General features: G+C 39.6%; 3 protein-coding genes and 1 pseudogene across 4 annotated transcripts; 2 read left to right on the top strand and 2 right to left on the bottom strand.

Moving 5' to 3' along the window:
- Positions 1–8,493: 8,493 nt before the first annotated feature.
- Positions 8,494–8,594, bottom strand: LOC130468286 (uncharacterized; annotated as a pseudogene).
- A 36,773-nt stretch (positions 8,595–45,367) lies between these two features.
- Positions 45,368–48,684, top strand: LOC110798570 (ABC transporter G family member 11). Its single transcript, XM_022003754.2, has 10 exons — positions 45,368–45,985; positions 46,103–46,392; positions 46,497–46,668; positions 46,748–46,870; positions 46,960–47,088; positions 47,174–47,368; positions 47,459–47,545; positions 47,622–47,894; positions 47,978–48,085; positions 48,182–48,684. The coding sequence occupies exons 1-10, from the start codon at positions 45,614–45,616 to the stop codon at positions 48,551–48,553; spliced, it is 2,121 nt and encodes a 706-aa protein (XP_021859446.1). The 5' UTR covers positions 45,368–45,613; the 3' UTR covers positions 48,554–48,684.
- Positions 48,685–49,101: 417 nt separating this feature from the next.
- LOC110798569 (uncharacterized) lies at positions 49,102–67,197 on the bottom strand. Of its 2 annotated transcripts, none has more exons than XM_022003753.2 (8): positions 66,942–67,197; positions 65,253–66,702; positions 60,285–61,614; positions 56,479–56,758; positions 53,410–53,517; positions 53,041–53,319; positions 51,062–51,205; positions 49,102–49,806 (listed from the first exon to the last, which is right to left on the bottom strand). In XM_022003753.2, exons 2-8 carry the CDS (start codon positions 66,445–66,447, stop codon positions 49,618–49,620), a joined length of 3,525 nt encoding a protein of 1,174 aa, XP_021859445.1. In that variant the 5' UTR covers positions 66,448–66,702; positions 66,942–67,197; the 3' UTR covers positions 49,102–49,617. The 2 variants fall into 2 exon arrangements, with proteins under 2 accessions (XP_021859445.1, XP_021859444.1); XM_022003752.2 differs by having other exon boundaries at positions 66,947–67,197.
- Positions 67,198–67,477: 280 nt separating this feature from the next.
- On the top strand, positions 67,478–68,749 carry LOC130467431 (uncharacterized). Its single transcript, XM_056835936.1, has one exon. It carries the CDS (start codon positions 67,478–67,480, stop codon positions 68,747–68,749), a length of 1,272 nt encoding a protein of 423 aa, XP_056691914.1.
- Positions 68,750–72,089: the final 3,340 nt, after the last annotated feature.

The following is a 72,089-nucleotide window of genomic DNA, read 5'->3' as shown; positions in this document are numbered from 1 at the left end:
ACAATATATACCATTCACCCATTCATTATCATGAATGGCCCACATAGCTGGTTAGCAAAACACATTATGCATCACATAAACATTTGCAACAATTAATCAAGGGCACCAATAATCTACAAATTATTCAGTCCTTATTAATTCTAATCAAGTTGTTTTAACCTTAAGGATTTGTAGACCTAATCAAGAGTTTATGACTAAAAGGGCTCCCACTTAAACCAATAAATTCATATGCTTTACTAATTTTAAACATAAAAATGTATTTCTAGTCTAACCGGAAACATACAAATTTAATTAAAATTTAAAGCTCATATAAATTTATAATTGAATCCATAAATATAATTTAATTTCAGTCGTATTTAAATTAATTCATGATTTTAATTTTAGTAAATTAATTAGAATAAATAAAATTTATTATAATTACAATATTCAAAATTAAAATCCAAGAAAATAATTTAAATTATTAATTTTAAAATTAATTAAAATTACGTAAACTGAAAATTTCAAATTAAAATTTCAAAACGATCTAATCGCAACGCAACAACCCCACGCAACGCACGCCCATGGGCCACACGCACACAGCCATCGCTGGCCATGTGCGCGCAGCCCATGCGCTGCGTCGCTTCGCTGCTGCTCCCCATCGCAAGGTGCGCGCCAGCGCTCGTCGCAACAAGCATGCTGCTGACCATCGCTGGGCGCAGCGCTCGTCGCACGTCGCAACAAGCAAGTTGCACGCCATCGCTGGGCGCAGCGCTCGTCGCACGTCGCAACAAGCACTTGCGCTCGCTGCGCGCGAGGCTCTGCACGCTTGCGCGAGGCAGTGCGCGCTGTGGCGCAGCACGCTTGCTGCCCACACGCGACTGCTCGTGCCTTGCTCTCGCCCTTGCCCATGCACCCATTGCTCACAACCCACGACACAAGGCAGGGCTGCTGCCTTGTGCTCGTGCACCATGCCCTTGCTCGCTGGATTCGTACCGCATGGGCGACGAGCTCTCTTGCTCGTCGTCGCATGCCCGCACTATACAACACCCCTTAAGGGTAACACGTAGCGTCCATTGCTTTGTGCGTGCAAGTTATATGAGCGAATCGCATAAAAATTAAAAATTTATATTCAAAATTAATGACAAATTAATAAATAATATTAATTTCATAATTTTAGGGCGAAAAATCGAAAATTTATTATTTAATTGATTTCCGATTAACATGGATTCAAGTCTAGGTCATAAAATTTAAAATTTAACATAAATTTACAATTTTTATGGTGGTTTTTAATCATAGGTATCTAATTAAATTATAACTAATTATGAAAATCAAATTAATTCTAAATTATTCCAATTTCAACAAATTAATCATAATTACAAATTAGATTGCATAATTAACAAGGCTAGGCATTCAAACTTGTTAAACATATACAGTAGGTCAATCAAAAATTCAAGATTTATCAACAAGAATCGCAAATATTTAATTTAACATCTTAAATTTACGAAATTTTGTATTCGAAAAACTAAAACCTCCGAAAAGTCATAGTTAGGCTTCGAATTTGAGAATTCAGGGTTCGGCAGAAAAATAACTATTTTTGTCAAAATTTTAGAATGCCTTTTACATGCGGAATTGACACAAAAATCACTCGATTTGGATGAGTAACGAAGAAACTGCCAAAAAACTGCGCACGTATAATTAAATAAACGCAATTCGCAATTAATTAACAATTACGAAAATTAATCACCCCTTTTAATTCTTGCAAATTTGTAATATTTAACCATAAAGCCAGGAAAGCATATTATTTACACATAATCATTTAGCATAGAATAGATGCATACATGTTGTAGCGTGCCTTCCCTAGCTGCGCCCGAACCGAACAAGAACAAGTCTTTAGGACTCCAAATGTCGTCCCTCCGTAGATAGTCCACAGTACGTCCGGATCCGCCTCAAGTTAGACCAACTAGAATTGCCCTTAAGTTTACTAGGAATTTCGACTAGTGTTTGCAAGTGTATGGCTGATTTTTATTTCAAAAACGTACCCTTTGAATACTTCAATCGTACCTGCAAATAATGACCCTAGGCCCTTATTTATAGAGGTATGGAAAAGGAACTGGAATCCTATTAGGATACTAATTAGTTAAACTAGAATCCTAGTAGGACTCTAACTAATTAATTTTATCCTTTTAGGATTAGGAATTTAATCATCAAACAAATCCTATACAATTTAGGTTTCATATGTGAACACAAACTCTACACGAGCATGACCCACGAGCGTGCAGGCCATGCCCGCGCACAGCCTACACGGCCTCTCGGCCCACGCGTGCCGCAAGCCCACGCGAGCAGCAGCACAGCTCGCAGCCCATTGTTGCGCGCGCTGCGCGCGCTGCCATGGCCTGCTGGGCCTGGCCTTGCGCTGGGCCTGGCGTGGCCTTGGCTGTTCGTGTGGCGCGCTTGGCTTGCTGGGCGATGGCCTGGCTTCGTGCTGGGCCCTCGTCTGGCAGGCCTCGTCCGATGCTAATTCGTACGATACGCTTCCGATTAAATTCCCGGTTCCGGAATTCATTTCCGATACGAACAATATTTAATATTTCCGATTCCGGAATTAATTTCCGTTTCGAACAAATATTTCATATTTCCGTTTCCGGAATTATTTTCCGATTCCGATAATATTTCCGATTCTGACAATATTTCCGTTTCCGGCAATATTTCCGATTCCGGCAATATTTCCATTTCCGATAATATTTTCCGATACGTACCATGTTTCCGTTTCCGGCAACATCTACGACTTGGATAATATTTATATTTCCGATACGATTCATATTTCCGTTTCCGGCAATATCATCGTTTCCGGAGTATTCATTTCTTTCTTGTGACGATCTCAGCTCCCACTGAAACCAAGATCCGTCGATTCCGAATATCCATAGATAGAGTATTTAATGCCATTAAATACTTGATCCGTTTACGTACTATTTGTGTGACCCTACGGGTTCAGTCAAGAGTAAGCTGTGGATTAATATCATTAATTCCACTTGAACTGAAGCGGCCTCTAGCTAGGCTTTCAGCTCACTTGATCTCACTGAATTATTAACTTGTTAATTAATACTGAACCGCACTTATTAGACTTAACATAGAATGCATACTTGGACCAAGGGCATTATTTCCTTCACATGCCCCTATCTATCTACACTAAATTGAACATGGGCGATTTAAAAGTTACCAACATAACTGTGCAAATGGCTGACCGATCTGTGAAATACCCCCTAGGTGTTCTAGAAGATGTGCCTGTTAGAGTATGTAAATTTTTTATTCATGTTGACTTTGTTGTGTTGGACATGGAAGAGGACAGACAGATTCCCATTATATTAGGTAGACCCTTCCTACACACTGCAGGGGCAGTCATTGATGTCAAAAATGGCAAGCTGACTTTAAATGTGGGGGATGACAAAGTTATTTTCAATTTAACCCATGTTTCTAAGAGTCCCATGATAGAGGAGTCATGTTGTGGTGTCAATGTGTCTAATGATTATTTCAATGATAAACTGACTCATACTACCTCTAACAACTCTTCGGAGAAAGCACATGTTTCGAATTGCTTTGCAGGTGGAGGTGACCGGAGCATCAACTCCATAGCATGGACTCAAAAAGGGGCACGACTTGATGACTCTGTGACCCAAAAGGCCGAAAACTCTGTCAACGGTGGGCACCGTATTCATGATCGGGGTCGCGATTTGTCACCTTCCGCGCCACATAGCTCATCCAAGGAAACTGACTCGATACCAGATGGCACCATCTTTGGTGCCCCCATTCGATGAGTTGTCATAACTCTCATCCCCTTCTTTCGTTTCTGCGCAGTAAATTGGGATTGTGTAATGGGGACATTGCATCAATCTAGCTGGGGGATGAGTACTTCACTATCCATTTATCGCTTTTAGTAGTGTACTTTTTCAATTTTTCTTTTCTTTTGTGTGTTTTTAGTGTAATTCTTTTCTTAGGTGTGTGTTTTAGTGCAATTTTTGGTATTAGAGGGGTGAGAAGAGGGAATTTTTTTGTTTGGATGTTTAGTAGTGTGCAGGTCTAAGGCTCCAAGTTCAAAAAAGCGGAAAAATAGCTGAAACGGAGTACTTTGCAAACTACCCGTTGGAGACCGGGCGAGGCTTGCCCGATCGGGCGCGCACCGAAAGTTAGGAAGACTTATTATTTCGCCCGACCGGGCAGAGGAGGCCCGATCGACCTGAATGTCGAGTGAAATGCCCGATCGGGCGAAATTCCGCCCGATCGAGAGGATGTTGATGACGTCATAAGGAAGTTCAAGGATGGAATTCAGGTTAAAAGAGGGTCTGGGGGGATTTGCAACCGCCCGATCGGGATCGGGCAAGGAGTGCTCGATCGGGCGCGCGTCGAAGGAACTGAAATTCTTTATTTCGCCCGATCGGGAGAAATGCTGCCCGATCGGGCGAAATCCAATTTACTCGTAAAAAGCCACGGGATCCTCTTCCTCCTCTCATTCTAATCTTCTTCTTCAACCTCAACTCTCTCTCTTCCTCCATTAAACCCCAACTTCACAAAACTTCAAACCCTCATATCTCCTTCATTTCTCCACCAAATTCAACATACCTTACATCTAAATCATCCTCTCACCACCCTCTACAACCTCCACCCATTTAATTTCAGATATCTCCACCCTCCACAAAATCCCCTATTTCACCCAAAACCCCCCAAAAATCACAAAAACTCAAATGTTCAACCATGACTAGCCGACCCAAGACGAATTGCACCATCACAGCAAGGAATCAACGAGAGGCTTCCACAAGCCGGGCTCGTGAGCCAACACCACTACTGCCGCCGCCCCAGTTCGAATCGGATCCGGATTTTCCGGAAATCATCATTACTACGAATTGGCAGCAGGAACGACTCGCCCACCTCAAAAAGAGGGAGGTAATTCCTACCTGTTTTATTTGTCAGAAATCATTACATGAGATAGGAATTGAACATGATGTAAAACGGGTATTCTATGGTGTTGGCATGAAAAGCATGTATAGTATGTTGCGTCTTACCTTTAGGAGGTTAACACTGGAGTTCTTGAGTTCTTTGTATTGGAATAAGAATGGTTATAGGGATGTCTCTACTGTTCATTTTTGTTTGATGAATCGTGTTGTGCATTTGTGCATTTGTGATTTTGGTAGAATATTTGGTTTGTCAACTGAACCCAGTAGGAAGGCTGGGAGTGCTCATAATAACTGTGAAATGTGGGGAAAATTAACCGAAAATAGTGAGCCCGGTAGTATGCAACACTTTCATGCCTCCCGGATTCAACACCCTGTTCCTATTGTGTTTTACAGATTCTTGGGGTTCACCATCTTTGAGAGGGACGAGAACCAAAATATTAGGAGCACCGAGTTGGAGATTTTGGGTGGTTATGTGCTGGAGGGGGAGGATAGGTATGTGATGAATTTGGCCCACCATATGGCTTCCCACCTCTACTCGGTGGCCACTAGCACACACACCACCCGCATCACTATTGGTGGGTTGATCACCCACATTGCTATGGCCACGGTGGGCTTTGTTGAGGCCAACTAGATACCGGTACTGGGTAACAACTTGCTGGATTTAGCTTATTTTGATGGGCTTCGCCGCTTCCAGGGCGAGCATGGGTTATTTCGCCCGGGTGTCATGTATTGGATGTTTGATGGGAGTAGGCTTTTCACCTTGCCTGACTCTCAGGGCCGCACCCGTTTTAGACCCGGTCAGGCTCACTACTTGTTTGTTGGGGAGCACATAGAGCAGCCGCAGGAACCCGAACCCCAACCCGACCCACAGCCAGAGCCCCACCAGTTTGAGCCCGAGCCCCGCATCTACTTTCGGAGGGTGCGTCATGAGAGTGAGGGGAGGCCACAGGGTGGCCCGACACCAAAGGAGGAGCAGCGCTCTATTCAGGAGCGGTTGGACAGGCTCGAGATCATATTTGATCACTTTGAGAGTGATCACCAGTGAGCCATGTTCCCCATTTATGATCATTACGCCCGGCAGGGCTATGTTCCTCAGGATGCCCAGCACCCTTCCTGGTTCAGGTATCCCGCGGAGGGATATGGAGTACCTGGTGCCATGGGCACTTTCACACCCACCCACCACTACGGTGGGTATAGAGAGGGCCCCAGCGGTCATGGTGGTCGTGGTGGTGATGTGGATGATGAGCGGCATTTATGTCGCTCTAGGCTAGGATTTTATAGAGTTTTATTATGCTTTTTTGTTAGTTTTATATAGTTTTGCTGTTCTTTTATTCCCCTTTTCCATCTTTGTGCTTTTCAGGTGATAATGTTGAAAATGATGGAAAAACAACTGAGATTTGCTCGAGCAGGTGTCGTGCGATCGCACGGACATTTTGTGCGCTAGCACGGGTCTACAGAGTTGGCTCCAAAAGTCAAGGCAGTGTGTGCGCTCGTGCCTCAAATTCGTGTGTTCGCACAAATCAGGAAAATCGATGCAGGAACTATGAGTGATTTTGTGCGATCGCACCGCAGAGGTGCCCGCTCGCACGGAATTTTGGTGGGCTCGCACTAAATTCCTGTGCGAGCACACAAGGATTTTGTGAGATTTAGCCAAGTTACATCCGTGCGATCGCACGGTTGTTGGGCACGTTCGCACGGCACGAAGGAGAAGAATTGTCGCAGGGCCCGTTCGCATTGATGCACAGCACGATCGCACTGATGCGATCGCACCTGGGTCTGCCCGATCGCACAGCTGCACGGGATTCAATTTTCGAGTTTAAAACTCTTGTTTTTGGGGTTTAGTATAAATAGGATTTTTGATTATTTTCATGGTACGCTTTCATATTTTACATTTCATATTTTTACACTTTCAATTCTAGAGGTTTTGTGATTTTGTTCTTCAATCTAGAGAGAGAAACTCTTTAATTCCAAGCATCAATTCAGTAATTTTCTTCAACTCTTCTCTTCTTATGCAATTGAATTCTTAGTTCTTTAATTCTTGCACTTTCTTAGTTGATAATTGTTTTGCAATTCCTCAATACCTTGAGTTCTTGATTTCAATTTTGCTTGTTACTTTGATTTTTAGTTTTTGATTTGATTGTGCAATTGAGTTTCCTATTCTCTACTTCTTCTCCTTTAATTTCATGATAGCTAGTTTTCAACTAATGGATAGCTTGATTGTTAGGATGATTAGTGAGTAGTTTTAGGTTAGGGAAAGGGGAGAAACTAGGGGATGAATTAGGGGAAATAGATTATTGATTGTTGGTTGATTCATGTGATTAAATAAGATTTGATGATAGGAAATCAATGCTAGTTGAGTGGTAGTTGCAAATGCTATTCGATTGGATTTCCGTGGAACCATAGGATAGGTTTGGCAAGACATTGTGGACCTATCTTGTGTTGATCAAATGGCGGTACCTATTATATGCTAGTTAGTTTAGTCTAGGATTAGGCGAAAGCTCTTCCGTGGATTAGACGCTTAGCGTTCCCTATCCGAGAGGTGGCGGGTTCGTCTTTAGATGCCGTTTTCCTAATCACCATTTCGTTGCATGATCACCATTGCTAAATAGTTGAATTGATTTCCCCCGGTTTCCCTAGGCTATCCCCGACTCCCTAACGTTTCCCTTTCTTGATTCAATTTTACATAGTTCTTTATTTGTTTTTAGACTCTTAAAAAGTGACAATTCAAAACAAACCTTTGTTCGAACTAGATTGACTTCCAACTCAATAATTCACCGTTTCTTTGGGACGATCCCTTTGCTTGCCGCTTGCCGGTAGTTGAAGTGGTTTTATAAATATTGTTTGCATAGGTGGTTTTCTATCAACGACAGAAAACACGCTTATCAAAATGGCGCCGTTGCCGGGGAACGGTCGTTGTTATTGAGTTTAGTTTAGACTAGTTCATTAATTGAAAATAAAAAAATATTCCATTCTTGCTTTAGTTTTTCCTTTGCATTGCTCACGGTTTTCTTGAGTGTTTATGCTTGATAGGGGACGTGCTCGTCAAAGGATCCTCCATCCTCTTGACCTTGAATTGGAAAGGACTTTAAGGAGACTTAGGCGTGCTCGTTCTAGCTCGTCAAATCATAATAGGTTTGAGGCTTTGAGTGTTGACACGGAACAAGAAGTGAGTGAGCAAGCTAGTGAGAACATGGCTCTTCCGGTTAAGAACTTGGGAATACCGGGAGCATTTGAGGCTACGTGTGGGATTCAAGCACCAACAACATGTGCTAATAATTTTGAGATCAAGCCCGCCTTGATCAATTTGGTGCAAAGTCATCCCTTTTGTGGGAAAAGCAATGAGTCGCCTCACGAGCATCTCAAGCAGTTTGAGCACTATTGTGACACAATAAAACACAACGGTGTGACCTCGGATTATGTGAGGTTGACTTTGTTCCGCTTCTCTTTGCTTGGGCGTGCTAGTGATTGGCTTGACAAGGAGGTCAAGCCTAACTCACTTCGCACATGGAACGAAGTAACTAGTGCCTTCTTGAACAAGTTTTATTCTCATGGGAAGACGGCGGAGTTTCGCCACAAGATTCAATCATTTGAGCAAGGGCGTGATGAATCGCTTTTTGAGGCTTGGGACCGATTTAAGGAGTACCAAAGGGAATGCCCTCATCATGGGATTCCCAAGTAGTTTTTGCTACAAACCTTTTACTTAGGATTGAGTTCAAGCTCGAAAACAAGTTTAGATGCGGGCGCGGGAGGCCCCATCATGAACAAAACGGAAGATCAAATTGAGGAGATAATTGAAGATGTAGTTCAAAACTACCAATCTTGGCATGTAGGTGCAAGAAGTTATGATGGGAAAAGTAGGAATAAGGATGGTAAGGGTTCGGTGTACGCCATAGAGCAAGCACGGATGATTGAGAAGCTTAGCTCGCAATTAGAGAAGCTTGAGAATACACCATTTGCGGGAAGTGCAGCAAGCAAGCCACCATCTCCGTCCGCAATTCCATCTCCTTCGGCCACTCTTCTCAATAAGGGGAAGGGCAAGGTTAGTTCTTATGGCTCAATGCCTCCGGGCACATTCTTTTGTGAAAATTGCCAAGACTATAATCATTCCCCCGATGCATTCCCTTTAGTTCATAACTTGTCATTTGTGGATTATGGCCCTTCGTATGAAGGAGAGTTTGATGTAGAGTATGCTAATGCCATCAATGAGATCTCTAGGAATGATAACCCTAACAATCTTAATTTTTCTAGGCAACCTAGAGGGCCCTCCATGTATGGTCCCCACCAAGGCTATGGCCAAGGAAGTGGGTATGATAACCAAGGCCGAGGTGGCTATAGAGCACAAGGCTATCAAAGCCAAGCGCCCTACGGTCAATCTCAAGGTTTTGGCAATCAAGGCCAATACAACCAAGGGGGTTATAATCCCAACCATCAAGGTGGAGGGGGTTATAACTACTCTTATGGGCAATTTAGGGGTGCCTCAAGTGGGGGTTATCCTTTGAACTCGGAAGTTCCTTATGGGGCATCTCATTTGCCACCTCCCGGATTCAATGGACCGAGGACCTTTGGCAACCAATATCAATCCAACCCAAGTGGTTATGGCGTTGCACCTCCACCACTCCCGCCTCTCAAGTCGAATCTTGAGGCTCTCATGGAGTCGTTTGTGGGGGCGCAAGTCAAGAAGAACATTGAGTTTGAGGATGGATTCAAACAATCCAACACTCAATTGAAGGTAATTGAAAACCAATTAGCTCAACTTGCTAGTACCGTTAGGGAACATCATGCGCTTACTATTCTTCCACCCCAAAGTCATACTCCAAGGCAAATGAATGCTATAGTAACAAGGAGTGGAAAATTCCTTGATGATGTTCCTAGAGCTAATAAGGTTTCTAAACCCAATGAGGAAGATCAAGAGGGAGTCATTGAGTCGAGTGACAATGATGTGGCAGAAGAGGAGCCTCTCATTAATGATGAAGGTGATACTACCACCCCCAAAGTGGCAACTCTTCTACCTCTCCCCACTCCTAAACTTCCCTACCCCCAAAGATTCATAAGACACAAGTTGGATGTGCAATTCGCAAATTTTCTAGAGGTCCTTCGGAAATTGCATATCACTCTCCCCTTTACGGATGCGTTAAAACAAATGCCTACCTACTCAAGATTCCTTAAGGAAGTCTTGAGTGGGAAGCGAAATTGTGACGTAAAGGAGACGGTGAATCTCACCGAAAATTGTAGTGCTATTATTCTCAACAAAATGCCACCCAAACTCAAAGACCTGGGTAGTTTTTCTATCCCTTGTGCTATCAAGGAGCTTGAAATAAGCAATGCCTTGTGTGATTTGGGGGCTAGTGTTAGTCTAATGCCCTATTCGGTGTTCTCCAAGCTTGAGTTTGGTGATCTTGTCCCAACCAACATTACATTGCAACTTGCCGACCGTTCGGTCAAATTTCCTATCGGCAAGATTGATGATGTACCTTTGAGAGTTGGTGGACTCGTGATCCCCGTTGATTTCGTGGTCCTAGACATTGATGAGGACGTGCATGTCCCAATTATTCTAGGCCGCCCATTCTTAGCCATGGCGGGGGCTATAATTGATGTCAAGCAAGGGAACATTACCTTGAAAGTAGGGATGGATAGCTTGTTCTTTGACTTGAATAAAACCATGAGCTACCCTAGCTCTACCAATGAGAAATTCTTCTTGATAGACTCTTTTGATCCTTTGGTGCATGACATGCATGAGAATTTGCTCACCACTAACGATCCACTTGAGTTTGCTCTTTTGAATAGAGATGGCTTAGGTGATCAAAGAGTTGAAGCGGCTAAATACAAGAGACTAATGGATTCCACCCCACCTTGTGATCAATCGGAGCAATGCTTGCTCGTGCTTGATGGAAAGAAAGCTTTGGATGATCATTTCCCCCAAATTGGTAAGGAAGCTCCCAAGGTAGAGCTAAAACCTCTACCTTCGAGCTTAAGGTACGTCTTTCTTGGTCCCAATTCTTCTTACCCCGTCATTATCAATTCCTCTTTGGATGACGAGCAAGTGCTCAAGCTCATTAATGTTTTGAAATGTCATCAAGGGGCTTTGGGCTACACCATTGGTGATTTAAAGGGTGTTAGCCCAACCGTTTGCATGCATCATATTGAGCTTGAGGACAATGCTGTCCCACATCGTGAGAGGCAAAGAAAACTTAACCCACCTATGGGAGAGGTGGTTAAGAAGGAAATCATGAAGCTTTTGGCAGCCGGGGTTATCTATCCTATCTCGAATAGCCGATGGGTATCCCCGGTCCATGTGGTTCCAAAGAAAGGAGGGATGACGGTAGTCAAGAATTCACATGGGGAGCTTATTTCCACCCGGACGGTGACCGGGTGGCGCATGTGTATCGACTATCGTCAACTCAACCTCTCTACCAAAAAGGATCACTTTCCCCTCCCATTCATTGACCAAGCACAAGTACTTTAGTTTTCTTGATGGTTATTCCGGATTCTTTCAAATCCCAATTAATCCGGAAGACCAAGAGAAAACTACTTTCACTTGTCCCTATGGAACGTTTGCTTATAGGCGGATGCCATTCGGGCTTTGTAATTCTCCCGGAACGTTCCAAAGGTGTATGATGAGCATTTTTGGTTATATGCTTGAAGAAGAGATGGAGGTGTTCATGGATGACTTCTCGGTGGGAGGATCCACCTATGACGAATGCCTCATCAATCTTGGGAAGTGTCTTGCAAGGTGTGAAAAGGTCAACTTGGTTCTCAATTGGGAAAAGTGCCACTTCATGGTGGAGGAAGGAATTGTTCTAGGGCACAAGGTGTCTCATCGTGGGATTGAGGTTGATCGAGCAAAAATCGAAGTGATAGAGAAGTTACCTCCCCCGGTAAATGTTAAGGGGATCCGGTCCTTTCTTGGGCATGCCGGTTTCTATAGGCGGTTCATTAAGGATTTTTCTTTGATCGCCCGGCCTCTCACCAACCTCCTCCAAAAGGAATGTGACTTTCATTTTGACTCCGCATGTCTCAAAGCCTTTGACACCATCAAGAATGCTCTCATCTCTACCCCTATAGTTCAAGCTCCGGATTGGTCTCTACCTTTTGAGTTAATGTGTGATGCAAGTGATTTCTCTGTTGGGGGAGTCCTTGGTCAAAGGAAAGACAAGAAGCTTCATGTGATCTATTATATGTCTAAAACCCTCAACCAAGCACAAGCAAATTACACCATGACCGAGAAAGAATTTCTCGCCATAGTGCATGCTTTTGAAAAGTTTAGGACTTATTTGGTAGGGTCAAAGACAATTGTGTACACGGGTCATGCGGCCATTCGTTATCTTATGGCGAAGAAGGAGGCCAAACCGAGACTCATTCGTTGGGTGCTTCTTCTCCAAGAGTTTGACATTGAGATTCGAGATAAGAAGGGAGCCGACCACCTTTCTCGGTTAGAACTTGGAAGTGTAGCTAAAGATGATGTTCCTATGGAGGATGCTTTGAGAGATGACACTTTGTATATGGTTGGGAGCACTCAACTCCAGTGGTTTGTTGATATTGTAAATTACTTGGCTTGCGGGGCAATTCCGGAAGAGCTCACATCTCAAGAACGCCGCAAGTTGAAGCATGATTCTAAACGCTACATTTGGGATGAGCCCACTTTGTTGAGAAGGTGCCCGGGTGGCCTCTTACGGAGGTGTGTTCCGGATGAGGAGTTCCCAAGTGTTCTCCGTATGTGCCACTCTTCCCCTTGTGGTGGGCATATGGGGGGTGATCGAACCGCCTCCAAGATACTTCAATGCATGCTATGGTGGCCCACCCTTTTCCGGGATGCTTGGGCATTTGTCAAGGCTTGTGATCGTTGCCAACGGACGGGGAATATTTCCAAACGTCATGAGATGCCGCAAAATCCAATCTTGGAATTAGAGGTGTTCGACGTATGGGGCATTGATTTCATGGGCCCTTTCCCCTCTTCTTATGGAAACCTCTACATCCTTGTTGCGGTTGATTATGTCTCCAAGTGGGCGGAGGCCATTGCTTCGCCTACCAATGATCACAAAGTGGTTCTCAACCTCTTCAAAAAGATCATTTTTCCGCGTTTTGGGGTTCCTAGGGCTGTGAATTGTGATTAGTGATGGCGGATCCCATTTCGCCCATGGCAAATTCAAGGCACTCTTGCGGAAATATGGTGTTCATCATAAGGTTGGTGTTGGCTATCATCCCCAAACTAGTGGCCAAGTGGAAGTTACTAATCGTGAAATCAAGTCTATTCTTGAAAAGTCGCGCGGTTGCCAAGAACCGCAAGGATTGGTCCGTCAAGCTTGATGATGCCTTATGGGCGTATAGAACGGCTTTCAAAACACCTATAGGCATGACTCCTTACAAGCTTGTCTATGGCAAGAATTGCCACTTGCCGGTGGAACTTGAGCACAAGGCTATGTGGGCCATCAAAACCCTAAATTTCGATTTGACTAGTGAGGGAGAGAGACGCTTGCTTGACCTTCATGAGTTGGAGGAACTCTGCATGAATGCTTATGACTCGGCGAGCATCTACAAGGCCCGGTCTAAACAATATCATGATGCTCGGATCGAGAAGAGAGAGTTCAAGGAGGGAGAGCAAGTCCTCCTTTATAACTCGCGGTTGAAGTTGTTTCCGGGTAAACTCAAGTCCCGGTGGAGCGGTCCTTTCATTGTTGTTCGGGTTTTCCCGCACGGTACTATTGAGATCCGGAATGATAGTACGGCTCCTTTCAAGGTGAATGGTCACCGCCTCAAGCATTATTACTTAGGCGATCCCATTGGTTCCATTGCTTCCATAGATCTCCATGACCCCCCATGAATTCGGGGGGATTCGTCAAGCTAATCACGTTAAACGAGCGCTACCGGGAGGCACCCCGAGGTTCTTGAGCACTGTTTTGGTATGATTCTTTGCGGTGGGTTCTCACTTTCCACCTTGTGCCTTGTCCGTCCATTTTTGGTGAGTTTTTTCGGGTTTTAACGGGTCTTTGCGGGACTTGCTCCCACGATACTTCCGGTAACATCCTTCTAACTCTATTGCATTCTTTAGGGGACGGGCATACATCATGTTGGGGCATTTGGTTGGATGGGTAGTTGTACCCCTCCTTGCTTAGTTTTCGGCCTTGAGGACATGGCCTAATTCTAGCTTGGGGGGAGTTTTGTTTGTGGATACCTACTTGTTGATGCTCATTGCTTTGAAATCATACCATTACATGCTTGTTTCTTTTCTTTGTTTTTAGTTTGATTTAGCTTGATTTTTAGTTTCCTTTCTTTTTCTTTGTTTTTGTTTCCTTTTTGGTGTGTTTTCTTATTTTCTTCCTTTTCTTTTTGTTTTGATTTCTTTTTCGTCAAGGCAAGTTTTCTAGGTTTTCTAGGCAATATTCTTGATTGGGGCATATAAAATTGGAACTTGTAGATTAGAATGCTTTTATTCCTAGTTGGTAGATTTTTACACGGTTATTAATGTCTTGGGTCGAGTCTAGGATTTGGTGTCAAGAAAATTGGTTGAACTTTGGGTAGCATGCGTCATGAACTCTTGGCTCGTGGTAAGATGGTGTTGAATTCTCTAGTGATTTGAAGCCGGAGAGAATGGTATTTGCTCCCTTCTGAGGTTCATGTTCAAATTAGCCCAAACACATATTCATATATTCATTTGAGTGGCATGGATCCTTAGCATTGACTTTCTTGTCTCCCGAGTTTGACCATTTCCTTCCCGAGACCGCGACCGAACTACTTTAGGGGACGATAGAGGCATTTCTTTCGGTGACTATTTTTCTTTTTTAGTTTAGAACTTTATTTTCTATTTTTCTCATATGTTTTTGTTTGCACTTGCCCCATTGCTAGCCATTTGGGCCTTGACCCTTCATTTCTTATGAGCACAATACAAGCCTAATAGCCTTTGTTTTGTTTTCACCCTTAGAAGTGATAGTGAAGCTTTGAGTTATGATGCTTGATGTTTTGGATTGAATATGCAAAGTTGAGAAATGAATGTTGTTTGGTGTGAATGACAAAGTTTTGGAAGAAGTGTTGTACATAGTGAATAATTGATGCAAAAAGCAAAAAATATAGAATTAAATTCTGAAAAAGCCAAAAATAGAGAAAAACAAGCCAAAAAAGAGGAAAATCAAATCAAGGAAAAAAGAACAAAAAGAGTTGTAGTTTAGAGTTGTTGTTGAATAAGCTTGGGGGTATCCCAAATAAGTGGAAAAGTTTGTTTTCGGTTGATTATGCTTGAGTTGAGTTCTTATTGCGCTTCACTTTAGGTATGAGCACCAAATTGCCAAATTTATTCCACACCTTACCCCTAGCCTACGTTACGCCCTAAAAGCCCTCTTGACCCTTTAGAGTTGAGTCATTGACGGTGGAGGGAGGATTTGGTCAAGTTTAAGGAACAAGATTGTCATGCTAAGATGTCAGGTAGCCTAATATTGATTTTCTGGCGCCTTCGCGGTGTCTCGAGACGCTATTCTCAAAGGTGAATAAGATCTAGAGTTTTGACGTGGTATGCCCGGATGTAGGAGGATTGACTAGTGTTTGCCTTTAGTTCGCTTGGCTTGGTGCTCGAATCTTTCACTCGATTTGGCATATTAGTTAGCGTGTACTCATTTATTTGATTAGTAATATTAGTGTTCTTCTATACTTGTTCCATAATAAAGCCCCCATCTTGGATTTTGTAGTTTAATTTCTTTTCTTCTCTTTTCTTTTCTTCTTTTCTTTCTCTCTTTTCTTGATTTGCGTTTTCCATTTTTAGTCTTGCCTTGATTAGATTTGCTAGATTTCTATTTTGGTAAATTTTAGAACTTGATAGGTTGCTCATTCTTCCCTAGTTGAGTTTTGTTTGCTAGAGACTAGCAAACGCTTAGCTTGGGGAAGTTTGATGAGCGGCATTTATGTCGCTCTAGGCTAGGATTTTATAGAGTTTTATTATGCTTTTTTGTTAGTTTGATATAGTTTTGCTGTTCTTTTATTCCCTTTTTCCATCTTTGTGCTTTTCAGGTGATAATGTTGAAAATGATGGAAAAACAGCTGAGATTTGCTCGAGCAGGTGTCGTGCGATCGCACGGACATTTTGTGCGCTCGCACGGGTCTACAGAGTTGGCTCCAAAAGTCAAGGCAGTGTGTGCGCTCGTGCCTCAAATTCGTGTGTTCGCACAAATCTGGAAAATCGATGCAGGAACTATGAGTGATTTCGTGCGATCGCACCACAGAGGAGCCCGCTCGCACGGAATTTCGGTGGGCTCGCACTAAATTCTTGTGCGAGCACACAAGGATTTTCTGAGATTTAGCCAAGTTACAGCCGTGCGATCGCACGGTTGTTGGGCACGTTCGCACGGCACGAAGGAGAAGAATCGTCGCAGGGCCCGTTCGCATTGATGCACAGCACGATCGCACCGATGCGATCGCACCTGGGTCTGCCCGATCGCACAGCTGCGTGGGATTCAGTTTTCGAGTTTAAAACTCTTATTTTTGGGGTTTAGTATAAATAGGATTTTTGATTATTTTTATGGTACGCTTTCATATTTTACATTTCATATTTTTACACTTTCAATTCTAGAGGTTTTGTGATTTTGTTCTTCAATTTAGAGAGAGAAACTCTTTAATTCCAAGCATCAATTCAGTAATTTTCTTCAACTCTTCTCTTCTTATGCAATTGAATTTTTAGTTCTTTAATTCTTGCACTTGCTTAGTTGATAATTGTTTTGCAATTCCTCAATACCTTTGAGTTCTTGATTTCAATTTTGCTTGTTACTTTGATTTTCAGTTTTTGATTTGATTGTGCAATTGAGTTTCCTATTCTCTACTTCTTCTCCTATAATTTAATGATAGCTAGTTTTGAACTAATGGATAGCATGATTGTTAGGATGATTAGTGAGTAGTTTTAGGTTAGGGAAAGGGGAGAAACTAGGGGATGAATTAGGGGAAATAGATTATTGATTGTTGGTTGATTCATGTGATTAAATAACATTTGATGATAGGAAATCCATGCTAGTTGAGTGGTAGTTGCAAATGCTATTCGATTAGATTTACGTGGAACCATAGGATAGGTTTGGCAAGACATTGTGGACCTATCTTGTGTTGATCAAATGGCGGTACCTATTATATGCTAGTTAGTTTAGTCTAGGATTAGGCGAAAGCTCTTCCGTGGATTAGACGCTTAGCGTTCCCTATCTGAGAGGTGGCGGGTTCGTCTTTAGATGTCGTTTGCCTAATCACCATTTCGTTGCATGATCACCATTGCTAAATAGTTGAATTGATTTCCCCCGGTTTCCCTAGGCTATCCCCGACTCCCTAACGTTTCCCTTTCTTGATTCAATTTCTCCTTCATATCTCCTTCATTTCCCTCATATCTCCTTCATTTCTCCACCAAATTCAACATACCTTACATCTAAATCATCCTCTCACCACCCTCTACAACCTTTACCCATTTAATTTCAGATATCTCCACCCTCCACAAAATCCCCTATTTCACCCAAAACCCCCCAAAAATCACAAAAACTCAAATCTTCAACCATGACTAGCCGACCCAAGAGGAATTGCACCATCACAGCAAGGAATCAACGAGAGGCTTCCACAAGTCGGGCTCGTGAGCCAACACCACTACCGCCGCCGCCCCAGTTCGAATCGGATCCGGATTTTCCGGAAATCATCATTACTACGGATTGGCAGCAGGAACGACTCGCCCACCTCAAAAAGAGGGAGGTAATTCCTACCTGTTTTATTTGTCAGAAATCATTACATGAGATAGGAATTGAACATGATGTAAAACGGGTATTCTATGGTGTTGGCATGAAAAGCATGTATAGTATGTTGCGTCTTACCTTTAGGAGGTTAACACTGGAGTTCTTGAGTTCTTTGTATTGGAATAAGAATGGTTATAGGGATGTCTCTACTGTTCATTTTTGTTTGATGAATCGTGTTGTGCATTTGTGCATTTGTGATTTTGGTAGAATATTTGGTTTGTCAACTGAACCCAGTAGGAAGGCTGGGAGTGCTCATAATAACTGTGAAATGTGGGGAAAATTAACAGAAAATAGTGAGCCCGGTAGTATGCAACACTTTCATGCCTCCCGGATTCAACACCCTGTTCCTATTGTGTTTTACAGATTCTTGGGGTTCACCATCTTTGAGAGGGACGAGAACCAAAATATTAGGAGCATCGAGTTGGAGATTTTGGGTGGTTATGTGCTGGAGGGGGAGGATAGGTATGTGATGAATTTGGCCCACCATATGGCTTCCCACCTCTACTCGGTGGCCACTAGCACACACACCACCCGCATCACTATTGGTGGGTTGATCACCCACATTGCTATGGCCACGGTGGGCTTTGTTGAGGCCAACCAGATACCGGTACTGGGTAACAACTTGCTGGATTTGGCTTATTTTGATGGGCTTCGCCGCTTCCAGGGCGAGCATGGGTTATTTCGCCCGGGTGTCATGTATTGGATGTTTGATGGGAGTAGGCTTTTCACCTTGCCTGACTCTCAGGGCCGCACCCGTTTTAGACCCGGTCAGGCTCACTACTTGTTTGTTGGGGAGCACATAGAGCAGCCGCAGGAACCCGAACCCCAACCCGACCCACAGCCAGAGCCCCACCAGTTTGAGCCCGAGCCCCGCATCTACTTTCGGAGGGTGTGTCATGAGAGTGAGGGGAGGCCACAGGGTGGCCCGACACCAAAGGAGGAGCAACGCTCTATTCAGGAGCGGTTGGACAGGCTCGAGATCATATTTGATCACTTTGAGAGTGATCACCAGTGAGCCATGTTCCCCATTTATGATCATTACGCCCGGCAGGGCTATGTTCCTCAGGATGCCCAGCACCCTTCCTGGTTCAGCTATTCTGCGGAGGGATATGGAGTACCTGGTGCCATGGGCACTTTCACACCCACCCACTACTACGGTGGGTATGGAGAGGGCCCCAGCGGTCATGGTGGTCGTGGTGGTGATGTGGATGATGAGAGGCATTTATGTCGCTCTAGGCTAGGATTTTATAGAGTTTTATTATGCTTTTTTGTTAGTTTTATATAGTTTTGCTGTTCTTTTATTCCCCTTTTCCATCTTTGTGCTTTTCAGGTGATAATGTTGAAAATGATGGAAAAACAACTGAGATTTGCTCGAGCAGGTGTCGTGCGATCGCACGGACATTTTGTGCGCTCGCACGGGTCTACAGAGTTGGCTCCAAAAGTCAAGGCAGTGTGTGCGCTCGTGCCTCAAATTCGTGTGTTCGCACAAATCTGGAAAATCGATGCAGGAACTATGAGTGATTTCGTGCGATCGCTCCGCGGAGGAGCCCGCTCGCACGGAATTTCGGTGGGCTCGCACTAAATTCCTGTGTGAGCACACAAGGATTTTGTGAGATTTAGCCAAGTTACATCCGTGCGATCGCACGGTTGTTGGGCACGTTCGCACGGCACGAAGGAGAAGAATCATCGCAGGGCCCGTTCGCATTGATGCACAACACGATCGCACCGATGCGATCGCACCTGGGTCTGCCCGATCGCACAGCTGCGCGGGATTCAGTTTTCGAGTTTAAAACTCTTATTTTTGGGGTTTAGTATAAATAGGATTTTCGATTATTTTCATGGTACGCTTTCATATTTTATATTTCATATTTTTCCACTTTCAATTCTAGAGGTTTTGTGATTTTGTTCTTCAATCTAGAGAGAGAAACTCTTTAATTCCAAGCATCAATTCAGTAATTTTCTTCAACTCTTCTCTTCTTATGCAATTGAATTCTTAGTTCTTTAATTCTTGCACTTGCTTAGTTGATAATTGTTTTGCAATTCCTCAATACCTTGAGTTCTTGATTTCAATTTTGCTTGTTACTTTGATTTTCAGTTTTTGATTTGATTGTGCAATTGAGTTTCCTATTCTCTACTTCTTCTCCTTTAATTTCATGATAGCTAGTTTTGAACTAATGGATAGCTTGATTGTTAGGATGATTAGTGAGTAGTTTTAGGTTAGGGAAAGGGGAGAAACTAGGGGATGAATTAGGGGAAATAGATTATTGATTGTTGGTTGATTCATGTGATTAAATAACATTTGATGATAGGAAATCCATGCTAGTTGAGTGGTAGTTGCAAATTCTATTCGATTAGATTTACGAGGAACCATAGGATAGGTTTGGCAAGACATTGTGGACCTATCTTGTGTTGATCAAATGGCGGTACCTATTATATTCTAGTTAGTTTAGTCTAGGATTAGGCAAAAGCTCTTCCGTGGATTAGACGCTTAGCGTTCCCTATCCGAGAGGTGGCGGGTTCGTCTTTAGATGTCGTTTGCCTAATCACCATTTCGTTGCATGATCACCATTGCTAAATAGTTGAATTTATTTCCCCCGGTTTCCCTAGGCTATCCCCGACTCCCTAACGTTTCCCTTTCTTGATTCAATTTTACATAGTTCTTTATTTGTTTTTAGACTCTTAAAAAGTGACAATTCAAAACAAACCTTTGTTCGAACTAGATTAACTTCCAACTCAATAATTCACCGTTTCTTTGGGACGATCCCTTTGCTTGCCGCTTGCCGGTAGTTGAAGTGGTTCTATAAATATTGTTTGCATAGGTGGTTTTCTATCAACGACGGAAAACACGCCTATCAGTGGATGGTGATGATGGCCAAGGCCATCAATGATGCTGAGTTTGTTGGAGATGGTTTGGTACCCCTTGAGCCAATGAGGACATTGTCTGATTTAGCTTGAGGGGGTTTCACTTTCCTGTACATATTAGGTATGTTTTCTTTTAGTTTTGTATTTTTCTTATTTTGGTGTGTTTATTTTGGTGTGTTTATTTTGGTGTGTTATTTCTTTCTAGATTAGTTTATCGCTCTAAAAATTTAAAAAAAAAATACAAAAATACGTTCCGATGAATGCAAAATCATGCTTGATGTGCCCCTTTGATTGAAATTTTTTTTGATTCTCGGTATTTGATGACGAGCAATGTGGATATGTTAGCCATGATTTGATATTTTATTACTTTGATGCCTTGACATGCGTCAACTCTGACTAACTATTTGTGGAGTTGGTGCTTGACTAGTTGACTTGGTTAGGAATGTGTGATAGTTTCCTGGTGTGTCGTTTATATTTGAGTATTGGTTTGCAACTATTAGTAATGTTTTATGACTCATATACATGCACATTGAGGAGGACGAAGGCATTTTTCTATTTAGTTAGCCTTCAGATGAAATTAGATACATTTGCTCCCTCTTTTTCTACCCATGTTGTTGCTTGTGCCCTTTATTCAGTGACTAATCATATTACAAGCCCGTGAAAGCCCCATTGGTTACTAGTTCCAAGCCTAGCTTGGGGGAGCTATTAGTAGTGAGGTGAGGGAGTTGTAGTGTGGTACTTTCGAGCATAGTGAGTATTGGAAAAAGGGAGTTATTCTTATCATGTTTGTTGTTTGAAAAAAGAAAAATGATGAAAAATGAAAGAGATGAGAAGAATAGAAAATGTGAAGGTTTCTAAAAGAAAAGAGAAAAAAAAAAAGATTGAAAAAAAAGAAAAAGAGAAAAAAAATCCGTTACCCTCAGAAAAATTTCAAAGTATTGTTTCACTCAAGTATTGTAATTTCTTATCTTTATGTGTGGTTGGTTATAATTGTGAAAAAAAAGGCAAGAAAGTATAGTGTGGTTTGTTTGTTGTTTCATCATGTGTTGAGCGGGAGATTTGTGGTCATCATTTGTGGTTGATCATGGTTTTATTTAGGATTTATGCTCCCCAAAGCCAAGGCTTTAAGCTCACATTTTACCCAAATTTACCGCACCCTTACCTAAGCCTATCATTACAAGCTTTGAAGACCTTATGACCTTTGTGCATAGAGTCGTATTAATATGAAAGTAGTTGCTTATCAATGCAAGTTATGACATGACACAATTCGAGTCGACTACTAGGTTGAGTGTATGTTTTTCTAGACACACGAGTGTTGTGAGTTTGGGAGGGAATTGTTAATTTTATGTTGGGAGGAGAGCGAACGGTACATCTTTTACCCGCCACATAAATGAGTGACGAGTGTGTGAGCACTAGTCTTGAATTCCATTGTGCACTTGTGGTTCGCTTTGCGTGACGATTGTTAGGGAGGATTTGTGATTGGGTGAATTTGATTGGTTGAAATTAATGCATGCTCGTTGATGTTTCCCTTGAATTGTATCTATCGTTTTGAAATATGTTTGGGGTGAAGTTGATTCTTGTATTCATCGATGACTTCCTTGCTCAGGGACAAGCAAGGATCTAGCTTGGGGGAGTTTGATATGTGTGTTTTATATAGAGTTTTACCCCCGTCCCTTAGTACTTTTATGCATCAAATGAGCTCTTAGGAGCCGTTTTTAGTACTAATCTGTGTTATTGAGTGTACCTTGAGTTTCAGGGTTACTTAGTGAGAAATTGGTCTTTTTAGACCCGTTTCATGGTGATTTAGACCACTACACGATCCCGATGAAGTTCGGGACAACTATTGTCGACTTTCTGGAGCCTTAGATGCTTACGGTTGAGCCCCGGGAGTTAGACTCAGTGAAGGATAATGACTTTTGCAAATCTCCCTTTGAGCAGAGGGAGAAATGAGAAGACCGGGCGAAGAAAAAGCAACCTGAAGTCTTCAACACGCGCCCGATCGGGTGGGCTTCGCCCGGTCCGGATCGGGCGGTCAAACTGGGCGTATTCTGGGCATTTCACAATCAGCCCGATCGGGCGGATTTTGCCCCGATCGGGCCGACTTTCGAGCAGAATGCCCAATCGGGCGGTCCTTAGCCCGATCGGGCGACGCCAACCTCTGATATTTTTTTTCGCGCATTTTAATTCCGGTTTTGGGCTTTATTTTGGGCAAATTATAAATACTAGCCCCTTATATTTTTAGTGACATCTCTTATTCTAGTATTGACACTTAGTTTATTTTCCTTAAGCTTAGTTTATTCTCTCTAAATTGTTCCAAACACTTAGTTTTAATTTCAATCAAAGCTTTAATTTTTCGTTCATCCTTTCGTTCTTCATTTAGGTATTGATTTCTACTTTGCTTTATTATTTGCTTTTGATCATGTTTTCCATAATATTAATTGCTTTGTTATTTGTTAATATGAGTGAGTAGTTTAATTTCTAGGGTTTAGGGGATCCATTAATGCATGATTGGGATTAAATGTGGACTTGATTATTGATTAATTGCTCATCAATCCTGTTCGGCCGGACTATTTTGATTTGAGTGTGATTAACCTTAGATTATGAGCCAAGAGGTATAAATCTGATGTTTTTGGTCTGTGGCTATTAGATAGGAATTGTTTCTAGTACATAGCGAGAGTCTGCTAGTTATATTTTCCTAAGGAATTCATAAGATTCGAGAGATGCATGTTTTCCTAGTTTTGATTGTTAATTGATTGTTGTTGTCCGTTGCCCAATCCCGGTCTGCATTTTTGGTGAACCATTGCCCTAGATTCCCTTATTATTGATATTTTCCAATTTGATTATTGCCTTAGTTTAATCTACAAACCAAACCAAATCTCTTGTTACCAATAGTCTAGACTTGTCGATTAATAGTAGAAAGAACATTGTTTCCCTGTGGATACTGTTAGGTTATGATACATATGACAATTCATAAATCATGCGGAAAAACCATATAGCCAGGAAAACATATTATTTACACATAATCATTTAGCATAGTTTAGATGCATACTCTTTGTTGCGTGCCTTCCCTAGCTGCGCCCGAACCGAACAAGAACAAGTCTTTAGGACTCCAAGTGTCGTCCCTCCGTAGATAGTCCACAGCACGTCCGGATCCGCCTTAAGATTGACCAACTAGAATCGCCCTTAAGGTACTATTATTTTCGGCACTTTTAGGCAAATGAGTGACTGAATTTTTCTCTCAAAAACTCACTTTGAATACTTGACTGCTCGATGTAAATATGTGACCCTAGGCACTTATTTATAGAGTTTATGGAAAAGAATTATAATCCTATTAGAATACAAATCTATTTAATTATAATCCTACTAGGACTCTAATTAAACAAACTTTATCTATTAGGATTAGATTTAATCATATTACGAATCCCGGTAGCCTTAGGATTCGAGTAGCACACACGAGTGGCGCACAAGCACTGCACACCCGCACGCAGGCCTTGCGGCCCACGCCGAGCGCACAGCGCAATGCCCACTGCAGCCTTGTCCGCGCGCGCGCCCAAGCTTCGGCTAGGCCTGGCTTTTGCGCTGGGCCTGGTCGTATGCTTGGCGTGTGGCTGTTGCGCTTGGCTTGCTGAGCGATGGCCCGGCTTCGTGCTGGGCCTTCGTCTGGCAGGCCTCGTCCGATGCTAATTCGTACGATACGCTTCCGATTAAATTCTCGATTCCGGAATTCATTTCCGATACGAACAATATTTAATATTTCCGATTCCGGAATCAATTTCCGTTTCGAACAAATATTTAATATTTCCGTTTCCGGAATTATTTTCCGATTTCGATAATATTTCCGATTCTGACAATATTTCCGTTTCCGGCAATATTTCCGATTCCGGCAATATTTCCATTTCCAATAATATTTTCCGATACGTACCATGTTTCCGTTTCCGGCAACATCTACGACTTGGATAATATTTATATTTCCGATACGATCCATATTTCCGTTTTCGGCAATATCATCATTTCCGGAGTATTCATTTCTTGCCTGTGACGATCTCAGCTCCCACTGAAACCAAGATCGGTCGATTCCGAATATCCATAGATGGAGTATTTAATGCCTTTAAATACTTGATCCGTTTACGTACTATTTGTGTGACCCTACGGGTTCAGTCAAGAGTAAGTTGTGGATTAATATCATTAATTCCACTTGAACTGAAGCGGCCTCTAGCTAGGCATTCAGCTCACTTGATCTCACTGAATTATTAACTTGTTAATTAATACTGAACCGCATTTATTAGACTTAACATTGAATGCATACTTGGACCAAGGGCATTATTTCCTTCAGTCTCCCACTTGTCCTTAGGGACAAGTGTGCATTTCCTAATTCCTTTGTCGCTCGATGCTTGCTCTTGAACATAAGGTAAGAGTTGTCATCCTTATTATGTCCAGAGGTGTTTCTCGGTTTCAGAGTTCAACTAATCAAATAAACAGATAATCATAGCCTATGATTCATCCGAGCACGGCCATGCATTTCACAGTTTCTAGCTCTCCGAGTGGCCTTGTACAACTTTTAAGCATCTCATCCCGATTTATGGGAGGACAATCCCAATCTTGCGATCTTGAGATTAGACTTCGTTTGATAGGTGATTACCTGAGCGTTGCCTTTATAGCCTCCTTTTACGGTGCGACGGTTGGTCAACGTCAAAGCAACCAGTTCTCAAACAAGTAATCTCAAATCACTCAGGTATTGAGGATTTAGTGTCTAATAATTTTAATGAAATTTACTTATGACAGATTTTCATCTCTTACAGTAAAGTTTCATAGGTCTTGTCCGATACTAGTCTTCCCAAAGTAAGTATCTATGCAAATGATTATGACATTGCCATGTCCACATAGTTCAAGAAACAGAACTACTAGTCATCTTGCATTCTAATCGTCTAACGTTTTCTATGCGTCCAATTTTATAGAAAACTCCGACTAGGGACCATTTTCAACCTTTGACATTCAAGTTCACTTGATAGACATTTCTTAGTCACAGGACTGGTCCTGACAGTCTATCTTGAATATATTGTCAAATTGAAGGGACTCATCATTTAATAAACCACAAATTAAATGGAAAAATGAATTCTTTTCATTTATTGTGAATAATTAACCAATAATGTTTTACAAAGATTTAAACTCTAAAGCTTTAAAACATTAAACAGGAATATCAAAGCCATTCTCCAATATGCTTGATTCCCATAGCTGCAGTGTGCGAGTTGTGCTTCGCCTGCGGCAGAGGTTTAGTGAATGGATCTGATATGTTGTCATCAGTTCCAATCTTGTTTATCTCGAATTCTTTTCTTTCAACGAACTCTCGTAGAAGGTGAAATCTACGAAGTACATGCTTGACTCTCTGGTGGTGTCTAGGCTCCTTTGCCTGTGCAATAGCTCCGTTATTATCACAATACAGGGCTATTGGTCCTTTAATGGAGGGGACTACACCAAGTTCACCTATGAACTTCCTTAGCCATATAGCTTCCTTTGCTGCTTCATGTGCAGCAATGTACTCCGCTTCAGTTGTAGAATCCGCAATGGTGCTTTGCTTAGCACTTTTCCAGCTTACTGCTCCTCCGTTGAGGCAGAAGACAAACCCAGACTGTGATCTGAAATCATCATTGTCGGTTTGGAAACTTGCGTCCGTATAGCCTTTAACAATTAATTCATCATCTCCACCATAGACCAGGAAGTCATCTTTGTGCCTTTTCAGGTACTTCAGAATATTCTTGGCAGCAGTCCAATGTGCCTCTCCTGGGTCTGACTGGTATCTGCTCGTAGCACTGAGTGCGTACGCAACATCCGGGCGTGTACATATCATAGCATACATTATTGAACCAATCAATGATGCATATGGAATCCCATTCATTCGTCTTCGCTCATCAAGTGTTTTTGGGCACTGATTCTTGCTTAGAGTCATTCCATGAGACATGGGTAGGTAGCCTCGCTTGGAGTCCGCCATCTTGAACCTATCAAGCACCTTATTGATATAAGTGCTTTGACTAAGTCCAATCATCCTTTTAGATCTATCTCTGTAAATCTTGATGCCCAATATGTACTATGCTTCTCCTAGATCTTTCATCGAAAAACATTTCCCAAGCCAAATCTTGACAGAGTTCAACATAGGAATGTCATTTCCGATAAGTAATATGTCGTCGACATATAATACTAGGAAAGCAATTTTGCTCCCACTGACCTTCTTGTATACACAAGATTCGTCTGCGTTCTTGATGAAACCAAAGTCACTGACTGCTTCATCAAAACGTATATTCCAGCTCCTGGATGCCTGCTTCAATCCGTAGATTGACTTCTTTAGCTTGCATACCTTTTTAGCATTCTTTGGATCCTCAAAACCTTCAGGCTGTGTCATAAACACAGTTTCTGTTAAAACGCCGTTTAAGAAAGCAGTTTTGACATCCATCTGCCATATTTCGTAATCGTAATATGCAGCGATTGCTAACATTATCCGAATAGACTTTAGCATTGCAACTGGTGAAAAAGTTTCATCGTAATCCACACCGTGGACTTGCCTGTAACCTTTTGCAACCAATCTAGCTTTGAAAACTTCAAGTTTCCCATCCTTGTCCTTTTTCAGTTTGAAAACCCATTTGCTTCCAATGGCTTGGTAGCCATCTGGCAAATCGACCAAATCCCATACTTGGTTTTCAGACATGGAGTCTAATTCAGATTGCATGGCTTCTTGCCATTGCTTGGAGCTAGGGCTCGTCATAGCTTGTTTGTAAGTCGCAGGTTCATCACTTTCAAGTAATAGAACGTCATAGCTCTCGTTCGTCAAAATACCTAAGTACCTTTCCGGTTGAGATCTATATCTTTGCGATCTACGCGGGGTAACATTTCTAGATTGACCATGATTCTCACCAGATTCTTCTAAAGATCTCTGAGTTTCATCCTGAATGTCATCCTGAGCATTCTCTAGAGTTTGTTGTTCGACTCGAATTTCTTCGAGGTCTACTTTTCTCCCACTTGTCAATTTGGAAATGTGATCTTTCTCCAAAAAGACATCATCTCGAGCAACAAACACCTTGTTCTCAGATGTATTGTAGAAGTAATACCCCTTTGTTTCCTTTGGATAGCCCACAAGGATACATTTGTCAGATTTTGGATGAAGTTTGTCTGAAATTAATCGTTTGACGTATACTTCACATCCCCAAATCTTAAGAAAAGACACATTTGGAGGCTTTCCAAACCATAATTCGTATGGAGTCTTTTCGACAGCTTTAGACGGAGCTCTATTTATAGTGAGTGCAGCTGTATATAGTGCATGTCCCCAAAATTCTAATGGAAGTTTGGCCTGACCCATCATTGACCTGACCATGTCTAGCAAGGTTCTGTTCCTTCGTTCTGACACACCGTTCCATTGTGGTGTTCCAGGAGGAGTCAATTCTGATAGAATTCCACATTCTTTCAGATGGTCATCAAATTCATAGCTCAGATATTCACCGCCTCTATCAGATCGCAGTGCCTTAATCTTCTTGCCTAATTGATTCTCTACTTCACTCTGAAATTCCTTGAATTTGTCAAAGGATTCAGACTTATGCTTCATTAGGTAGACATAACCATATCTACTGAAGTCATCAGTGAAAGTGATAAAGTAGCTGAAACCACCTCTAGCATTTGTACTCATTGGTCCACATACATCTGTATGGATTAAACCCAATAGTTCATTTGCTCTTTCTCCAACTTTAGAGAAAGGTTGCTTTGTCATTTTGCCAAGTAAACATGATTCGCATTTACCATAATCCTCTAAGTCAAATGGTTCTAGAATTCCTTCCTTTTGAAGTCTTTCTAAGCGTTTCAAGTTTATATGGCCTAATCGACAATGCCACAGATAGGTGAGATCTGAATCATCCTTTTTGGCCTTTTGGTATTTATGTTATGTACTTGTTTGTCGTGATCTAATAAATAAAGTCCATTGACTAATCTAGCAGATCCATAAAACATCTCTTTAAAATAAAACGAACAACTATTGTCTTTTATTAAAAAGGAAAATCCCTTAGCATCTAAGCAAGAAACTGAAATGATGTTTTTAGTAAGACTTGGAACATGGAAACACTCTTCCAGTTCCAAAACTAGCCCGGAGAGCAACGACAAATAGTAAGTTCCTACAGCTAATGCAGCAATCCGTGCTCCATTTCCCACTCGTAGGTCGACTTCACCCTTGCTTAACTTTCTACTTCTTCTTAGTCCCTGTGGATTGGAACATAAGTGTGAGCCACAACCTGTATCTAATACCCAAGAAGTTGAATTAGCAAGTATACAGTCTATAACGAAAATACCTGAAGATGGAACGACTGTTCCGTTCTTCTGATCTTCCTTTAGCTTCAAGTAATCTCTCTTCCAATGCCCCTTCTTCTTGCAGTAGAAGCATTCGGATTCAGAAGTGGGTTGACTGACCTTCCTCTTTACAGATTTGGCGCCAGTTTGCTTAGTTGGGCTGGCCTTGTTGCCACCTTTCTTAGCATTCCTCTTCTTTCCAGATTTCTTAAACTTGCCCCCACGCACCATAAGCACATCCTGCTTATCACTTTTGAGCGTCTTTTCAGCGGTCTTCAGCATACCGTGAAGCTCAGTGAGCGTTTTGTCCAGACTATTCATACTGTAGTTCAGTTTGAACTGATCATACCCGCTATGAAGAGAATGGAGGATGGTGTCTATAGCCATTTCCTGAGAAAATTGCTGATCCAGCCGACTCATATTCTCAATGAGTCCAATCATTTTGAGAACATGTGGACTTACGGGCTCGCCTTTCTTAAGCTTGGTCTCAAGAATTTGCCTATGAGTCTCGAATCTTTCGACTCGAGCCAGATCTTGGAACATGTTCTTCAACTCACTGATGATTGTGAAAGCATCTGAGTTGATGAACGTTTTCTGCATATCCGCACTCATGGTGGCGAGCATTAGACATTTCACATCCTTGTTGGCATCAATCCAACGATTGAGGGCTGCCTGAGTGACCCCGTCGCCTGCGGCTTCGGGCATCGCCTCTTCTAGGACATACTCCTTTTCTTCCTGCATAAGAACTATTTGCAAGTTCCTTTGCCAGTCAAGGAAGTTCTTCCCGTTCAACTTCTCCTTTTCGAGAATTGATCGAATGTTGAATGAATTGTTGTTTGCCATATTTAAAACTACAATTGAAAAGAATAAACAAATAAATAACCATTCACAGTTTCTCTTAATAAACTTAAATTCTAGCATACATGCATAATTCAATGTTTATTAAGCATTTTATTCAAGTTATGTGTTCCGGCAGGTGTGAATAAAATGATTCCAAGATCCTAAAATCATTGAAGAACTAAGGACAGTTTGTCGACTTAATCCTAAAACATCTTAGGTAAGCAAAAGCCTTTTGCTAATAGTCTAGAAACTATTCTTGGTTGATAGGTACGTCTAAGAACTTATTAGGTAAACCTATCGATTTTGCCACGACATAAAAGGACTCCTTACTTATATCATTGAGTTTCACAAAAACTAACATGTACTCACAATTATTTGTGTACCTTGCCCCTTTAGGACCAATAAGTAACACCTCGCTGAGCGAAAACTATTACTAGATTGATGTAAAGGATATCCAAGCAAGTGTATATTTTGGCATGGCACCTTTTAACTCAATTTTTTTTTAGTTTGGAACTTAAGGCTCTTACTATGTTGGTTAGATTTTAAGTGAACTAAAATCCTTAATCATGCAACATAATCAAGCTTTTGATCTCATGCATTTTAAGACATATTTAAAAGCAATAAATAACTTAAAACATGCATAAGATAAATGTGATCTAGTATGGCCCGACTTCATCTTGAAGATTTAACTTCAAAGTCCGTCTTGAAAATCTCCGTGGGAAGCACCATTTTCTTCAAATAGGATAAGCTATAATTAAAACTAATTACAACTATTTGATGGTACGCAGACCATATTTGAATTGAAAAACAACTTTGGTACTTTAGACCAATTACATTCAAATTAATGGTATGCAGACCATATTTTCTATCCTATTTGGGCCATACTAGTCACTTCATAACCTGCAAAACAGTACATATACAATATATACCATTCACCCATTCATTATCATGAATGGCCCACATAGCTGGTTAGTAAAACACATTATGCATCACGTAAACATTTGCAGCAATTAATCAAGGGCACCAATAATCTACCAATTATTCAGTCCTTATTAATTCTAATCAAGTTGTTTTAACCTTAAGGATTTGTAGACCTAATCAAGAGTTTATGACTAAAAGCGCTCCCACTTAAACCAATAAATTCATATGCTTTACTAATTTTAAACATAAAAATGTATTTCTAGTCTAACCGGAAACATACAAATTTAATTAAAATTTAAAGCTCATATAAATTTATAATTGAATCCAAAAAGTTTAATTTAATTTCAGTCGTATTTAAATTAATTCATGATTTTAATTTTAGTAAAATAATTAGAATAAATAAAATTTATTATAATTACAATATTCAAAATTAAAATCCAAGAAAATAATTTAAATTATTAATTTTAAAATTAATTAAAATTACGTAAACTGAAAATTTCAAATTAAAATTTCAAAACGATCTAATCGTAACGCAACAACCCCACGCAACGTACGCCCATGGGCCACACGCACACAGCCATCGCTGGCCATGTGCGCGCAGCCCATGCGCTGCGTTGCATAGCTGCTGCTGCTGTCCTTCGCAATGCATCACGCGAGCTGGTGCTCGCTGCGCGCGCGCCAGCGCTCGATGCACGCGAGCCATCGCTCGCTGCGTTCGCTCGCCAGCGCTCGCTGCATGCGAGCCAGCGCTCGCCAGCGCGCTCGCCAGCGCTCGCTTTATGCGGGCCAGCGCTCGCTGCGCGCTCTTGCCAGCGCTCGCTTTGTGCGAGCCATCGACGCTGCGCGGAGCCATCGCTCGCTGCGCGAGGCATCGACGCTGGGCGGAGCACTCGTGGCACGCGAGCTTGCGCTCGCTGCGCGCGAGGCTCCGCGCGCTTGCGCGAGGCAGTGCGCGTTGTGACGCAGCTCGCTTGCTGCCCACACGCGACTGCTGTGCCTGCTTTCGCCCTCGCCCATTCGTCCATTGCTCACGGCCCACGACACAAGGCAGGGCTGCTGCCTTGTGCTCGTGCACCATGGCCTTGCTCATTGCATTCGTGCCGCATGGGCGACGAGCTCCCTTGCTCGTCGTCACATGCCCGCACTATACAACACCCCTTAAGGGTAACACGTAGCGTCCATTGCTTTGTGCGTGCAAGTTATATGAACGAATCGCATAAAATTTAAAAAATTTATATTTAAAATTAATGACAAATTAATAAATAATATTAATTTCATAATTTTAGGGCGAAAAATCGATAATTTATTATTCAATTGATTTCCGATTAACATGGATTCAAGTCTAGGTCATAAAAATTTAAAATTTATCATAAATTTACAATTTTTATGGTGGTTTTTAATCATAGGTATCTAATTAAATTATAATTAATTATGAAAATCAAATTAATTCTAAATTATTCTAATTTTCAACAAATTAATCATAATTACAAATTAGATTGCATAATTAACAAGGCTAGGCATTCAAACTTGTTAAACATATACAGTAGGTCAATCAAAAATTCAAGATTTATCAACAAGAATCGCAAATATTTAATTTAACATCTTAAATTTACGAAATTTTGCATTCGAAAAACTAAAACCTCCGAAAAGTCATAGTTAGGCTTCGAATTTGAGAATTCTGGGTTCGGCAGAAAAATAACTATTTTTGTCAAAATTTTAGAATGCCTTTTACATGCGGAATTGACACAAAAATCACTCGATTTGGATGAGTAACGAATAAACTGCCGAAAAACTGCGTACGTATAATTAAATAAACGCAATTTGCAATTAATTAACAATTACGAAAATTAATCACCCCTTTTAATTCTTGCAAATTTGTAATATTTAACCATGTTCATGCAATTTAGATTATGAAAATAATAAGAGGCTCGTGATACCACTGTTAGGTTATGATACATATGGCAATTCATAAATCATGCGGAAAAACCATATAGCCAGGAAAACATATTATTTACACATAATCATTTAGCATAGTTTAGATGCATACTCTTTGTTGCGTGCCTTCCCTAGCTGCGCCCGAACCGAACAAGAACAAGTCTTTAGGACTCCAAGTGTCGTCCCTCCGTAGATAGTCCACAGCACGTCCGGATCCGCCTTAAGATTGACCAACTAGAATCGCCCTTGAGGTACTATTATTTTCGGCACTTTTAGGCAAATGTGTGACTGAATTTTTCTCTCAAAAACTCACTTTGAATACTTGAATGCTCGATGTAAATATGTGACCCTAGGCACTTATTTATAGAGTTTATGGAAAGGAATTATAATCCTATTAGAATACAAATCTATTTAATTTAAATCCTACTAGGACTCTAATTAAACAAACTTTATCTATTAGGATTAGATTTAATCATATTACGAATCCCGGTAGCCTTAGGATTCGAGTAGCACACACGAGTGGCGCACAAGCACCGCACACCCGCACGCAGGCCTTGCGGCCCACGCCGAGCGCACAGCGCAATGCCCACTGCAGCCTTGTCCGCGCGCGCGCCCAAGCTTCGGCTGGGCCTGGCTTTTGCGTTGGGCCTGGTCGTATGCTTGGCGTGTGGCTGTTGCGCTTGGCTTGCTGGGCGATGGCCCGGCTTCGTGCTGGGCCTTCGTCTGGCAGGCCTCGTCCGATGCTAATTAGTACGATACGCTTCCGATTAAATTCTCGATTCCGGAATTCATTTCCGATACGAACAATATTTAATATTTCCGATTCCGGAATCAATTTCCGTTTCGAACAAATATTTAATATTTCCGTTTCCGGAATTATTTTCCGATTTCGATAATATTTCCGATTCTGACAATATTTCCGTTTCCGGCAATATTTCCGATTCCGGCAATATTTCCATTTCCAATAATATTTTCCGATACGTACCATGTTTCCGTTTCCGGCAACATCTACGACTTGGATAATATTTATATTTCCGATACGATCCATATTTCCGTTTCCGGCAATATCATCGTTTCCGGAGTATTCATTTCTTGCCTGTGACGATCTCAGCTCCCACTGAAACCAAGATCCGTCGATTCCGAATATCCATAGATGGAGTATTTAATGCCTTTAAATACTTGATCCGTTTACGTACTATTTGTGTGACCCTACGGGTTCAGTCAAGAGTAAGCTGTGGATTAATATCATTAATTCCACTTGAACTGAAGCGGCCTCTAGCTAGGCATTCAGCTCACTTGATCTCACTGAATTATTAACTTGTTAATTAATACTGAACCGCATTTATTAGACTTAACATTGAATGCATACTTGGACCAAGGGCATTATTTCCTTCAGATACGATCCCTGCTTCCCTTGCTATATTTTTAGTTGGTGAACTTTAGGTTTATCTTTGATAGAAGTATGAGTTTTTGGGCGTTTTTGTTAATTAACGAATCATAATTAACAATTTCGGTAAGTATTTCAATTAATTGCACGACCTAAACTACTCATAATTGATTGAAATTTTGCCCTACTGTTCTTTGATATATTTTAAAATTATGGTAAAATTTTCGGCCATAAATGTTAAGTATAAACCCTAATTTTATTTTCCCTATATTTGTAATTTTTAGATTGCAAATTGATTTTTAAAATAATTTAGATCTGGAAATTTGGTTAATTGGGAAAGGTAATATAATTTCATATAAAGTGGCAGTTTTTTATTTATTGGATCAAAATTTTGATTAGATTCGTTAATTTTAATCTTCACTTAAACCAAATTGGTAAAAATCTGAAATTTAAATGTTTAGAATAGTTTAAAATTTTGGATTCGGTTATCAAAATGTTCAAATTTTTGTTGACATTGTTCGTTCGTTAAATTTGAATATTGTTAGCCAAGATTTAATAAATTTTGCAAAATTGGATTGTTGTAAAAATTAATTAAATCACCACTTTGTTATTTTTCGAAAATAAAAACGATTAATTTTAGTAATTTCCAGTAAAATAACTCATACAAATATAGTTTCGTGAAATTAAAAAAAAAAATTAATTAGTTGGCTCGTATGGCACGAGCCAAAGGCACGAGACAAGGGGTATGCGGTGCGTGTGGCTCGTCGTAGCACCTGCGCGCTGCCTCCCCGCAGCATGGCGCAGCGACGCGAGGCAGCCAGCAGCGAGCTGGGACTTGGAAGTGCCAGCGCGCGCTGGCCACAACAGCGAGCAAGGCAGTGACGCTGCCTTGGCTTGCGAGCAGCGAGCAAGCAAGCAGCATCGCTGCCTTGGCTTGTGAGCAGCGACGGGCCAGCAGCAGCGATGGGCTGTGGTGCGTGTATGATGGGCTTGCGCGGGAGGGGCTTTTCTCCTCGTGGCCTCATAAGGCCACAACAAACTTGGTAATGTTGGGTTGGGCGCAAGCCTAGCTCGTATTGCACAAAAATTGGCAATTCGTTCGTTTGGGCTTTAAAATTTTATTTTGCATGAATTGTCTAACGGTGGATAATTATTTAATTATTTTATTTAACTTGGGCCGGACCATGAGTTTAATTAAATATTTAAAATTAAATTATCCGAAATAAAATATTGGTTTGAGTGGGAGCCGCTTAATAAAATTAAAATGAAATAATTATTTTAATTATTTTCGTAGGGCAATATTATTTTAATTAAATTAAATTTTGATTAGAATAAATTCTAAGGATTAATAATTCAGAATTGATTAATCTTTTAGGACGCATTTTATCTGAACGTGATTTTTAAATAAATCACGTAAATACTTGCATATTTATTTGGGCCATTCGTTTTAGGATACGAATGGATGCATGCATAGAATGTATATTTTGTAATGCAGGTACTCAAGTGACTAGTATGGCCAATCTAGGATAGTTAAATACGGTATGCGAACCGTTTTATCTTTGAATGTAAAGTTTTAAATATGGTCTGCGTACCATTGAAATTTTGATGTAATTTTTAATTATTTCAAGTATTTCTAGTTTAGAACTTTAAGTTAGCATATTGAATGAAGTTCAAGACGATACCAAGCTAACAAGGTGAAGAAGATTGGATGCTTCAAGACAAAGTTTTGGGCCATACTACTTCACCAAGTTTATTTATGCACTATATATATTGTGAATGAATGTATATTATGCATGAATTTTGTTTGTATGCTCGATTAGATTTGGTTCACTAAATAATCGAACCAACATAGAAATAACTAGGTCCAAAATAATATTGAGTTTAAAATTGTCTTCCAAATCAAGGACTTACAAAAATCTAAGGATCTAATTAACATAGAAGGTTTCCGCCAGAGCGAGGTGCTATTTAGTTGACTTAGATGGTAAGGTATCCCAAAGGAAGACGTTGATTGTGGTTTTAACTCAAACAACAATGGCATATGTTGTGGCAATGAGATAAATTATGCTATTAATTTATTAACCAAGAGTAACTTGGAGATTACTAGCAATAAGTTTTGCTTACCTAGAATCTTAAAAGACTTAAGACATGCCAAAGCTGCTTAAGGATTTAGGACTTTTAGGGTCTTGGAATCGTTTCATTCATTTTTGGACCATGTTTTTCTTTTGCATGAATGAAATGTTTAATAGCTTTAATGATTGCATGTTCGCATTTATTTCAAAGTTATTAAAGATTATGAATGGTTATTTATTGCGAATTCTTTTCAAATGTAGAATGTCTAAAACAACAATCAAATCATCGGAAATTCTGGATGTCGAGTTAAACTTGACTAACTTTCTTGATTCGGAAAGGAAACTTATCGAAGTTTTAAATGTTAACAACATGCGTTATGTCATCGAACAACCTTTTCCTAGTTATTATGCGCGGGGTATGACTCCAGAAAGGTACAAAATTTGGGCAATTCACAAGTACCTTGTCTCGGAGTTTATCCTAAAGTCTATTCTCGAAAATTGGAGAGGGAGGTTCATTACCTATGAGCCTCATGCACTCCTAAGTCATCTAAGGGATAGATGTCGTGTGAGGTATCAACCCAAGGGACAAATTGTTGGCAACGGGGTTGATGAATTGGCTAATTCAATGAGCAATCTCAAACTCATTACCCCACACAGGTCGTGTCTAGAGAACGAGCTTCTAGAGGCACAAAAGCGCATTTACTCAACTAAGATGGACAGAAACACACCAATTCGGTCTCATGTGAATATGACGAGTGGATTATTCTTCACAATTAAGAGACTTGGTGGTTCATCAGAGAGCCAATAGTTATTGCACTTGTGCTGAATTCTGTTCATAGGGATTATGAGGGGTTTAAGATGCACTATCTCTTTAATCAGAAAGAGAACACATTCAGTGAACTTGTGGAATTGCTCGAGAAATTCGAGAGAATCCTTAAGTTCACGCAAGACCCTTTGAATGTGAAGTGCACTAAATTCAAGAAAGTGTGCAAGGGGAAGAAACGCAAGGCTGCATCTTCATCAACTCCCGGAGGGCAAATGGCGCCTTCCAAGAGCAAGATGAGGAAGAACGCTTCTCCTTCTACATCGCAATGCTTCAATTGTAATGAAATTAGTCATTACAAACGAAATTGCCCTAAACTAAAGAAAGAGAAGAAGGACGGAAACGTCGCTTCTCCTTCAGGTATGTATGTTATACATTGTAATCTTGCTAATTCTACTTCTTGGGTATTAGATACTGGTTGTGGCTCACACTTATGTTCCAATTCGCAGGGACTAAGGAGAAGTAGAAAGCTTGATAAAGGCGAGATGGATCTACGCGTGGGAAATGGAGCACGGATTGCTGCATTAGTCGTAGGATCTTATTTTATTTCTTTGCCTAGTGGTTTTGTTTTGGAACTAGAAAACTGTTACTATGTTCCTAGTATCACCAGAAAAATTATTTCCGTTTCAAGTTTGGATTCTAAAGGTTTTAGTTTTCAATTTAAAGACAATAGTTGTTCTTTTTCTTTGAATGGAATGTTTTATGGTTCAGCACAACAAGAAAATGGTCTATATGTTCTAGATACGAGCAAACACATTTATAACATAAATACCAAAAAGGCTAAAACTGATGATTCTGATCTCACATGTCTATGGCATTCTCGATTAGGCCATATAAACACAAAACGCATGGAAAGACTTCAAAGGAAGGGCATTCTAGAATCATTCGACTTAGAGAAGATTGATCAATGCTAATCTTGTTTACTTGGGAAAATGACAAAGCGACCTTTCTCAAAGGTAGGAGAAAGAGCAAGCGAACTACTAGGGCTAATACATACGGACGTATGTCGGCCTATGAGTACGAAAGATAGAGGTGATTTCAGCTATTTCATAATGTTTACGGAAGATTTCGGTAGATATGGCTATATTTACTTAATGAAACACAAGTCTGAATCGTTTGAGAAATTTCGAAATTTCAAAATGTAGTAGAGAATCAACATGGCAAGAAAATCAAAGCTCTAAGATCAGATCGAAGAGTTGAATATCTTAGCCACGAGTCTGATGACCATCTAAAAGAATGCGGTATTCTTTCTGAATTGACTGCTCCGGGGATACCTCAATGGAATGGAGTGTCGGAACGGAGAAACAGGACCTTACTCGATATGGTCAGGTCAATGATGGGTCAAGCCGAACTTCCTTTACAATTATGGGGACATGCGTTGCAAACTGCAGTACTCACACTGAATCGTGCTCCGTCAAAAGCTGTTGAAAAGACTCCATACGAATTATGGACTGGGAAACTTCCAAAGTTGTATTTTCTAAAGATTTGGGGTTGCGAAGCATATGTCAAGCGATTAATTTCGGACAAGCTCGAACCAAAATCTGAAAAATGTTTCTTCGTTGGGTATCCAAAAGAAACAAAGGGGTATTACTTCTACAACTAGTCAGACAACAAGGTATTCGTTGCTCGTGACGGTGTCTTTTTTGAAAGAAATCATATTTCCAAATTGACAGGTGAGAGAATAATAGGCCTCGAAGAGATTCGAGACGAACAACGAACCAAGAACTCTTTAGAAGCAATTCAGGACAAAGAACCTCTAAGGTCTTTAGAAGAGCCAGTGGGAGTAGTTCCTCAAAACGTTGTTGCCCCTCGTAAGTCAAATAGAACTAAGGTTCAGCCGGACAGATGGACAGGCGTCCTCTTGACTGAAAAACTTAGACGTTCTCATATTAAATAGTGATGAACCTATGACTTACAAGCAAGCTATGACGAGCCCAAGCTCCACTAAATGGTTAGAGGCCATGAAATCCGAGATAGACTCCATGTCTGAAAATCAAGTCTGGGATTTGGTAGATTTGCCGGATGGGTTCACACCTATCGGATGCAAATGGGTCTTCAAATTGAAGAAAGACAAAGATGGAATTGTATACATATACAAGGCTAGATTGGTAACAAAAGGTTACAGGCAAGTTCACGGCGTTGACTACGATGAAACCTTTTCTCCAGTCGCGATGCTTAAGTCTATTTGGATAATCCTTGCGATTGTCGCATTTCATGACTCTGAAATATGGCAAATGGATGTCAAAACTGCCTTCTTGAATGGTGTTCTTGAAGAGACTGTGTTTATGACGCAGCCGGAGGGTTTTTTCGATCAAAAGAATCAAGGAAAGGTATGCAAGCTTAAGAAATCCATTTATGGATTAAAGCAGGCATCAAGGAGTTGGAATAAACGATTTGATGAAGCAGTCAATAAGTTTGGCTTCATCAAGAATCAGGACGAATCTTGTGTATACAAGAAGGTCAGTGAGAGTAAAATTGCATTCCTAGTCTTGTATGTAGTCGACATACTGCTTATTGGAAATGACATTCCTATGCTGGAGTCCGTAAAGACTTGGCTTGAAAAGTGTTTCTCAATGAAAGACTTAGGAGAGGCACAGTACATATTGGGCATCAAGATCTATAGGGATAGATCTAAGAGGATGATTGGACTAAGCCATGGCACTTACATTGACAAAGTGCTAGCTAGGTTCAATATGATGGAAGCCAAGAGAGGCCATCTACCCATGTCACATGGCACATATCTAAGCAAGACTCAGTGTCCCAAAACATCTGATGAGCGTAGAAAGATGAGTGGAATTCCATACGCTTCGGCTATTGGATCCATCATGTATGCTATGATTTGTACAAGGCCGGATGTTTTGTTCGCACTCAGTGCAACGAGCAGGTACCAGTCAGAACCAGGTGAGGCACATAGGACTGCTGCCAAGAATATCCTAAAGTACCTGAAAAGGACTAAGGATCAGTTTTTGGTTTATGGTGGTACAGATGAGTTAATTGTTAAGGGCTATACGGACGCAAGCTTTCAAACCGACAGAGATGATTTCAGATCACAGTCTGGGTTTGTGTTCTGCCTTAATGGCGGAGCAGTAAGATAGAAAAGTGCTAAGCAAAGCACTATTGCGGATCCTACAACTGAAGCCGTGTACATTGCTGCCTTAGAAGCAGCAAAGGAATCTGTTTGGATTCGGAAGTTCATCGAAGAACTTGGGGTTGTCCCCTCCATTAAAGGACCAATGGCTTTGTATTGTGAAAATAGCGAAGCCATTTCCCAAGAAAAGGAGCCTAGGAGCCACCAGAAGTCCAAGGACGTATTGCGGCAATTTCATATACTTCGAGAAATCGTTGAAAGGAAAGAAATCGAGATTTGCAAGGTTGGAACTGACGACAACGTCGCAGATCCATTGACTAAACCATTGCCACAAGTGAAGCACAACGCACATGTAGCAACCATGGGAATTAAGCATGTTGGAGAATGGCTTTGATTTTCTAAGTTTTGTTTTAGAATATCTGTTAGATCTGTGTTTAAAACAATTGGTTTAACCATTTCATACTTGTGAAATTCTTTATTTCATATTCATTTCATTTGGTTTAGTATTAAATGAAAATTCCAAGTGATTCAAAACATTCAAATGGGATGTCAAGATGGATTCTTCGACAAAGAAACACCCATAAGTGAACTCGAATATTGAAGTCACAAAGGATCCCTAATCCAGGTCATTGAAAGGTGGACGACCAATGACTAATGAAGATTAGATTGCAAGTAGATTTGTAGTTCGGTTTCTTGAACTAGATTGACTGGATGTCAGAATCTTTTGCATAGATACTTATTGGATCTTATATCGGATTGACCATGAAAACACTTTAAGAGATTAAAGTCATGTCATAAGCAGTTCTCATTAATGGTGATTAGAACCATTCCTCAAAACATGAGTAATTATGATTGCTCGTTTGAGAATTAGTTCGCTCTAATGCTCGCAAAACGTCGCACCGTAAAAGGGGGCTATAAAAGCAGTTATTGGGTGTACTATGAATAAAAGTGAGTATTCATAGATTGCAAGAATGGATTTTCCTCCTATCTTTGATAGGATATGGTGTTGTTGTGTAACAAGGCCTCTTGGAGAGTTAGATACTGTGAAAATGCATGGCCGTGCTCAGAATGGTTAAGGATTAGCCTTCTGTAAAAGGTTAACAGTTGAACTCAATAATCCGAGAAACACTTCTGGACCTAATAAGGATGGATTGGATTTTACCTTATGTTCAGCAAGTAACACTAAGCGACAAAGGAATGTGAATGCACACTTGTATGGATGACCCAATGATGATCCTCAAGGAAATGTGTCCTTCACCCAAGGTGCATTAGTCTAATACCAAGGTATAGATTAATTACGAACAATTAATTCAGTGAGGTCAAGTGATCGGAACAGCTAGCTGGAGCAATGCTTCCGATAAGTGAGTTCTAAACTATATTAGGCTCACAGCTTACTCTTGACTGAACCTATAAGGTCACACCAATGGCATGTAACAGATCATCGGATTAAATGAATGGGAAATTCATTTAATAGCTTTACGGGAATTAGTTCGGAAAAACATAAATATACGATATGACGTTGGATCGGAATCGTATAACGTATCGCAAATATTCGTAAGCCAGGCGAAACGAATAATCGTGTCGTACGACGGTGATTCGTCAAGTACGATAAAATAAATAATCGCCGTAAGGCGTTGGTCGCAAATACGAGCCGCAACGAAGCTGCTGGCCATCGAGCAAAGAGCGCATGCGCGCAAGGCCCAACGAGCCAGCAGCTCGCGTGCAGCAAGCAGCCATCCCGCAAGGCTCGGCGTGTGCGCGAAGCATGGGCAGCAATGCAGCGAGTAAAGCAGTGGGCCCAAGGCCCACGGCTGCGATGCTCGGCTACTACTATGGGTTTCGGTGAGTGAGTGTGTGTGGCTGGTTGAGATCTTGTGGCTTGGCCGGTCACATAATAATCTAAGGGTTATAACTCATAACACACACTTATGTTTTTCCAACCCTAACCTAATTCTAAAATTACGTACGTTTAGCTTTTGCCTCCGCTCTAAACTGTTCTTCCCAAAAAGAAAAACACTCTTGAGCATTGTCTAAGCTACGAATCTCAAGACGGATCTGAACGTGTCGGTGAACCAAATAGAGGAACAACGATTGGAGTTCTTTGTTCGTGTTCGTGAATCGATAAACTAGGGAAAACACGCTTCGAATGTAAATTTGCTTAATCTGTGCTTTATACATGTTTCCTGGCTTTGAATATAAGTCATGACTATCTCTATTACTACTTTAATTATTAAACTATAGTTAATGAGTTTTAAACTATTTAATGCTTTGGTTTTGGGCCTTAGTGGTTCAAGTTTGTTAGATGATCATTAACTATTTAATGTGAATTGAAAGTTAGTTATTTCCGCTGCGTAATTCTGGTAAATAGTCTTAGCCGTTATCACGGTGGCGGTAATATCTTGGTAATTCTTTTATATTAGTCGGAAAAAGGTAATTATAAATATAACGTTAGACATGACGAATGAAGAAACTCAGGTACCTGACAATGAAGAGATCTCAACTAATTATGTCATGTTTATAATAAAATGGAACCGAAATAAAGTCGAAGCAGTTGATGTTATGGATGAAAATGAGAATCAAGAACCAAAGTTTATTGAAGAGTGTACACAAAGTGATAATTGGCCAAAATGAAAGGAAGCAATTGAGGCAGAATTAAAATCTCTTGCAAAGAGAGAAGTATTTGGACCAGTAGTCCGTACACCAAAAGGTGTAAAACCAGTGGGACATAAATGGGTCTTTGTGCGAAAGAAGAATGAAGATGGTGAAATTGTGAGATACAAAGCACATTTAGTTGCACAAGGGTTCTCACAAGGACCTGGAATTGACTATGAAGAAACTTACTCTTCTGTGGTGGATGCAACTACTTTCCGATTTCTTATCAGTTTGGCAATAAGAGAAGGACTTGATTTACGTTTAATGGATATAGTCACAGCATACTTGTATGGGCCACTAGACAATGAAATTTATATGAAAGTCCCGGAAGGATATAAACTGCCAGAAGCAGCAAATTCTAGTTCTCGGGAGCATTACTGCGTAAAATTAAATAGATCCCTTTATGGATTGAAACAATGAGGGCCTATGTGGTAAAATCGCCTTAGTAAGTACTTGTTAAAGGAAGGCTATAAGAATGACCCCATCATTCCATGCATTTTCATAAAGAGATTTGGGGCAGGATTTGTAATAATTACAGTGTATGTTGATGATTTAAACATTGTTGGAATTCCTGAAGAGATATCACATACAGTGGAATATTTGAAGAAAGAATTTGAGATGAAAGACCTTGGAAACACAAAATTTTTCTTAGGGCTACAAATCGAGCACCTAAATAATGGAATCCTTGTGCATCAAACAACATACACAGAAAAGGTACTGAAAAGGTTCTCTTTGGATCAAGCACATCTGATGAGTAGTCCAATGGTTGTAAGGTCACTATATGTGGATAAAGACTCATTCCGCCCTCGGGAAAACGGTGAAGAAATCCTTGGTCCTGAAGTACCATGCTTAAGTGCATTAGGGGCATTGATATACCTTGCTAGTCATACGAGACCTGACATATCATTTACACTAAATCTTTTAGCAAGATTTAGCTCATGTCCAACTCAAAAGCATTGGAATAGGATAAAAACATGTGCTTCGTTACCTCCAAGGAAAGAAAGATATGGGATTATTCTTTTCTAACCAGACCAAAGAAGATTTAATTGGCTTTGCAGATGCAGGGTATTTGTCTGATCCCTATAATGCTCGACCATAAACAGGATATGTGTTCACATGTGGTGGTATTGCCATTTCTTGGCATTCTATGAAGCAAACTATTGCAGCTACTTCTTCTAACCGTGTAGAAATTTTAGCTATCCACGAATCTAGTCGTGAATGTGTATGGTTAAGGTATGTAATTCAACATATACGAGAAGATTGTGGCATATCCACAGGGAAATAAGCTCCAATGGTTATGTATGAGGGAATGCAGCATGCATTGCACGCATATCCACAGGGAAAGAAGCTCCAACGGTTATGTATGAGGATAACGCAACATGCATTGCACAGCTCAATGATGGATACATCAAAGGCGATAGAACAAAGCACATTTTACCAAAAAATTTCTTCACCCATGACCTGCAGAAGAATGGTGATGCGCAGGTTCTGCAAATTCGTTCAAGTGAATATTTGGCAGACCTATTTACTAAGGCACTTCCAACAGCTACTTTCAATAAATTATTTTACCATATTGGATTGCGTCGTATGAAAGATCTCAAGTTATGTAATCATGAAGGGGGAGTAGATGCGCGCTGCACTTTTTTCCCTTAACCATGGTTTTTCCCCCTGGGTTTTTCTGGTAAGGTTTTTAATGAGGCAGCATCGTACGCGCATTAGGAAATATTCTATTTGAAAGAGAAATTTTATTTTTGTATAATAGACATCCAAGGAGAGGTGTTATGAAATATAATGTGGATGCCCATTATACCCTCGTCAATGTCTTCGGGATATTATAGGGTTCAGTAAAATTCTAAATGTTGTATCCTATATATACCAGGTACTATATGGAATAAGACACACACAATACTATTTTCTCTCTCGTCTCTCCTGTTTAAATTATTCACAATAAAAAGGAGTATTTTTTATTTTACTTTTTTTGAAATGGAATAGACAAAAAGCGAACCGGAGGTAGTAGTATGTGATTGAATCGGTGTGATGATTATCGAATTACAGTTATTTGTAGGGGGTGAGTTTCCAAGTAATGTAGCGTAGGATAAGAAGGCGAAGTGCATGAAGAGAGTGGAAAAGGCCGAAACGACGGACCGCGTTGCGAGGCAAAAATGTGAAGCAGCTTGCAATTACATTGCTGTGGTATTAATATACGAGTTAAAAAAAACAATAAATGCTTTTTATTTTTGATGGGTTGGCAATTGCATTGCATTGCAATCACTTCAGTATGGTATACCCATTTATTGCACCCCTTCCAATTTCCAACCTCCCCACCTATTCTCATTTATTATTTATTATTTCTTCCCCACCTTCATTTTCTTAGTGTTGGAATTTTATACTTATACTTTATCATACTCCAACACTCCAACTAATTAATTACTTTCAATTCATCTGCATTTCATGTATACATAACAACTTCTTTTGCTATGAATCTATAATCATAATTAAGCTCACTTATTATTTACCGGATATGAGCCACAAAATTAATTAAGTATATTCACCCTGATTTTAATTAGGGCCGAAATCAATTTCGTATGTTTAATAAAATGTGTAAAATTAATTAGCAGAACCAGATATGTAACGCACACTAAACTTGATTAAAAAGTAAAAAGCAAACAACTTGTTTGACGAATGACGCCTGTTAATGGATAATGAATGAATGAAGAAGTTAATTAATAAGGTGAGTGTGACTGTGGCCTTTCCATTTTGTTTCTTAGCATGCAAATAAAATGGGAGTTGCATTGCATAAATGTATGATATATGATAAATAATATCAGAGTTAACTTAAATTCCATGGTCTAATAACTTCCCAACCTCCTAAAGGTCCTAGTCAAATTCACGAATATCATCACCCTTCTCCATACAATCTTCATTTCCCATCCCTTGAACACTTGCTCACACTTCTCTCTCTTTCTCTGTCTTTTTTTTTCTCTCTCTTTATAAATAAATAAATAAATATACACTTCTCTCCAAACTAACTTAATTAAATACAATTAATTAAGAAATGGAGATAGAAGCAAACAAACAAGATAACCATGGGAGTGGGACGACGGTGGCGCTACCGGGTTTAAGTCCTTTAAGTGAAACACTATGGAGAGACCATAAAACTACAGACTTCAATGGTGATGTATCAGCGAGGCTAACGTGGAAAGATCTAACAGTAATGGTAACGTTAAGTAGCGGTGATACTCAAACTGTGTTAGAAAGTTTAACTGGGTATGCTGAGGCTGGTAGTTTTACTGCTTTAATGGGACCTTCTGGTTCTGGTAAATCAACACTTTTAGATGCTCTATCTAGTCGTCTTGCTGCTAATGCTTTCCTCTCTGGTACTATCTTGCTCAACGGTCGCAGAACTAAGCTCGCTTTCGGCACTGCGGTAAGTTTGATCAATTGTTGTTAATGTTTGATGATAATAATTAATAATTAATAATTAATAATTAATAATTAATAATTAATAATTGATGATAATAAAAGTATCAAGTGATTGATGTAGGCTTATGTGACACAAGATGATAACTTGATCGGGACATTAACAGTAAGAGAAACAATAGCATATTCAGCAAGGCTTCGTTTACCGGATAAAATGGCGTGGTCAGAAAAGCAAGCTCTTATAGAAAGCACCATAATTGAAATGGGACTTCAAGATTGTGCAGACACAGTGGTTGGGAACTGGCATTTGAGGGGTATTAGTGGTGGTGAGAAGCGTAGGGTTAGTATAGCTGTTGAGATTCTTATGAGACCAAGGTTGCTCTTTCTTGATGAGCCTACTAGTGGTCTAGACAGGTTACTTGTTTACTTGTTCGATCTATCATCTTTTTATTCAATTCCAATTCAATTCTTACAAGTTTCTTTGTTTCTTTGTTTCTTTGTTTGTTTGTTATATGTAGTGCGTCTGCATTCTTCGTTACTGAGACGTTGCGTGGACTGTCAAGAGACGGGAGGACTGTGATCGCCTCCATTCATCAGCCAAGCAGTGAGGTTTTTGAGCTGTTTGATCGCTTGTACTTGCTTTCTGGTGGAAAGACTGTTTATTTTGGCCAAGCTACTGAGGCGTATGAGGTTAATTTCTTTATTCCATATATGATATATCTCACCTTAAATGTATTTTTAATTTCTTTAAGTATGAATTATGATGCAGTTCTTTGCTCAAGCTGGTTTTCCTTGTCCTGCTTTGAGGAATCCATCTGATCACTTCCTCAGGTGTATCAACTCCGACTTCGACAAAGTCAAGGCTACCCTTAAAGGATCCATGAAATTACGGGTATATAAATATAAAATATATATGTTTTCGGCTTCTGAATTAATTGGATAAATAAATTTACATGTTGCTAATTAATTAAAATTTGATAGTTCGAGTCAAGTGATGACCCTTTAGAGAAGATCACCACAGCTGAAGCAACCCGAACTCTGATAAGCTATTATGCAACGTCTCAACAGTCTTATTCAGCGCTACAGAGAGTTGAAGAAATCTCTAAAGTGGTAAATAATTTTACTTTAGTTATTCTTAATTACCTGTGGTTTGATCGATGATATTAAAAATTCAAACTTAAACTTACTTTGGCAGAAAGGAACTGTTATAGACTCTGGAGGAAGTCAGGCGAGTTTCTTCATGCAGACATTCACCTTAACAAAACGTTCATTCACAAATATGTCAAGAGACTTTGGTTATTACTGGCTTAGGCTGGTAATTTATGTGGTTGTCACCTTCTGTATTGGATCAATCTTTTTTAATGTTGGAACTAGTTTCAACTCCATACTGGTAATTCAATTCGAATTCAATCTTTTATGCAATAATAATTTCTTTTTCTTTTTTCTACACAATTATAACATGATTTGTTTGCTGTTACAGGCTAGGGGGTCTTGTGCATCATTTGTTTTCGGCTTTGTCACGTTTATGTCTATTGGTGGATTTCCGTCCTTTGTTGAAGATATGAAGGTAGAATTCTTTGTTACAAATAATACTCCGTAATTTAATATTGAAAAAGAGTAAGTAATTTAATTACAAATTGCAGGTATTCCAGAGGGAAAGGTTGAATGGGCACTATGGAGTAACAGCATTTGTGATAAGCAACACAATATCTGCAATGCCATTCCTAATGTTGATAACCTTTCTATCGGGGACAGTTTGTTATTTCATGGTTCGATTGCATCCAGGGTTTGAGCACTATATATTCTTTGTGCTATGTCTTTATGCTAGTGTTACCGTTGTTGAGAGCTTAATGATGGCCATCGCCAGCGTTGTCCCCAATTTCCTCATGGGAATTATTACTGGTGCTGGCATACAGGTATATAATTATATATCTAATGAAGAATTAAGGTTAGGGATTTAATTTGTTTCTGATATGTATATATGTATAATAATTATCAGGGAATATTCATGCTTGTTTCGGGCTTCTTCCGGCTCCCCAAGGACATACCAAAGCCAGTATGGCGTTATCCCATGTCTTACATCAGTTTCCATTTCTGGGCTCTTCAGGTACTTGAACTACTTACTCCCCTTCCCCTATAGTAAAGTAATAACATAATAATACTTGGTATATATTACTGATGAGTTGGTTGGTTGTACGTACAGGGGCAATACCAAAATGACCTAAAGGGGGTGGTGTTTGACAACAGGACACCAGATCTACCAAAGATACCAGGAGAGTACGTACTTGAATATGTATTTCAGATTGATGTTAGCCGTTCAAAATGGGTGGACCTTAGTGTCATATTCAGCATGATAATAGTTTATCGTATCATCTTCTTCGCGGTGATCAAGATCAATGAGGATGTTACACCTTGGGTTGGTGGTTATATTGCTAGAAGAAGAATTCAACACAAGAACCGTAACCAGAATTATACCACTGTTGCACCTGACCGACTCTCACAATCCCCTTCCCTTAGAGCTTATGTTGCTCGTCGTTCTACTTCTGCCACTGCTAATACTCTTAGAAGGGTTTGATCAACGAAACAATATCAATATTCTTATTATTATTTATTATTTATTATTATGTCTATGTAATGCCAAAGTTGTGTAAATGTATGATTTATCTTTTCATCTATCAGTAGAATCTATCCTCTTTATAGCGTCAATGTTACGTTATTGCACAATTCTTCTTTATTTTTTGGAAATTTGATATCTGGAATACCATATTGCTCCCACAACAATAATATATCTTTCCATAGAATGAGTTTCAAGGCTAGACCGACACCAACTTGATGCTAGTAGGTCATGTACACAAAAACAAGCTTGAATCAACTGACATGTGAGTTTTAAATTAAGCACACAAAACCGACCAGGAATCAAACCACCCAGTTGGCTGTCACAATTGGATCATGCTCGTCAATTTTCTTTTCAGTTTCTATTGAATCTTTTAGGCAAAACACCAGCCAATAACACAATCAAGCGAACAACAGGAATCTCATGTCAGATCATAACAAATGTAACATAACTAACTTGGTTAAAGCTGGTGTAAACTGAATGCAAATTGAATCATTAAAACCTGCGCCTGACAACCTGCCTGCCATACACAAGCAATAAACGACTAAAGCTACAACTAAAAAGATAATCATATTTCACAACATTTACAACATCCCAACTCTCAGATTCCTTCAACTATTCCCACTAACCACCTCCCCCACCCAAAAAAGAAATTAAAATTTTTAAATCAAATAAAACCGTCCCCAAGATTTTAAAAGTAAGGTCTACAAAAGGGAAAAAATGAATAAAAGGAACCATCGGCCTAAGAACACATTTTTAGTAGCAAATCAAAGCTTCTGATATTTGTCAAGATAGAATACAACTTAGGCCGATAAATTGGGGATCGGATGAACACAAATCAGAACCAAGAACACCTGTTGCAGGACTGAACTGGCCGAGAACAAGGACAAAATGGCATCATACATCCCTTCGAAGCTGATCAGTCAACAGAACTGGATCGTGGTAGGCTCTGTATCACAGGCAAAGTTACCATAGGTACTTCAGTGGCAGCCCTGCTTGTTGTTTAGACAGCTATTTTACTAATCCTAAGATGATATTGGTTCATACGGGTATGACAGCCAAGGGTGCTTCAACGCTTCAAATGCAGAAGGACGCTTTCTCGGGTTTATTTCAAGTAAATGCGCAACAAAGTCTATGAAGCCTTGGTCTCCCATAGGTAGCCGGTGCCTTAGGGATGTCTTTTTAGGAATCAAGTATTCCAGCCTGCTTGTTTCCTGAAAAGGAACACATATCCATCCATATAAGCTAAAGAGAAAGAATTGAGCACAAGTAAAATCACAACCTCTACTTTGATTAACATTTTTTTTTGTTTTAGAAGGTAAGATGAATGACCCTACGGAACTAGTACCTCACATAGGTATTTCCAGCCAGCTTTGCAGGTCAGACTCATTGGAGAAAGTGAGGGGGGATATAAGGGGAATCCTTACCTCCAAAGAGCCCCTTTTGGGGTTTGATCCCATAACCTTAAGGTTAAGAGGTTAAGAGGTCAAGCCTTTGATTAATATATCCAGTAAAGATCAAACAATGTAATAGAAGCTTACAGCCAATCAGATCAAATATCGCAATCGATGGAAATTAATTTTAAACAAATTTGGAAAGGCTAAGAGATTGTTTACTTTGAGATTCTTTTTAAAAAAATAATCTTCCTATCTACCCCTCCCACCTTCCGACCCTTAAATATTGCCCAATTTCCATTTCTGGATGTCCCTTTGGATTTGCCCCAATTCCACAAGAAGGAATGGGGGACTATACTTCACAATTACAAACTTTATTTTTGGTCCCACCAATAAAGTGAACTTGGTGTTATGTTTAGGGGACGAAGGGAGTATGTTTAGGAATGGTCAATTTCTTCCATCATCAGGAAAGGATAATGATAAACAATCTTGGAAACTTTGATATCTTTTAAAAATAAGAAATATAATCTACAGCTAACCCAAAAAGTTCAAGATACTTTCAAAAACCTGCAGGTGTGTCTCAGTTTTGAGAAGTCTCCAACTTCTGAAAATGGAGTTCTGAAAATACAATCAGATTCCAGTGGCAACTACATCTTTGTTATTGTAGGGACAGATAAATAAATCTCCAAACCATGTAACAGTTTTCAATCACTTCAGGCAAGTGTCGAGAATATGAAATAATGTTGAAGACACCTAAAACTATTTGGGAAAAGAAAACATTGAAATTTGCCTGAATACCGAAGGTAATGTAGACTGAAATCGTAGACTGAAATCTGGTTTCTATGTGTATTTGTTCAAGGAACATTTCTTTTTCGGAAATGACTCCACTAGTCAAGCCAACAACTTGATAATATCAGGCTATATTTAGTGGACCATGTAGCAGAGACATGCGTGTTACATTGTTTCACTCCGCTTTGGGTGCTCTATTTTAATATTCAGAACTTGATGTATAATGATTAGCTCACTGCCACCTTCAAATACCAAATGAAACAGAAAAGGCAAAACGATCACTTACCTGGTTACGTTCATAAAGCATGTGATTCTTGGTAAAATATTTGTATGTATCTCGTCCCTTTGCAAGCATGTCTTGGTCAATGGAGCCAATGATCCCAATAACTCGAGTAAGTAATGTTGCTGGAGAATCGTTTTGGAAGAGGACCTATTTTACAAACCCTCGTTACTAGATATTCCACTCAATTTAGAAGATTAAATTTCAGTAAGAAAAACACAAGAAGAGTGAAGCCAAATCAAATTTACTAGGAATCTCCAAAAATTAGTGTACCATCATTCAAAGTCAAATGATAACAAAGGAGAAAATCTCATATTCTCATTAAAAAAATATACTACTTCCTCCATTTCTTTTTACTTACAACACTTCTCTAAAATGGAAATATCATAATACTAGCAACATACTGTAAATGGAAAGTTTGTTTGTATGCAATGTCCTATATGGCCTCACTTTATTTTACCTCCCACCCACCAAATAAAAATGAAACTTTCCATTTATACCCTCACATAAAGTAGTTTGATTCCATTTTCTTAAAATGTGTGAAAAATGTGTGTTGCTGCTGTTGCAAGTACAATAAATGGAGGAAGTATAAGTTATCCAGAAAATTGAAAGACATACAAAAACAAAATAAGGTGCCAGTGGATATCTGAAGAAAAATTACCCCACACAATCTAATGAAGAACCACCCTAAAGGATATTGTGTCCATAAAAGCCACAACTTGACCATCGACCCTCCAAGTGAACCAGAACATGTATGTGCAGAGTTTGTGCACCATTTTTTAATACATACAAAAGGTATCACACTAAGCTAGAAAACATCTCATACAAGTCCCTAATCAAATCAGACTCAAACTTTAACACCACATCAAAAAGATCCTACCAAAAATATACTCACTCCGTTTTAGAATATTCGCAACACTTGTGTTTGCGAGTAGTTTTAGGAATGTTTGTGGGTAGTACATGGAAATGAATAAATTAATGTTAAGTGGGGTTAATAGTGTTATTTTAATTATTTATGTGAGAGAAATAACAAAGAATCTGTGCAAGTGGGGTAAAAAGGAGAGAGAAACAATAAAGAATTCGTGGGCCCGTGCCAAAAGAAGAAGTGTTGCAAGTATTCAGAAACGGCTGAAAAGACAAGTGTTGCAAACATTCAGAAATGGAGGGAGTAAAACAGTAACAAATTTGGGGGGAAAGTAGCCATCACCCCAAAACACACATGCACTACACAAAAAATGCCAAAAATACTATGATATTCCTCAAAATTCCATAACCAATTGGTAATCTTTATTACCGAAATACGTCTCCGTCAATGGAAGGCTTCCATTTCCAAACTATGCTTTCATGAAGCAGAGGTCACAAACTGTTATAAGTAGAATGGATCATCTTGAAAAACTTTTGGCTAAATATACAACTTCATTGCTTTCGAAACATCAGCAAAACACACTGTCAGCTACAAATAAAATGTGAAATTGTTCACTAATTTTGTGAAATTTTTAGGGACCAAGAGTTACAAAATGATCAAAAAATGTCTCATGGAAACTAGTGGCAAGAATGTCAACACTGATAGTACCAAGTCTACAGCTGATGGACTATATAACAGGCATAAGAAAGATGGTGACGCGGTCATATTAAACCTTCATAACAGCAACTCAATTTCAGCCAACTTTAAAGGAGAAAACATTTATAGACTTCTGTAATTTACCAGAAAAATCTTCATAATAGAACTTACTTTAGTTGTGCATTGAACTTGGGTAGTTGGGTAGCCCATATCTAGACTTATCTGAACTTAATTTTCCTTAATTTATTTTATTAAAATGAAAAGTACTAAGCCTAAGTAACATAATGTATAATAAAGCTTAAAAACGCTGAACATAAAATAGAACGTGAAAATCTTCAACTATATGTGACCAAAGCTAATACGAATTACGATTTACGAAGTACTCCATAAAAGGAAAACAGAAACCAGTACCCAATGAACTTACATTGCCTGTACAAAGCTCTGCCAAGATGCACCCGAGAGACCATACATCTATCTTTTTGTCATACGGCAAGCCCAATATAACCTCTGGCGCTCGGTATGATCTTGATTGAACATATGAGCATAGATGATCTGTTTCAAAACAACTGCTCCCCAGATCAATTACTTTCACTTCACATCTGCTGTAGCTTTTGACTAGGATATTCTCAGGCTTTAAGTCACAATGTATTAGCCCAAGGCCATGCAAGAACTGAAGCGACTCCAAAACTTGAATCGTAATTGACTGCATAAAAGAGGATATTATTAACTTAACAATCTCAAAATCATGTTTCTGAAAATGAAAAAACATAAAGGAGACTAGCACTTTCATAACCTGCAATCTTGGCATAGTAAAATAGACCTCCCCGCCAGATTCTCTATTAAACTTGTGAAACTCATACAAGTTCGCCTTGAGAAGTTCACAAACAATTAACAAATGTTCCTGCAACGAGGCATCATTCTTTTAGCATCTTTCAGTTATAAAGCAAGAGACAAGAGACATTCGAATCATCAAAACTGGTTGTGGTTGTGGTTGTGGTTGTGGTTGTGGTTGTGGTTGTGGTTGTGGTTGTGGTTGTGGTTGTGGTTGTGGCGGGTAGGCAAAAGCAAATGGACTACGAAGAGAAGGGACTAAGGGAGAGGCTGGGGATGCCAGCAGATGGTTGGGCTATGGCTGCAGACGGGCTGGGGCAGTGGTGGCTGGGGAAAGGAGATAAACAATATAAAAAACAATAGGGGAAAAATTGTCATTTAATGTTGCGGTTAAGTAATCTTTTGCAAATAAACAGCAATTCACATCTCTTCTCATATGTCTCTTTTCAGTCCAGTATATTAAAATTTACATTTTCTCTATCTCTTTTTATTGCCACCACATGTATACGTTTTCACAAAAAATGCTTTTAACACATTAAACAACTAAATACAACATATAATTTTTATGATAGAGTAGAAAACCACTCTACTTGTTGAACAAAACCCAAATTCAAAAGGTTCGGGTCATGGACGTGGACAACCATTTCCTGACACATAAGACATAACGTAAAATATCCAGCCAGTAAATACCCCTGCGTAAACTAACCAATCTGACCAATCGTTTTACCCCTCTAGCTACGTACCCACTCAGTATTACCTAATGGAATTATCCACAAATAGAAAACCAAAAAAGAGAATCTATAACATTATTAAAACTTCAAGGCAAGACATGTCACGCCACCATGTGCCGTCTTTTTCCTTTTTTCAACATGGCATGTCACCACATAAGCGAATATGTGACATTTTACTTTTAGGTAAATTATAATTATCCATTCACTTCAAAAAGAAAAAATGTGAATGACAAGGTTCGAACCCATGACCTCTCATGAAAGAATTACCATCCAAACTACATAATTTTTATGTTAATTATTTCTACCTAACCTTTAATATATTACATTTCAAAACTATGAAACAAAGACTAAAATGAATCTAAACAATGAGTTATCTATTATATCACAATTCATCTAAAATTTTAATATTTATATAATTATGTTGTTCTAAAAATGTTAATATCATATTGCCTACAATGAGCCAATGACCCGGGGCATCCGGGACAATAACTAGTTATAACATGAAAATGGTATATTGTTTGTCTAATTTAGCAAATCAAGTAGCGAATTGCAAACCCGTACCCAATCTCATACTAGCGAATCCTTAGTGAGTATAGTTTAACACATAGCAACTTTATCTACTACTCCCTCCGTCTCTTTTTGTTTTTTACGTTTTTCTTTTTGGGTATTTCAAAATGTTCTTTACGTTTCCTTTTATATTATCACATAAATGACTTATTATTCTATCAAAATTTGTGTTCAATTATTATTTTAACCAATTAAATTCATTGGGACATTAAATTTTTCACACTTTTCCACTGGGACATTAAATTTTTCTCATTTCCCAATATCAGAATTTTGATAAAAGTGAAAACATTATAAATAAACGTAATTTATCTAGTTTAAATAAAAAAAATTTAGGAATCTCGATGCAAATTAATTAATCGTTAAAATGCGTGAAAAATACCAAACGTAAAAAACAAAAAGAGACGGAGGGAGTACTAATAATATACTGTTTGTCAATTTGATGGTAAAGAAGATCAGTCCAGATTAGGGAACAAACTAAGGAACATTTCCCTCAAGGCCTCAACTAAGGGGACTACTACCTTATTCACCCTTGTCTGTTGACAGGGCCTACAGAAGGACAGGTCTATTCCACAATCTCTACCTAATAAGCTCATTTGTAGCACAGAAATCCACGGGAGTAACGTGTAAAACAACTTGCATAAACCACAAAATTGGACAAAGGACGGTCCTCATTCTGGTTGGTGTCCTGGCGTTTTTGGTTGGAGGCAAATTGGATACGAATTGAGATTTCCTAGGAAGTGCACATTTGTGTTGTTTGGTTGGCATTAACAAATTAAAATGGGGTATTGGAAATTCCTTGGGAAGTAGAAATCCCACAAAACATGTGGAAAAATATGGTCACCTTTTACATGATTATCGTGAGGGGAAAATTATTGGGATAAAATAAGTTAGATTACTGGAAAAAAGATCAAGTGAACCAAACACAACATAGGATTATAGGAAATCAATAAGTGAAATTTCCTAAAAGAACTAAATTCCTCAATGAACCAAATAAGCACTTGAAAGAGGCCCAATTGGATCTGTAGCCACCTGTTTAAGGCATCAAAAAAAATTGCATCAAGAAAAGGAACAACGGGGATCAAGATCACCAGTTGCAGCACCCGCCCAACACAGCGTTTACTGCACACCAAAAATCTAGCACCTTTTTTTCGATAAATAGGATGCTCAATAAGGGTTCCTAATTTTCAAATGCTTTGTAAATTTTGTCTACTTTCTCTTGTATCAATAAGCAGCAATGAAAAGGAAAACGGAGTTGGATTCACGTTCAATAACAATTTCTTGTTTCTCAAATCTGGCTCTACTCAATTACTCATATAAGGTTTAGGAAACTTTAACTGTTTGCAAGCCTTCTTTTCTTGGCACCTCAATTGTAGGTGTGTATACCCTTGGTAAATTCAGTCCATATCTGGATTACCATAGTTCTGTTTCCAATCTCTTTAGGCTAAGCTCAGCTGAGTGTAGCTTAAGCTGGAAAGAAGTGCATCAAGTACATTTAGATAAGTTATCGCATTTGTAGTGATTAGACAGAACTGCATCTGTGATTTCTTAGGTTGAGATAAACTAAAGCAACACGGTTCTAACTGCATAATTGTTCCTCATACCCAAAGAATAGTGACAAGAGGGACATAAACTATGCAGAATCATCATAGATATATGCATAATCATCATAGATAAAAACTATGAAGTGGGAAGGAAACCACTAAAAGTAAAAAGAAGATACTGTGAGAACTTACGCGATAGTAGAAGTAATCGTACAACCGAAGTAGGTGGTACTTGTCAGCAGGATCATGTTTGTTTACATACTTGAGAAGCTTTATTTCATCAAGACTCTGATCAAAAAAATCCTTATTATTCTTGATAATCTTAACACAAACATCCATGCCTGTGTGCAGATCATGTGCTTGAATAGCTTTACTGAATGCAGCTGATCCAAGATACTCTGTAACATGGTAACGACCCGCTATGACGGAATTTAATACGACATGAAAATTTTTGTCCTCTTCAAAGCCAGTTCTGGGGAAAAAGAGCAAGTCCAAAAGAAATAAAGTCAAAAGCACGAAACTTTGTACACAAGTAAAAGGTTTGAGAATTAGAATACATGTAAACACTAAGGAAAAAGAATTTGCAAGCAGCAAGAAACTTTTGCACCTCCTCGGAGGCTCGGACAAGTCAGTGAAGACTGAAGAAGAGGGCAACAATTTTATGGAAATAATTGCACAAACGTATATTGTCTAGTTTATCACGTAGAACGGAAAGACATTTTTTGACATCCCAGTCCCAATAAGACCAGATTAATCGGAGTTAAAAAAAAAAAACCCAGCGTATAATCATAAGCATGTTAAATGAGATTAAATCACAGAGCTAAGCTCTCAGCACAGTTAATTTTCTTCAGCTTTATTACAGTAAATATTAGACTTATATTCAGTTAGGAAGATTTAGTAACATTTAATTACCATCAGTCCATCACTTAGCAGAGTGAAAGTTGTTCCTAAGGACACTGCCAGAGCTAATACAAGTATTCAAGTCCATAATACCCTAAACATCATAAAGCATATCTGTTTCACAAAAGTATTATGTGTCCACATTTGACATTCTAAGTCAAAATTTACGTATTTTGACTGCTATTATCAACAATCTTAAATTTCTTTACAGTATGGACTGAAGGTATTATTGGTTTATTTAGATTATAATTTTATTAATATATATATATATATATATATATATATATATATATATTCAATAAGGAAGAAGATATAAAAGATGGGGACAGAAGTCCACCAATAAGGCGATAATGAGGTACAACCGTACAAGTTAAAAAATAGCTTTAATCTCACACACCCACACACACACACACACAAAAAGGTGCACATTTAGAAAGGTCCTGATCTTATGCCCATCCACCTACCAACCTTCATGTATTCAACCTGCAGATGAGCTAGAAGAGTAGATGGAGCAGTCCAATGAGTCTCAAACTCCCAACAATACCAATCTACCTCTAAAGTAACTGCGCTACAGGATTAGTGGTCTTAGAGATCCTTGCTTCCTTACTCACATTAGAAACTTTTAGTAAAACGACTAATCGAGTGATTAAATGGTATAATTCGTTTGTTGGTAGTCTGGCTATAGCTTTCCAATTGTCCTGGTTTTGCATTGATTGCTACTTCGTCAATCTATTGATTTAGCCTACCCGCTTTAGTAGTTCATCCCAATGATTGATCCAGTAACAAATATGTTACCGTGTATATTCTACCATACATCATTATGGATTGGATTAGCTATGGTGGATATCCTTAATTCTCGCATCCCTTGAATTTATTTGGTCAACATAAAGAACACGTAATGGACGTCCATTTCTGATGGAGCCAAAGATTCATTTGTTCTTTTGGCTGTAGGATGTAATGGACAAAATCAAAATGGCTCTTAAAACCTCTTCGCTTCCTTTCCATGAAGTAGAAGATGGTCGTCCCATTGTCGTCCCGTTATCGCTTTTGGGTCAATTGGAAACAACCTCTCTGCAAATGCAGGGGTAAGTTGCGTACACCCGATCCCCCCTTACCCCGCTTCTTGCGGGAGCCTTTTTGAGGCAATGGGGTAATGATAATGATGATGAACATAAAGAACACGTGAGAAAGAGCCTTATACTTTTAAGGTGTCCAAACCTGTAGGTTATGTAAAGTATTGAGGTTACCCAAATTAGCAACCCAGACAAACGCCTTACACCCGCTTCAGAACCTCAGCCTTCCAAATGAAAGTAGAAAGAAGTGAGCGGTGAAGATTAGGGTAGACAATGTTTAAAAAGAGCAACCAGAAAAGTATCCCAAGAAATCTGCCAACCACACTCATTGAATCAGATATTGCGAGAGAATCAAGGATACCCGAAAAGTTGGTAACCTCCCCCGACTCCCTATCATGAAGCTCCTCCTTGTATGAAAATTCCAAGAATTATCACCATTTATCACCTTAAAGAAAGAAATGGGAGTAACATGAGTGCAGGACCTTCTGTAAAGAGTAAAAACAATTATACGAAATGGTTACTCCCCTACCCATAAATCCTCCCAAAAAATAGTTGACCAAAGAAAACAAAAAAAGAAAGAAATTTGTAAAACAAGGGCTAGTGTAAAAAAGCTGAGACCCTTTTTGAAAAGTATTTTCTTCTGTATAGTGTAATAATCAATGGTCAAAGCTTGGTTTTGATACATGATGTGGTAAAGGAATATATATAGTCACAACATTCGCTCCGATGAAGAAATTCTTATTCCCACATCCAGCAATCAGCACTTTTGACTCAGGCTAGAAAACACAGATGCAACAAGAACCCATTTCCGCACCAAGTTTTTATTTGATGGTTTGTTCAAAACATTAAACAGATATTCAAGGGGCTCAACCCCTATTCTGGCGCCCTCATTGCTGCTTTGAGCCTAGCCTGACAACCGAAAGTATGCTTGAGACCTTAAGTCAACATAATCTAACTTCAAGTTTACTAAAGGGTCACCAGTCACCCTTATGGTTGTGATCATGCACTGTGCACAATTCCTTTTGACTTTCATCGTCCCTTAAATTTTTCTGTGTATGATTTGAGCGAAGGGATATAAAAAGTGTGTGAGATTAGAATGAAGAATGTACAGGCACTAAATAATAATTGATCCACGTCCCAAGTTACAGCCTTAGGCCAGAGTATGTCAAATGAAGGTGCACAATGGCAGAGTAGAAGAGAGACACAGAGATGAAGTTAAGACCTAAAAACCTACAAATATGTAACAGATTTCCAACTCACCATTTCAAGGTAAGTTGTTGAGCAACACCATTTTTTTAACGGACATTTTTATTAGCCGTTATATAACCATAACAGCTGATACAAGTTACAACCCGTTAATTAAGTCGTTACATTATATCTCTATTCTATAAGGGAACTCCTAAGGTCATTATCGTAAATGGCCTTTTGGTGTCCTCCCTATATAATAGTCTAAAACGCCCCTAAAAATTACAAACTATATTAACATTAATTGTAAAATAAAATAAAAAGGAATAAAGGGAAATCAGCCAAACAAATTTAATCACAGCCGCAAAAAGTCAAAAATAAACAAGGAAAATCACAATCAAATACTTAATCACAGCCAAATATACTCCTTATATAATTTAATTTTTTCTTTCAAATACTTTATTATGCCACATTTTGATATTGTCACAAACAAATCATATTTTAATTTAGAATTTTTAAACGAAATTCAATCAAACAAGCATAATAAAAATGCATCCCCCGATTATTTTGATATCTACATTCTCTTTAGAGAAACTTCGCTGATATTTTTTTCTACATAACATAATTTTTCTTTCCTATATATTTTCGCATTCGCGCGCATCGCGTGCATATAAGACTAGTTTCACTATAAGAAAACTTTGAACTCATTCGAAAGCAATCAGTTGGGTTTAAAACTAATTGTGATGAAAACAAGAAGAAAAATTTCAAATATATGCTCCTTATCTCAAAAATAGAAGATCCGTGAGCTCGCCATTGCAAAAAAAAAAAAATTTGACTTACCTGTTCTTTCTATGCACTATTTTCAAATTGAAAGTCTCAAATTCTTCTTCTTGGGCCTTTATCTGCCTCACTTGTTCCTGAACAGCAGCTGCTTCTTCATCCTCTAAACATGCTCCAACATCATCTTCTCTCGCACTTGCTTCCTTTTCATCATCTGCCCTTTTTACACGCTCCTTTTCAACATAAGCATAGTCTGAGAGTGTAGACGGAGTGGATTCGGCTGATCTAACAACAGGAGCATCATTTTCATCTCCAGGACTCCTGGCAGGTGAAGAACCGCTACTTTTATGTTTCCATGAAGCAAGCATATCATTATTTCTTATACAATCATTATGTTCATCACCGACATCACCGACACTATTGTTGTTGCTTGACCACAAAGGTTTACTAGAGCCTGCAAGATCACCTCTCACGGGAGGAGCAAATGAAAATCCAACATCTGAATGACTTCTGAGTTGTAAGCATGTATCTTTATCAGCTTCCAGCAAATACTTATCAGTATCATGCCTGGATGTTTTTTTCCTATCCTTGATTGTCCTGATTTGAGGATGCTTAGACGCACCTAGACCAACGTCATGATCCTGAAAGTACTCGAAGTCCCCTTCACTGCTTCCACCAATTAAACTATCACGTACTTCACTGCCAAAGTCAGCCACATCACTGTTGATTCCCACACCAATGGATCTAACAGAACCATGCTGGTCGTCATCAATGCACCCATCATCCAGCACAGCCCTTCCACATTCCTTCAATACCTTGCCGTCCCCCAACATGATCAGATCGTCTGACTGTGTCACGAAGCCTTGCCAAACGGGTTCTGAACGCATCAGGTTCAGTTCCTCATCATCCATCAATTGCCCATCATAATGAGCCATAATATCGTTACCATCAGCTTTCTCATACACCTCAGTAACAGAAAGCCCAATAGGATCATCTGAAGCTGATATAGGCTCCATATTTTTTGAATGGATATATTGCTCACCAGAAAAATAAGAATCCTCCTCAGCAAAAGACTGGTCATCCTCCTCCACTTTGGTTATAGCTCTTTCTTGAGGATCTGGAATACTACCATGCCCAGTTCCCTTTTCATTATCGCTTGGGTAGTCAATTTCATGAGCTAAAAACCAAGCCTCGTCCTCAATAGGTTGTCTCATGTAACCAACATCGTCGTCATCATCATACTCATCAGAGTCCCAGTAGTCATTAGGGTAGTCAATAGATTCACTTAATCCATCGCCTACAGTTGCAAAACCAGAGACCATATCAGAAGCATCTTCTGCTATACCCCGGCTGACTGATAACCAATTGCCTCCTGTCATTCTTTTGGCACCTGGATCATCAAATTATATCCCAAGTTAGATCTTACAAGATGTCATAAAATTTTTGATGAAAACATAAAACAAGACACTAGTCTTTTAGGATAAGATACGAGAAGAAAAATATGCTTAACGACTATAACTTGTGCGGGGCTGCGCGCAACAAAAACAATATTAAACATGGCAAGCAGATTTGGGAATTGGTCAAGCAACGAAAATAATGCTGTTTCTTCCAAGCATCATTCATACAGCTCTATATAATGCATGAAAGTTTGGAAAGGGTCAACAGTCGATAACACGTGAAAGTAGCAAAAGTTGGGGTATTATAAACCATTAGTTCAAATGACAAGTTTTGAGTTTCCAATTTGAAAACAAAAAACCAACCACAATCTATTTAGTAGAATGCAATTCACACAACTCTTCAGTATTTATCCATTAGAAAAATTAAAATATCTCCTTAATAAGCTGAGACTAACATTCACATGTTGTCCTCCTCACACCCCAAGTCCCAAAATCCTAACTCGTATAAACACACTAAGATTAGATCTCCTTTCTCCATGTTGACTGGATAGGCACTACCTCCTCCACTCTTCCCACACAGATCAAGAAGATAAATAGCAATTTAGTCAAGCAAAATGCTTTCCATATAGCAAGATTTGACACTTGAATACAATGGCAATGTAAATTCTAACATTTCTTTTAATCTTGGAGAAAAATATGCAATCTTGATTTTACGGAATGAAGAGCGACGCCGACACCTTACCATATAGCTTGATGATCAAGATACCTTATAATTTGATGTGCTTTCCTCCATTAAAACTCTATGTTTTGACGGTTTATGCAAAATTCCTGTGATGGATTTATGTATTCTAAAACCGGTATAGCAGTCAATGCTCAAAAACTAAGACATCCTCCTTCCCTGTTTTTCTTTAATGCATCACTTTAACTTTGGCACTATTCATATACTAAGTTTGACTTGAGTTTTTTACCAATATATAAAAATCCAATATTATTATGTAAAATGTTGTTCGATTAGTGACAATACATATTTTCATAGGTATCAATTTTTTACAATTTTTACAAATAGAAAATTAGAGATATTTAATGGTATAATGATGCAAGGGCAAGTGTGCTGATCTAAGTAATGCATTTAAAAAAACAGAGGGTTTTAAATCAGTTGTGATAAAGTTCGGATAAGTTCATATAAGTGAAATCAAGTGAATAGAACATACTCTGTGTAGATCCAGCCTCTGGATACATACACGCAAGTGACGCAACAAACTAGACCTAAGATACCAACTGGATACATATTTTCATAATATCAACAATTTATAATTTTTACAAATAGAAAATTAGAGAAATTAATGGTATAACGATGCATTAGCAAGTTTGCTGATCCAAGTGATGCATTTAAAAAAAATATAGAAAGTGTAAAATAAGTTATTACAAAGTTCAGATAAGTTAATATAAGTGAAACAAAGTGAATAGAACATACTCCATGTAGATCCAGCCTCTAGATGCATACACACAACAAACTGGACCTAAGATGGGATTCCCTTTGATAGGGATATTAAAATTAACATGGTCAAAGACAATGCGTACTATGAAAAATTCAAGATGATTCCGGACACATATACAGCTCCAAATAATTTCCCCCTTTTCTTGCCTCCCCCCGACTTCTCTTTCCTACTTACGGTCGTAAAGAACAAGAAAGCATAAAATGTGACACGACTGTGGCTGTGCGAGTGAAAAATCTGGAAAACCACAATAAAAAACGAACCAAAATATAGAGTAGCTGAACCAAATAAATTGGTTATGGATCTTCAGTTTATTTTATGTTGGATTATTGGTTTAGGTACGGCTAATGATTTTTTTGAAGTTCGGGTTACCAAACGTATATTTATATAGATTCATTATGTGAAAAATATACTGATAATACGGTGTAGCCCAATGGTCAGTTTACCAAAAGTTTTGTTGCCCTGTTTCTGAGTTCAAAACTCACAATCTGGCTTTTTTTTTACCAATCAGTGGATATTATTACCTTCCCCCCATCCCCAAATAATTCCATCTCATTGGCTGGATATTATTACCTTCCGCCCTCCCAAGTCCCCATTGCCACTTTGCTACTATTCTTTAAAGCCAATACATGATGTAGCAAGTTCTTAAACTTCATGACCATTTCCATATATTCATAGTTCATTGCATTGTTAGCAAAGCATGATATAAAAATGAAATCAATTACCATTAACCGGCAAAACCGATTTTTCGTGTAACCGATTTTTTGGATATGGTTTAGGGTGAGAAAATGTGCGACCTGATATTACAAGTTAAACGAAATAACTAAAGAGTGTTAATCGAACCCTGTTTTGTACACCCTACAGAGTATCTAACTTAAAGTACGCATTCGGCCCTCTATGATAAAATCCAATAATAAATATATTATGTACATGGAATCTCAAAGATCAATACAACATCCTTAAAAACAAATTAACTGGTCAGTACAATATTTGTAAAGAAAATTTACAGCTCGTCCCAAGCTTGGAAGAGAGGAATGAGTCAAGGGTAATCGGAACCAATTGTGGGATCAATTCAGAGGAAATGGTAGTCAGACTAGTCACAAGACTCACAACTTGGCAGAGGAAAGGGAATTGGAGGAAGGGGGGACCAAACTTTAGAAATACAAGAGGTTGGAACCTACTGCACCCATCTAAAAGCTATGTACTTCAACTCTTCATTTTATCTTAAATAGCAATATCAGACACGCGATGCATGTGTCTGAAATCCTCACCCAAGACATTAATTGTTATTGCAACTTTTCAAATATCTTGAACCAGATACTGGTGGAAAAAGAATACAAAAACAGAAAGTAGAGTGGAGAAAGTTAGGTGACAGTCTGATAGATGTGAATAAGTTCAAATGGGCTTTGACGTAAGAACCTTTACAAATACTAGCAAACAAGTCAACCTAAAATGTGTTGTATATATAGAATGTAGTTGTACTTGTACCATGAAAAGCACATGCACAAGGCTCATAATATTAGGAATACAATTAATGAAACTAGTATTCCTAAATCCTTATCCAATATTAGAATGTCTTCATACCCAAAGTGCGAGCCAGTAACATAGTTAGGGAATGTTCTGCAACACTTCCTCACTAGTTTGCAGCATAGTTCACCTAAAATCTTTGTTTTCAAGATAGATTTCCTTTCCTAAGTGATTTTCCGAATCCCAAGCATGGCCCCAGAACAACGAGCCACAAGAAATAATTTTCCTTGATGAGATCAGTTAGGGATTTATGCATCGATCGAGGCCCCAAAGTGATTGTAATTAAGTTTTCAAACAATCTCCTTTGCATCCTCAATAAAACAAGATAGTGTCATGACAAGTTATCCAATATTGTAAACTTGACCAACGGCTGTCAGCCTCAATCAAAAGTTCTTCAATACAGAACAAAAACAATACAAAATCACAGACGGCAGACTATTCCAGGCACTGAACATGAATTGGAGAATCTTCTAAACAAGGCAACATTGTGCATTGACAAAGGAAACTCAGATATTATCATTGGCATACATGTGCAACTAAGGTCTGAACAGTTCAACTAAAATGCAGTTTAGAAACACTAAGAAGCAAATGATCATAAATGAGCTAACCTGATGAGCTGATCTCTTGGCCAACAGGAACATCCAAATATGAACCTAAAAGATAAGTAGAGTCAGCACTACCTAACTTCAAGCTGGGTCCGTTATTATCAAATCTCTCCTCCCAGTTAGCGCTCATTGGTTTATCTTCTGACTTGAGTCTAACAGGAGGCAACCTTGGGTAATCTTCCTTCTGACTTTCAGAAACCAGAGGGAAACCTGAATAGTCAAGATCCTTTTTGTCACAAATCCCATGGAGCTTTGCGAGATATAGGGATCTTCCAACTTCATCCACTTGCTCCTTAATAGATGCTCTAATGTCAATCATGTCTGTTTTCCTAGGTCCTTCCTTAGTGCCAGAAACAACAGCACTATCACTGGTGGTTGGAAAATCCATGTTTGAAAATGACAGGACAGTCTTGACTGTACACTCATTCCATTGGCCTAATGAGGAATTAGGAACCTCTTCATTTCCAGACCCCATTTCATCTGTAAAACTTCCTTTAGATTTCATACTGTCAATTTGTTTTCGTTTCTCAACAACTTTAATATCACTTGGTTTGTTAGTCTCGCAGTCTATATCTGTACTTGATGCACCAGAGCTAGAAACCCAGGTTAATCGCTTTTCCGGGAAAGCAATATCATTATCAGGTTGCAAACCAACTTTCCCTATATTAGTTGACTCAGAAACACGAAAATTTGAAGAGCTGCTACTCTGCAACTCATGAGGACCAGAAGTTATCATGCTACTGCTGCTTTTACAGGGATCCCCAGAGCCGTTGTTTTGAGTATACTTCCAAGTGCATAAACTAAGCACAGGATCATCAGAACCTTTTGAGAAAGAGAAGTTTTTGTCAGTTACTCTGGCTGCTTCACCAGAAGTTCTATGCTCAGCAGTGGAAGTAGTTGAATTCCATTTACTTTTCTTACCATGACTATTGGTCCCACACTCTATCTCTTTGATAATAAGCTCATTTGAAACCTCACAGCTATTCCAAGAACCAGTCTCCTGATTTCGAACAGGTATCTTCTCCACATTCTCTTCTAATGTCTTCTTACCCCTCTCCCTCTCTTCGAAGGTTAATTTTTGAAACCCATTATTTTCTGGACGGTTACCCAATTCGCTGCGTAGGGCAGCCTCAGCCCGTGAAAACCCATTCTTTTGCAAAAAATCCAATATGACATCAACCGAGCCTGTATTCTCCATTACAGCTACTAAACAATTTCAGGTAGCAATATGCTCCCTCCAAAAAAAAATCCAACAAGATTCAACTTAAAATAAGTGAAAACATCATCGAACAGCTGATAATGAACCGAAAAGCATCAATCCAACTGTTGTCCTTCGTAATATTGCAGGTACCATTCAGGGTCTTGGTCCATATTTCCTATTAAGTCCACATTGTTGATGGTTCCTATTTTCCGACTTTTTCCCCCTCTTTACATAAAAAGAAGTCCGAAAAATCTGTAGAAAAAACCATATATGAAATTTATCAGCATTGCCGCGAATTTTCACATACTTCATACTCAATTTATCATCAAACAAATTCAAAATACAGTAATTACACCTCCAATTGAGTTAAACTTTAAAAAATTACACACTAAAATGAAACATTGAACAGAAACGGTACAAATCTACAAACATTGCAAGACTCACAAAACCCGGATCAAGTTTAAAAATTAGCACTACAAAAATTAAATTACCTCACCTAGCTGAACTTGAGCGAAATACTTGGAGAAAATTTTCGAAATTAGGGCTTCAAATTAGGATCAAGCTAGGCCTGGAAATGAGCGCAGATCTTCTTAATTAGGGTTCCCGGAAATCTCAAGAAAATAAATAGAAATTGAAAATCTGGAATTGGGGGTGGTAGGGCTAGAATTTAACAAAGAGGCACAAAAATAGGAGAGAGAAAGAGAGAGAAGGGCGGAAAAAGAAGTGGGGGAAATGAAAAATACTGATGACATAAATTTTGATTGAGCCGTTTATTAGTTTTTTTGTTTTGTATTATTTTCGATTGGCAAAAAATAGCAACTTGAGCTTTGCACGTTTCATAATCAAATAAATTCAATTAAGTTTAGATAAGTTCGAGTGGGTTTCAAAATTTTGGATATATCAAACTTTTCCCTCTAGGGTTTAGCTCTTGGGAGGGTTCCGCCTAGCATACTCGCTAGTTTTATCCTTCAATCTCGAAGGCTGTTGGCTCAATTTGTGAGCAGGTTAACGTTTGCTAATCGCTATTATGGCGACATCACCTACGATAGAGAAGGTCAGGCAACCAGGGGAGGAGGAGGACAGTAGTGAGGAAGAGGTGGAATGGGTGGTGAACGGAGAGGAGGAAGAGGAAGCTAAGGCGACCCTAGGAGTGGTGGGCCGTTTGTGGACTGAGAGGAATATTAACGCGAATGCCCTAATCGCAACAATGCGAAGAATCTGGAACCCTAAACATGGCTTTGAAGCAAATTGTATTGAGAAGAACACCTTCTTTTTCCAGTTTCATCACTGGAAGGATAAGGAACAAGTGATGGAGGCTCAACCATGGCACTTTGAACGTCATACCCTAGCCCTAAGCGATGTCAATGGGGAGGTAAAACCATCTGAACTACCTCTCCACAACACCCCGTTTTGGGTCAGAATATATGATCTCCCTCTGGTAGGACGTACCAATGATGCGAACGCCAGGGTAATTGGGAACAAGGTAGGGTCTTTTATCAAGGCAGATAAGTCTGATGTTATAGGGATAAACAAATCTCTTAGAGTTCGCTCGATGATTGACCTACGTAAACCCTTGAAGAAGGAAGTCACGCTGAAAATGAGAGGTGGTGAAACAGAGAGCTTCCCTGTGAAATATGAGAAATTGCCACTTTTTTGCTACGTATGTGGCAAACTGGGACATGGCGAGAAAGATTGTGAGGAGGCAATGAACGTGACAAACCCCAAAAGACTGTATAGTGACAAACTGCGGGCATCCCCTTGGCAAGTTAACAAAGGAGACCATGGAGAAGAGGTAGAGGAGAATATCACATGCGCACGCAAACTGTTTGTAACAAAGCAAAAACAGCTCGCGAGGAGGGATGGAAAAGGTGAGGAAGAAGTGCGTGAAGTGGTGCAGCAACTGGCGGGAGTAACACTCTCCTTGGGTGGTAGGGCTACAGTGGTGGAAGACAAGAATGAGGGGAGGGAAAGACATGAATCACAGAATGCAAACCATACAAAGCCATCAGAGAACCCCCGAGCAGAACAAGGGGAGTGTCAGGTAGCCTTTGTGATAGGCAGCAGCACAAAAGGAGAGCGCAAGCTAAGGAAGGTGAACAAAGTGTGTAGAAGGAGGGGGGAGAAGGGTGAGGATAGTATGGTGTGCGGGAAACGGAAGGATCAAATGGAGATTGATGGAGAGGAGATTGAGGAGGGGAGTGAGGGAGTGAAAAAATCAAGGGCTTTAATTTTCTCAGAGGACACCACGTCCTTGTGCAAAGTAGCGGAGGTTGCAAGCCAACCCCGCGAATATCAATGATTGGCCTTTCATGGAACTGTCGGGGGTTGGGGAGCCCTCGGGCAGAAAATGCACTCAAGGGTGTATTAAAAATCGAAAATCCTCATTTCGTCTTCCTCTCGGAGACGAAATTAAAAGGTAAGGAGTGGGAGAGTTTGAGAAGAAAGATTAGATTAAAGAATTTTGTGGGGGTTGACTGTGAGGGAGATGGAAGGCAGCGTCGGGGTGGGTTAGCTATGTTCTGGGATGAGGAGTTTGACCTCACTCTCCAATCATCCTCGTTACATCACATGGACTTTATGGTAACTATGGCTGGGGGTGTTGTTTGGAGACTTACAGGTATATACGGACACCCGGAGGAGGAACACAAGGAGGAAACGTGGAGTTTGTTGGAGGGTCTGGGAGAGGAAAACACGCTGCCTTGGCTGTGTGTGGGAGATTACAATAGTATCCTATGTCACAGTGAGAAGATTGGGGGTAATCCAAAGAATCAGGCCGAAATTGATAAGTTCAGGGAAGTTGTTAGCAAGTGCAAGCTCTTGGACTTGTACTATGAAGGCTATCCTTTTACGTGGAGTAACAATCGGGGAGGTGCTGACAATGTCCAAGAACGTTTGGACCGAGCGTTGATGACAGAAGAATGGTTCGACTTATTCCTGAAGGAAATAATGCCCTTGGTCCAAGTATGCATTCTATGTTAAGTCTAATAAATGCGGTTCAGTATTAATTAACAAGTTAATAATTCAGTGAGATCAAGTGAGCTGAATGCCTAGCTAGAGGCCGCTTCAGTTCAAGTGGAATTAATGATATTAATCCACAGCTTACTCTTGACTGAACCCGTAGGGTCACACAAATAGTACGTAAACGGATCAAATATCTAATGGCATTAGATACTCTATCTATGAATATTCGGAACCGACGGATCTTGGTTTCAGTGGGAGCTAAGATCGTCACAGGCAAGGAATGAATACTCCGGAAACGATGATATTGCCGGAAACGGAAATATGGATCGTATCGGAAATATAAATATTATCCAAGTCGTAGATGTTGCCGGAAACGGAAACATGGTACGTATCGGAAAATATTATCGGAAATGGAAATATTGCCAGAATCGGAAATATTGCCGGAAACGGAAATATTGTCAGAATCGGAAATATTACCGGAATCGGAAAATAATTCCGGAAACGGAAATATTAAATATTTGTTCGAAACGGAAATTAATTCCGGAATCGGAAATATTAAATATTGTTCGTATCGGAAATGAATTCCGGAATCGGAAAATTTAATCGGAAGCGCATCGTACGAATAAGCATCGGACGAGGCCTGCCGGACGAGGCCCAGCACGAAGCCAGGCCATCGCCCAGCAAGCCAAACGCGCCGCACAAACAGCAAGGCCAGGCCCAGCAGGCTGCGCGCAGCGCGCAGCGCGCACAGCGCGCACAGCACGCGCAGCGCACAGCGCGCACAGCGCGCGCAGCGCGCAGCGCGCGCGGGCGCTGAGTGGGCTGCTGCTCGCGCGCACGCATGAGGCCCATCGTGGCTGTCGTGCGTGTGTGTGCAAGTGTTTGTGTTCGTGCACGTTTCCTAAAACATGCAGAGTTCGGTTAATGATTAAATTCCTAATTCTATTTGATAAATTAATTAAATTAGAGTTCTTGTAGGATTCTAGGTTTGATTAATTTGTATCTGAATAGGATTACGATTCCCTTTCCATACCGCTATAAATATGAGGCTAGGGCTCACAATTTATAACACAAGTTTCAAAGTATTCAAAGTGAGTTTTTGAGAGAAAATTCAAACACACATCTTGCTCAAATTGCCGAAATTTTCTAGTACCTTAAGGGCGATTCTAGTTGGTCAATCTTAAGGCGGATCCGGACGTGCTGTGGACTATCTACGGAGGGACGACACTTGGAGTCCTAAAGACTTGTTCTTGTTCGGTTCGGGCGCAGCTAGGGAAGGCACGCAACAAAGAGTATGCATCTAATTATGCTATATGATTATGTGTAAATAATATGTTTTCCTGGGTTTATGGTTTTTCCGCATGATTTATGAATTGTCATATGTATCATAACCTAACAGTGGTATCACGAGCCCCTTATTATTTTCATAATCTAAATTGCATGAACATGGTTAAATATTACAAATTTGCAAGAATTAAAAGGGGTGATTAATTTTCGTAATTGTTAATTAATTGCAAATTGCGTTTATTTAATTATACGTACGCAGTTTTTCGGCAGTTTCTTCGTTACTCATCCGAATTGAGTGATTTTTGTGTCAATTCCGCATGTAAAAGGCATTCTAAAATTTTGACAAAAATAGTATTTTTCTGCCGAACCCAGAATTCTCAAATTCGAAGCCTAACTATGACTTTTCGAAGGTTTTAGTTTTTCGAATGCAAAATTTCGTAAATTTAAGATGTTAAATTAAATATTTGCGATTCTTGTTGATAAATCTTGAATTTTTGATTGACCTACTGCATATGTTTAACAAGTTTGAATGCCTAGTCTTGTTAATTATGCAATCTAATTTGTAATTATAATTAATTTGTTGAAAATTAGAATAATTTAGAATTAATTTGATTTTCATAATTAATTGTAATTTAATTAGAAACCTATGATTAAAAACCACCATAAAAATTGTAAATTTACGATAAATTTTAAATTTTTATGACCTAGACTTGAATCCATAACAATCGGAAATCAATTGGATAATAAATTTTCGATTTTTCGCCCTAAAATTATGAAATTAATATTATTTATTAATTTGTCATTAATTTTAAATATAAATTTTAAATTTTTATGCGATTCATTCATAAAACTTGCACGCACGAAGCAATGGATGCTTCGTGTTACCCTTAAGGGGTGTTGTATAATGCGGGCATGCGACGACGAGCAAGGGAGCTCGTCGCCCGTGCGGCACGAATGCAATGAGCAAGGGCGTAGTGCACGAGCACAAGGCAGCAGCCCTGCCTTGTGTCGTGTGCCACGAGCAATGAACGAATGGGCATGGGCGAAGGGCGAGCCAAGGCAGTCGCGTGTGGGCAGCAAGCGAGCTGCGCCACAACGCGCGCTGCCTCGCACAAGAGCGCGCAGCCTCGCGCGCAGCGAGCGCAAGCTCGCGTGCCACGAGCGCTGCGCCCAGCATTACTCGCGCGCACAGCGCGCGATGTCGCCCGCCCAGCGAGCGATGTCGCGCCCCAGCGAGTGATGGCTCGCGCGCACAGCGAGCGATGTCGCGCCCCAGCGAGCGATGGCTCGCGCGCACAGCGAGCGATGTCGCGCGCCCAGCGAGCGATGTCGCGCGCCCAGCGAGCGATGTCGCGCGCCCAGCGAGCGATGTCGCGCGCCCAGCGAGCGAT

This window comes from Spinacia oleracea, chromosome 2 (assembly GCF_020520425.1).
Source record: "Spinacia oleracea cultivar Varoflay chromosome 2, BTI_SOV_V1, whole genome shotgun sequence".
NCBI classification, from domain to species: Eukaryota; Viridiplantae; Streptophyta; class Magnoliopsida; order Caryophyllales; family Amaranthaceae; genus Spinacia; species Spinacia oleracea.
The sequence above is the reverse complement of the archived record's forward strand: the minus strand, read 5'-3'. Positions and strand labels throughout refer to the sequence as shown.

Coding starts and splice junctions, on each gene's coding strand:
- LOC110798570 (XM_022003754.2), top strand. CDS start 45,614: ATGGAGATAGAAGCAAACAAACAAGATAACCATGGGAGTGGGACGACG. Junction 46,669..46,747: donor AAGCTACTGAGGCGTATGAG/GTTAATTTCTTT, acceptor ATTATGATGCAG/TTCTTTGCTCAAGCTGGTTT. Junction 47,089..47,173: donor TTGAAGAAATCTCTAAAGTG/GTAAATAATTTT, acceptor TTACTTTGGCAG/AAAGGAACTGTTATAGACTC.
- LOC130467431 (XM_056835936.1), top strand. CDS start 67,478: ATGGCGACATCACCTACGATAGAGAAGGTCAGGCAACCAGGGGAGGAG.
- LOC110798569 (XM_022003753.2), bottom strand. CDS start 66,447: ATGGAGAATACAGGCTCGGTTGATGTCATATTGGATTTTTTGCAAAAG. Junction 56,759..60,284: donor ATAGTGCATAGAAAGAACAG/GTAAGTCAAATT, acceptor CTTTTTCCCCAG/AACTGGCTTTGAAGAGGACA. Junction 53,518..56,478: donor ACGATTACTTCTACTATCGC/GTAAGTTCTCAC, acceptor GCCTCGTTGCAG/GAACATTTGTTAATTGTTTG.